The 71577-nt window shown below is 39.7% G+C and overlaps 3 protein-coding genes across 10 annotated transcripts in view; 2 read left to right on the top strand and 1 right to left on the bottom strand.

The window, feature by feature from the left end:
* The window catches only part of LOC102226969 (dapper homolog 2-like), a 6222-nt gene extending 3553 nt beyond the window's left edge, over positions 1-2669 (top strand). The window contains exons 3-4 of the mRNA XM_005795278.2: positions 35-322; positions 469-2669. Of these exons, the coding sequence (XP_005795335.1) occupies positions 35-322; positions 469-2318 (2138 nt within the window). The 3' untranslated portion in view covers positions 2319-2669. The remainder of the gene's footprint in view (positions 1-34; positions 323-468) is intronic.
* Positions 2670-28035: 25366 nt separating this feature from the next.
* Positions 28036-57278, top strand: lrrfip2 (LRR binding FLII interacting protein 2). 8 transcript variants are annotated; one of them, XM_023327227.1, is made up of 27 exons: positions 28036-28215; positions 31748-31903; positions 40603-40689; positions 40896-40955; positions 41350-41409; positions 41532-41564; positions 41666-41737; positions 44100-44147; positions 44269-44331; positions 44526-44615; positions 45702-45764; positions 47083-47136; positions 47231-47287; positions 47512-47586; positions 48677-48790; positions 49144-49185; positions 49877-50008; positions 50285-50356; positions 51690-51860; positions 51935-52027; positions 53434-53526; positions 54460-54561; positions 54862-54994; positions 55082-55252; positions 55345-55424; positions 56383-56487; positions 56569-57278. In XM_023327227.1, exons 2-27 carry the CDS (start codon positions 31814-31816, stop codon positions 56677-56679), a joined length of 2271 nt encoding a protein of 756 aa, XP_023182995.1. In that variant the 5' UTR covers positions 28036-28215; positions 31748-31813; the 3' UTR covers positions 56680-57278. The 8 variants fall into 8 exon arrangements, with proteins under 8 accessions (XP_023182995.1, XP_023182996.1, XP_023182997.1 ...); XM_023327228.1 differs by lacking the exon at positions 50285-50356; XM_023327229.1 differs by lacking the exons at positions 53434-53526; positions 54460-54561.
* A 2-nt stretch (positions 57279-57280) lies between these two features.
* mlh1 (mutL homolog 1) lies at positions 57281-65769 on the bottom strand. The gene is made up of 19 exons (XM_005795201.2): positions 65663-65769; positions 65405-65495; positions 65022-65120; positions 64869-64942; positions 64295-64367; positions 64122-64213; positions 64001-64043; positions 63828-63916; positions 63601-63713; positions 63425-63518; positions 62466-62619; positions 62068-62387; positions 60921-61057; positions 60230-60338; positions 59329-59392; positions 58962-59126; positions 58788-58880; positions 58611-58721; positions 57281-58166 (listed from the first exon to the last, which is right to left on the bottom strand). The coding sequence occupies exons 1-19, from the start codon at positions 65767-65769 to the stop codon at positions 58011-58013; spliced, it is 2184 nt and encodes a 727-aa protein (XP_005795258.1). The 3' UTR covers positions 57281-58010.
* Positions 65770-71577: the final 5808 nt, after the last annotated feature.

The following is a 71577-nucleotide window of genomic DNA, read 5'->3' as shown; positions in this document are numbered from 1 at the left end:
TGAACTGACCTGGATTGATTCCTGCTCTCTCCAGGTTTCTATGAGCTCAGCGACGGCGGCTCTTGCTCGCGGTCCAACTCCTGCACATCTGTTTACAGCGAGAGCCTGTCATCCTCCCAGACCAGCCTCATTCCCCTGAGCCCAACCGGCTGCCACATTAGCCCCCCACCACAGGTTGATGTTTTTCACCGCCGCTCTGTTGATGAGAGCCCTGGCCAGCCCAACCCTCCACGGACCACTGGCCTCCATCTTGGCAGCAGCAGAATCCGAGTGAGCGCCATAGGCACAGATTATCAGACACGGCCGAGACCAGTGTCAACAGGTAATAACATCTTCATTTTATTTCAGACAGCCTCTGCTGTTGTAATGGCTTGTTTTTGCTCAGCAGCTCAACACATATTTTGCTGCCTAATAACATAGTTTCCATGAGTGGAGTCAAAAGTTGATGATTGTTTTTGTTTGCATCAGGAGATCTTGAAAGAATCATGGCTCAAGGATTGGGCTGCTTCAGGTCTGCAGATACAAAAAAACTCCCAGTGTGTCCGAAACAGAAGATCTCCCCTGTGGATCCCAAATTCCAGCGCAATCTGGAGTCCTGTGGTGGCACTGAAGTTTACCCGTACCCCAGTCCCCTGCATGCTGTGGCTCTCCAGAGCCCAATCTTCTTCCAGGGGGGTGAAGACAGGAAATTGGTTCTCCTAGAGGGGCAAGGAGCCTCATCGAATGGCTACGACTCTCTCCAAATGGGCTACAAAAACAAGACCCTGGGCTACATTGACAAGCTCCTCCAGCGCACCTTGAGCAAAAGCCAAATTAATGCAAGTGCAGAGACAGTGGAGATGCAAGACAGCAATCAGAGGAAGCCAGCTGAAAATATAAATGTGTCTTTGGAAGTGTCTCAAAAACATGAGTCCAGTTTAACTCCTCCTCAAGCTAAAAACCAAAATCTTCCAGTGAACGGTGAGCAGAACAGGAACCGTAATGTATACTCCAACCAAGAGCTGAATGATAGGAAGAGCCACGAGTCACTGAGAGGCCCAGAAATTCAATGCAGGCATTCCTATCGTGCTGTCATGAAGGAGTACAGCTCTGATGAAGTTTCACACTCAAGCCTAAAGAAGACCGACAAACCCAAAACAGAAAACTCAGGTTTGCCAAGGAATCATTCTGATAAAAACTGCGGTGAGTCAGTTGAGACAGAGATGAGGAAGAGTCACTGGCAAAGACCGTTTGTTGCTCAAACGTCAAGCACAGAGAGTCCAAGCTTTGAGGTCCAGAGCAGTCACACAAGCTCTCCTGAATTTGTCCATGCCAAATTTGTCCCTGCCTCCTCACAGAGGGTCAAGGTTAGACAAGCGGACCGCAAATCCAAGGCTGTGAAACTCAAACGAAAAAGCTCAGACAAGCCCCGAGCGTTGAGACAGCAACACAGCTTCTTATCCGGTGAAAGAACCAAAGAGGTCGGCTTTGGAGCCAGAGGGGAGCAGAGGAGATCAGGAAAGGGGAAAGTCAGTGAGAAAGGTGGCGCCTGGCAAACACACGAACACAGACAGCGGTCCGGGTCCGAGTCCAGTCTCTACGGTCCTGGAGTCAGAATCACCCAGAAGGGCCACCCTAAACCACATCCAGTCCCCACTTCATCAAAGCTCAGCAAGAACCGTAGACCACAGTCCATGGAGTATGAGCATCCAGTTGAGCAACGAAGAAGGAGACAGGCAACCCCCAAATGGCAATCTGATGTGGACATTTACCAGGTACCCTTTCTTCAGCACCAGAGGTCAAAGGAGAGCATGCAGATGGTCCGGAGTCTTAAGCCAGGTCAATGGATCGGACCGTCACACCCTTTCCACTTCTCCATGTCCTCCAACTCGTTCCTCCAAAGTCTTAATGCCAGGTATCCTCCAGCACCCTTCCTCATGACCAGCCTCTACCCACCCAGATGTGAGTCTGAGTACTCAGCTGAGTGCGCCTCATTGTTCCACTCCACCATCGCTGAAAGCAGTGAGGGTGAGATGAGCGACAACACCACCAACCGCTTCGGAGACAGCGAGTCCAGCCAGAGCTCCCAGTTCTTCTCTGACTCCGACAGCAGCCTGTCTCTGGATGAGGAGGAGGAGGAGGTGGAGATAAACGAGGCGGCGGAGGGTGGGATGGTGTGGGCCGAGGCGGCGCTGGGGCCCACTGCAGCCGGGCAGCCCCTCCGACAGCTCCCATCGCGCCCCGAGCCTACGGCCTGCCGCATCAAAGCTTCCCGAGCCCTGAAAAAGAAGATCCGCCGATTTCAGCCAGCCTCCCTGAAGGTCATGACCCTGGTTTAGATAAAAGATGCCCTGCAGCAAGAATGAAGACTCCTGGGAAAGCCCCTCTGTGTGGTGGGAACTGCTTTAAAAAAATAGCTTAACTAGATCTAATGAGGTCTCTAGGAAAATACCTTTAATCTGGACTGCATTCATCAAACACAAACAAGGAGATTGTATGAAAGCATATATAACGCTATAATCACAATTAAACTTCCTGCTAAAGGACTTATGTTGCTACAAGTGTTCAAACACTTTTCTGTCTTTTGTATTTTCTTTTAGCAAGTAACTGTTTTCTATTCTGCTTTAATTTTCCTTACATATTGCAGTTATTGATGTTTGACTCATAAGAATAAACTGATATTTAATTAATGCTGGGCCGGTTTTCTCTGAGAATTATCATCCAAGTTTTTCTGTATGTTTACAAAGCTAAGAATAACATCAAGATGTCGCCTTGGCGCTAATGCTGCAGGTTTTCTTCATAAACACGACTAAAATGATCTCCTCTGGTTAACTCTTTCCCCTCTGGGTTTCTATTTATCTGCCATAATGGAAGCAATCTCCTGTTAATCTTCACAAACATCCCGCTGAGATCGACCAGTTTAGCATAGATAGCTCTCATGCCCCCCTGCCCCACCGCCTTATCTGGCTTCCTGACTCAGCTCAGCCGTTCGTTTTAATAAGCCACAGCTTCAACAATCAGACCAGACAGTCGTGTTTAATTAGAGGGTGAAACTCATCAGCTTCCCTCATTTCCCTGCAGGCAAACATTTACAGAAAATAAACTGAAAACACACCCACTCCTTAAGAGTTTCACAAACAGACATTAGCATGATGAGGGCTGAAGTTAGGGCCAATGAAACTAAAGAGAGATCCTGAAATGAAAAAAATAATTTAACAAAAATATTTGCACCATGAGAGAGTTTTCTGTTGCTGGTTTGCATGTAAGATAAACGGGAATGTGCAGCGTAAGAAGCGTTTACAGAAGGCGGACGACGCTGGAATCTGATTTGAACCTTATGATTCATCTGAGTTGCGTTTCTTGATGGGTTTCCACCCAGAGTCCCACTGTTAAGAAGACTCTGGGTGGAAATCCATTTTTCTGTCATTTGAGCAGTTAATGTCAGTTAATGTATTTTTGCATTGAAAAATGCAAATATGTGTAATCAATGTCATAACATATGACTTTATGCAACAGTAATGATGTTGATTTTGGTATGAGATTTAAGACAGTTTTCTGCAGTCAGTCATTCAAAGCAGTGATGTCCAAACGTTTTATCATGTGGGCACAAAAACTGCCAGAAAGACCAGAAGAAAAACAAAGCAAAATTACAAAAACTTGTACTGTGAATTTGGTTTTTAGTTTAATTAAACAAATGTGTGTTTATTAGTGCTGTCAATGGTAATGCATGTGATTAATCTAAAGAGCATTAATATTACATAATGCAGATTAATCGTATACCTACTGTGACGGTTTACAGTTATTTCTATTTTGAGATTAATCTTAGAAATTTAGAAGAAAAAACTTTGACATTTCTGAGCTTTGAAAGTCAAAAATGTGCTAGAATAAACTCAGAAATCTTGAAATTAATCTCAGAAATTTTCTAGAAATTACTTGGAAATTTCCAAGTTTTTAGCAGAAATTTACTACTGTACTACATTTTTCTATCTATGCTGTCAAAGGTTTGAGACAATAAACATTTTCTTAAAGGTTTTTTTCAAAATGTGCATTTTTACATTTCATGCTCACAAAATGAACTTAGTGAATCAGAGTGATTAATCTATACATGTATATATATATATATATATATATATATATATATATATATATATATATATATATATATATATAGACATGCGGTCTAATTGGTGAAACCTGTTGTATTTCTGTGGAAACCAAAGAGGGAACCACAGCAGAGACTCACCGCCGCTGATGACGGACGATAAGAAGCTGCTCATTGTGGCTAAGCTTAGACAAGGGGCAGCTGCACAAAGTGGCCCAATAGTCTTGTTTCTAAAATCTGCAGTGGCGTCTTTCCATTACGATTCTTTCAGAGATGGGGTGAGGAAATGGGCAGTTCTGAAGGGAGTCAGCCAAACATTATTTCTCTAATAAACTTTTCTGCCATCATGAAGCTGCCATGACCTTAAGGCTCCCAACTAAGAAGCTTACAGGGCTGATCAACTCGAACATTTCATCAGATTTCCTTTTGAAGTTTGTTATGGAAACCATTATTTTAGGACTCATGAATCATTTAGTAAATCTCCCTCTCAGAATGCTTTGATTTCATACAGAGGAGGGAGTTTTTACATCCAAATGCATGTTAATTCAGCAGCATTGTTTCCTCCCTGAATTAAAACACAAGGCAGGTCCAAAGGCCAAGCAGAAACATGCACATCAAAGAGCGTTTTTGGTTTATAAAGTTGCCAGAGTTTGAAACGGCTTATGGAGGTTCGTAGCTCCAGCTGACCTCTGTCCTCTCTGCAGGAGCGACAGCAAGCGGTCGGCAGGATTAGCGCTGTTGTTTTGAGCCTGGCTCAGAGGGAGCAGGACAAAACTGGACTTGTCTTTGATGTTGAGTAAAACCATGTCGTTGATCTGACTTTCCTCCGCCTGCCGACCTCAACCCTGAGCGGACAGCGGCCCAACAAAAGAAAGATCAGGGCATTGTTGGATGTTCCTCTCTTTTTTTGGGTCTTTTAGTGTTTAACAATTATTTTATTTTCATTCATTCCTTAAATCTGACATAAGAAGGTATGGCCCACCTGTTGAGTGCTGCAAACGTTTTTACTGGAGCAACAAAATGAAGGAAACATGGAATAAACCTTCATCAACTGTTATGCATGTGCACACCTGCAGATCAGATGCACTTGTGATCTTCCATCAAGTGTGAAGTTGAGCGCAGAGAGCAGATTACTGCCACAATGCTCCATGAAATTCCCCATAATAGGTGTGCGTCAGTCTGGAAGTCATGTGGGATCTTATGCAAACTGCTGGCTTTCAGAGGAATAAACAGTGCATGCATGGACACACATCCAATCAAGATCGTTATCACCAGACATGCCAGTTACAGGCTGCTACTGTAGCTAACGGCTAAAAAGGACGACGGTTTCTCTGCGTTTCTTGTTGTTTGTCTTGTTAGACATACAGTTGCTGTCAGACGTTTACCTTTGCTCATTGTAGATGTGAATGCTATGTTTGTTTGGGGATTTTAATTATTTATTTGAGCCATTCTCTTTCCAAGGCGGGATGGTTACATAACATAAAGTACAATGGGTCTTAAAAACATGGACTGGGTGAACAAGTTCAGGCATTTGTGTGCCTTTTCTTGATCAAATATGTACACATATTCACCCAAATCTCGTAATAAGTGGTATTAAAGGTTCCTGAGTGAGTTATGATTTGGCAAGACCAGAAACTATTAACTTTTGGTTAATAAAGATAGTTTTTGTTTGCCAGAATCAAGAAGAAGAAACCGAGTAAAAGTCCAAGGAACTCTGAGAATCCCAGAAGAAATTGATAAAAGTCTTTTGGCAATCTGTTTCTACACAGCAGTTTCTAAGAAAAGCCGTTTTAAATAACTGCTTGTAAGTACAAGTAATTCAGTGGCTTCATTCCCATTGACCGTGTAATTGCGCAATTTGACACTTGAAAAATAAATTTTCTTAATGGAAACACAGCAATTTCCAAACAACTCTCATTTTTTTATAAAAGGTTTGGTGCAAAGATGTGGTGCATTTTTTGGCATGTTAAAATTTTTATATTTCACAAAATTGCAGTTGAAGCATTTTTTTCGCATTATACGAGTCACATGATCAATGTTGCCACTGATGGAAACCACGAAGAAGAAGGTGACAGGAAGTAGTTGGTAGATGATGGCATTTTTAATGACTTATCAAACATGAACAAACTTTGATTTTAATTGTGTGTCTTATTTAATGGAAACATCACATTTGCAAAATTGTGCTTTTTTGACCTTAGCAGAATATTGACAAAGTTTTGTGGGCATCTTGTAATGAAAAGGCAGCAAAAAACGTCAACGTCTGTAAGAAGACCCAAGGAGACTGATTTGGATGTTGATGAACCACCGCAGTGAACCAGCGGACATGATGTCTGCAGACAGAGACCCGTTCTGTGGGGGAGGGTAATTATGAGGGTGTTTTTGGTTCGTTTGTTTTTTACATGTCCTGCTCGGCATTGTGGCACAAGTTAATACAAGATTTTATTTAGTAGCAACCACGCCCCAATGTAGCGTGTGTAATTATGAGTTCAATGCGTCAACTTTTGGAGAAGACAGAGTGAGATTTCACTGTCATGCAAGCAGCACGTGTCTCTGAAGAACAGGTGACAATGAAGAAACGAGGAACGTTGAAGCTCTGGTCAACAGTCTGTCACAGTTTTACGCCGACTGGTACGAAACACCGGAGTTTAATAATATGAGTTTAGCATGATATGCATTTTATTCTTTGTTTTTTTTCCAATAAAGTTTATGTGTGAATATTGCTGTACATCTTTTGACTGCATTATGTAAATAAAAATATTGTACATGTGTAAAAAAACATAAAGATAAAGTGCCACAATATAGATAGATTTGTATGTATAGCAAGCGCATTAGCTAGTCTGAATTCTTTTCATTATGTTTGGTTCCAAGCATTGAATTTCTATAGGACAAAATTAAATATCAGGGTTTATTTGAGTCCATCAGAACCAGACCTTCCAGGTTCTCCATAGATGAGTATCACTGCAAACATCACTGCTAACGGAGACAAACCCAACTCAGTTAGAACCAAACCAGACATTAACCGTAACATTGACATTTTGACACAAACTTGGAAATTGGCTTTGGAATGGTTGAATGATTGACTGCACTGAAATCTGTGGACTGATATTAAAATATTAGTTAGTTTAGATGAGTTCTGAGAAGAGTGCTCCTCTTTACAGTCAGAATTTTGTTTGTTAATGCTACATACTGTGTGGTTGAGGTAGAAGTTGTGAAAATAAACTTGTAGATGTCTGTGTGTCTGTGTTGTATGTCAGCATTTCATCAGTTCATTGATGAATCATTAAAACCACCAACTGAAACATCACTGCCGGCCAGGATGAGTCCATTGAAATGTCTGAACAAAGCAGAAATACAAACCTAGCTTTCCTTACTCTCTTAATGAACTCTGCAGCAGAACCTGCTTAGAGGTTAAAAATAGGAGTCAGTCTACTTTCACTACTGTAACGTGTTGCTGAGCTGTAATACAGAAGGTCACTGTACACTGCCATGCTATTTTAATCTATTCTCTCCTGATTTCCATATCAAAGCTAATCCTTAGCTAGTTAAGTATTTTTCTGTAAATCTGATGAGTTTGTGACAATGCAATGTGTACAACAAGAAAAAAAAAATTAAAGAGTGGGCTAAAGAGGGACTGATACTAATTAAATTCTGGCTTTGTTTACACTGGATCACAGATGGAGGAGGGGCTCAACCCCCCGAACCAAGCAGCCTGTCTGCCTCAAACACACAACAAATAATCATCCAATCTCCAGTTTGTCTCCAGAGCCGTTTTGTTCCTGTTTTCTTGTTTACTCCGGTTGCCATGTGTCACGTTGTCTGACTATTTCTGCTTTGCTGTCTCAGATATGAGTCGCTGGATGTTCTTGAGGCCGTTCCGCTTCACAGGCGCTGAAACTGTAGCGAAGGCATTGGGCCTCAGATGTGGAGTTAGTGAGCTGACAACTGGGAGCTCAGAAACTCATTACCACCTTGATGAGAGAAGCTTTCCACGCCCACCTAAAGCAAACCCCCTTCTGCCAACGGGGCAACATGCTTTTTCACTTCTCTGACAAGGAAAACTGGAGTAACTCCAAATATTTAACATATATTTATGTCAAAGTAACGGTTAATTCTTATGGGAGTTGTTCTTTCAACCTTAAAAACTTCAAACGAATGATATGGGATATTTCTGTGGGCCTCTGCCTTGTTAACAAATGTGTTTTTCTTAAGAATCTGCAGTTTGTGGAAGTATGTAGTTGAATTTTAGGGCTGCAGAATATAAGGAAAACTTCTAGTTGCAGTATTATTGCTGAATATTGTGATTTCTTTTCATATTTTCATTATTATCTGTGACATTTTCTGCGGGCAGACTTTCTGCAAACTGCAGCAGCAGAACCGCATGTGGCTGCTTGGCCTCTCCACTGGCTTTTACAAAATCAAATAAAAATGTAAAGAAAGGTGATTTTAGCAGGTCTTCTGTGTTTTTATTCAATGTCTGCATAGAATATATAAAAGAGGACCAAAAATGGTACAAAACTTGTAAAAGTAATTTTGTTTTGTTTTGACTTTTTTTTCTTTTTACTTTTAAGCATGTGATTGATATTTTTAAGTGGGTTGCTTATATTTTCTCAATTCCACATATATATGCAAAAATCTGAACCAGATTGATCACAAAAACCTGGAATATCAATTATGATACAAACTAAATAGAGAAAACCATGTAATACTTTAAAAATACTCTTGTTTTAAAAGCAATAATAAACGGTTTCATTACTGAAAATCAATATTTTCTGAGGATTATGTGTCATATTTATTTCTAAAGGGAAAAACACTTCCTGACAAAATTTTGACAAACTTTGATGGTTTATGCTGAAATCCTAAAGCGTTAATCATGAAACGCTTCAATTGAATTTCTCTTATTTTTTCATCCAAAGGGTTTTTCAGTCCATGTCCAAGATAACTGGAAATCTGCACATTACTAAACATTGAATTAGTTGAATTAAAAACCAATCGCCTAAACTTGACCACAGAACAGCCACGTTCCCTGCAGCTTCATTCTGCAGCTTTACCTGCATATTTTATGTGAAATGAGATGTTTTAAAAAGCCCGTGGATGGAATGATGATAAAAGAGTCCAATTGACGCCAAGAAAAAGTCCCTGAACACAGATAAAAACTGGTTTTGGAATCAGTAACGACACCTTTCTGGGTTCTACCATTATAAAACCTGAGGACTTGAACTGGTTAATGCAAGAAAACTAACTCTACAACATTGTTGGTGGATTCAAAGCTTCAATTCTGAAGTGTCACCAAGTTTTTAGGGGATTTAATTTAGCGCTTTTACTGTAAAGTTAATTAGGTTTAAATATAAGTCACGACATCTTTTACCAGAACCAAACCTTCCATGTGCTCCATTGCATGGGGGATGGGTTCTGCTGTGTGTGGGATGGCTCTTGTCTCTTTCCTTACTGTACATATGAATGGGGCTGGACTGTCCAACCTCATGAATGTCAATTGTCTGATGTGGAGCTAAGGAGCAGGCTTCTCTGCCTGGAGAGCACAAAAGAGATAGAGAGTGGAGGGATGAGGCGACACAAAGCCGAGGAAACGAGGCAAAGAAGAGACAAGCGGCCCGAAGCAGACGGGTGTGAAAGATCTGGACCTGCAGAGACAGAGCATGGAGATGCGAGGAAACAGCAGAATAAAAGACATCTCTGGGATGATGATGAAGATCCTCTTCTCAGACTCTTCCTCTGCCACCACCTGCTTCTCTTTAAGCACATCCTGTCATTTAATACCTAATCCCTTCATTCACCGCAGCGTGTTTGCTGACCATTGTCTCAACTCGCTTCAAGCTGTGGTCAAGACGCGGTTCAAAAGTTCGTGGAGGATGGGGAGCCCGCTCTAACAGAAAGTGTGTTCCCAGAGATTAGACTAGTAGACGAGACTAGTTAGATCAATCTGCAAAAAATATCAAAACACAACACATGGCTGGAGGGGAAAATAAATCCTAAAACTGCCAGACTCACATGCTGGAAAAGAAAGCACAGCAAAATGGTGCTAATTAGGTTTCTCATCAGGTTACCATAGAAATATGAGCCTATTAGCAGTTAACAGAAAACCCAGCTGAGGTGACAGCTGTCTGATTGGTTTATTAAATGTCTGTTGTCACTTTATTAAAACAAACCCAATATTGGGTTATTTCGTGACCCCAGTTCTGGGTCAGATGTGAACCGATCATTTTCAAACCCAAAAATAAGTTAAAGTGGCTGATGTTTAAATAATTAAACAAGTAGATTATTAAACAAGTCATATTTTGTTTGAAATTAATAAATGTTCCACTTAATTCTGTAGAAGATTAAAATGATTTTTATGCTTTACATAATAATACTGCACAATACTCAATGACTGTTAATTGGTCTCTCTACAGTAATTTGCCGTTGGGTGTGTGTGTGTGTGTGTGTGTGTGTGTGTGCGTGTGTGTGCCGGTGTGTGTCCAACCCTGCAAAGTTAAACAGGCACAGATAATGGATGGATGTAAGAAAACTAGAGCTGGTTCGCCTGTCAGCATGATCATCTCTTTGGTCAAAGTAAGAATGTTTTACAAAGATATTGCCAACTTGTTCAAACGTCACTAACACCACTCAGACATTAACATTTGTTTACATATTTAAGACTTTAGCAAGAACTTTAATAAATTATGTTGTTTGTCGCTATGGTTTCTCAGTTCTCTGTTGTTTTTTACTCTCTTTCTGAAGGTGTAGAAGCATACTTTTATCATTCTGTCCATTAAATTTGAAGTAATCCCAAAACAATTTGGGATTATTAAAGTTTAATTTATATACATAAAGTGGAGCATGATATTGAAAGCTGTAATATTCCACTTGTAAAAGTAAATATGTTGGGGATCACTTGGACACACAGACAACAATTATACAGTAAGTGCATGTCTGCAGGATGCAGCCACTCCCATGTTTCACTTTTTAGATATGTTGAGAGACATGCAGTGAGAGTTTTCCACTATTTATAATATTTTGCATGTGGGATGAAAAGTAATTTTGATCCTATTTGACCAGAGCAGCTTCCTCATGTTTGCTGCATTGAGAACCATCTGTGTATTCCCTGCTAATAATCATGCACTAATTTGTGTTTTCGTCTGTCACATTAAATCCCAACAGGATACGTTGACATTTAAGGAAGTAAGTTTGGAAAAGTTCCAATAGAGTGGGTACTTTTCCCAGGTATTATGTGTGTAAATATTAAACCTACATTACAAAAAGATTTAAGAATTATTCTGAGAAATTGCAAAGTGGGTTTTTGTCAAAGGAACACAAACATTAAACCTTTTACAATTAAAAATACTCTATGCTGTAATAGGAAAGTGGAAATTATAAAAAGTTCAGACAGAAAGAAGTAAAGCTAAAAAGAGAGTCCTGAAAACATAGGAGCAGTAAAATCCCTAAAGTGTATCAGTTTACTTGTGTTTGGCTCAAAATGTAAATGCTTATTGTAAGCTCAAACTAGAAAAACAGCCTTGCTTTCCTGCTTGGGTAGGCAAAGATAATTACTCCACAAACTCTGTAGCTTAAGGGGGGGAACCAAGGTGTGCAGTTTTCCAATGAGCTCATTAGGAGGATGGTTGTAATTTCGTCAAGCCGTTTCAGGTGGATGCGGGTTGTTTTGCTCCTTTATCACTCCCGGCGTCTCTCCGTGAGGACGTCCTGGCAGTTTTATGAGCAGGATGTCCTGTGTTCAACTCCAGGGACAGTCTGGCTCTCTTCGGTCGATCCCCAGGCTCTGAACTGCTAATCTGAACCAGGCTCTTCCCACATCTGCTGAGAGCTGGAACCAACAACCTTCTTTTTGTGTGCTGCGGATTTCGTCAGCTGACTCACCAACAAACTCGATTTCTCATAACGAACCAAAAATCAAGCCTGGACTCCTCTGGAGGAGGACATCAAAAGAGCGGTGAGAGTGACAGCTGGTCCTTCCTGTCGGCCGGGCCCCCTGATAAGATCAGAGTGACAGGAGAACATGGGACACTACAGGTTCCCTCCCTGCTGCTCCCATATGGCCTCTGGCAGACTCCTGCATACTTACATATCAATTCCTCTCGGACAATTCAAACCGCCCTTTAAATTAAGCCTCTTAACTGGCTCACATCAAAGCAATTATTTCTTTTCAAACTGCTATTAATGCAGTAGCTGCGTTTCCATTACCAAAGGAAAGTTACAAAAATTGATATGAAAAATGATTTTTTTTGTCAAAAAACAGAAAAAAAGTTACAAAAATTGACACAAAAATTCTGTAAATTCACAAAAACATAATTTTGCAATTTCCATGTTTCTATTAAATGAGAAATGCCTCAAAATCAAACATGAATAAGTTTGTTCAAGCAAAATGTCACTGAAAAACATTCTCACCATCATCATCCTTCTTCGTCTTTTCCACTTTTCCACGTTCAGTTGTTGATCATGTGACTCATGTGATGTGAATAAATTGTTCCCATTGTAGTTTTGTGAAATACACTAATTTAGGTCCAGGTGAAAAACCACCTCATCAGTGCAAAACCATTTGATCAAAAACCGTGTTTTTTTTTAAATTGGAGGGTTTCTACTCAGAAAATGTATTTTCATAATTACAATTTGTGAAATTGTATGGTCAATAAAAACACAACTAGCGTCTGCAGAAGTTTTTTGTTGTGTATTTTTCAATTGTTATCCCTCAAAAATTTAAAATGCACTCATCATGAACATAATTTCAATACACAATTTGAAGTTTTTGCTGATTTATTTGAACTTTTTTCCAGAGTGAGATGATGCGCCAGTCTTGATTTATCATGAATTTTGTTTTTGTTGGTTGGTTTCCTGACAAGCACTCAGCTTTTAAGCTTTTAAGCTAAATTAAGATGGTTCATCCGTTCAAAACCAGTTCTGGTCTGGAACACCCAGCTAGAAGCTGGAGCCGCCCAAAAAAACCAAACACTTTTAAATCAACTGTAAAAGTAACAAACAGCGGTTTGTTGTTATTGGTGTGAACGGTTCAGCTCTCTACGGTTTTTCTGATCCTCACATGTTATGTTTTTGTTAGGATAATCCCTTAATTCATTTTCGTGTTAGTTTTTTTCCCATTGTGTTTGTTCCTTCATGCATTTATTGCTATTAATCTATTTGGATTAATTTCTTTAGATTATGTTTAGATTTCTGTTTAGTCAGGCTACAGATCTTGATGCACCGTCTGACTTTTTGGCTGAAATCTGATTCTGTTTTTTTCATAGTTGTTCATGCTACTAATTAAATGGCTCCGTCCATGATTATCTATGATTCTCTGCTACTTTTCCCCAGAGTCATGTAAGTTTCCTTTTCTGATTTATTGAATAAAGACTTCATCTGCTACCTCAGATTTTTGCTGCCCTTGGTTCTTACCAAAATCATTTAACAACACAACCAAATATTAGTAGGACTATAAATCTGGTCATATTCAAAAAAATGAGAAAATGTATTTTGAGGCTCATTTGTCAGATTAATGAAGTTCAGACTTTTAATTGTGAAAGTTATTTTTTGTAATCATTCCACCCTGAAAATAATGGTTCAAATTTATTCTCAAAATTCAGGACAATTATGTTGATCATGGGTGAAACTTAACTTTTCACCAGAACTACGCTTATAGGGAAGAATTACACAATGTGTGTTTAGGTTTTCTTTTCAGTGCCAGGTTTAATTGAACCACCCTGAAAACACTTCAGACAATATTCTGTTAATTTTCATCAGCATTAATCAGTTTTATGACCTCTTGTTAATTTCCAAACCGTTTTAATGTCTTCTATCTGTTGACAGAACAACAAGCTCGGTGTGGAAAAAATGATGAATGCAGGTGATAAAGCACACATGCACATATTTTCCAAAGCATAGGAGACCATCCAATTAAATTTGATTCAGCTGGGGAGAGCTGCTTGTTATGGGAGGAGGGGTGAGCTGTGGCTTTTCCTCGGGGTCAGAGTCTTTCTGTTTGGTTTGTTTGCCTCCGTCTCCCAGGTATAGTTAGCGGTTAGCTTGCACTACGCCATCGGAGAGACCCCAGCACGCAAGTGGAGTGGAAATAATCTAAGTTGTAGGAACAGCGTGGGACATAATAAGCCTCCAAGTTCCAGATCTTCAATTAAAGCTTACAAAAACACTCGGCTGTGTTTCTATCCCTGCTCATTGCAAACTTCTCTTTTTTTTCTTTGTTAAACTGCGGCGCAGACACATGTAATTTCAGCTGGCTTCACTAACACCCTGAGGTCTTGCCTTCAAGCTGATTTGGACAGAATGGCCCCTCATTCATAGCAGGGGTCAGAGGGTCACGAAGGGAACAGACTAATCCTTCATGCAGCATGAGGTCACTGCACCTCGACTGTGCACAATGACGACAGACAAGCTAACCAGGATCGCTTCGCTCGTATAAACATCACTGATAGCCTCATGCAAATAAACAACACTATTGGATTCTTTCAGGGATTATCTGAATATGATGATCTAAATACTGTTATGTCACATGAAACCAGATGATTTCAACCTAAGGAGGCGTAAATTAGAAATAATGTGAGGTGCTCTCATGCCTGTTATGCTGATAAATGAGCCTTTAAAATGTGACACAAAGGCGATTAATCGGGGGAAGGGTTGGTAAAACTTTCAGACTTATTTACTTACTTAATCACGGAAAGATAAAACTAAATGTTTTATTTCATCAATTATGTTGATTTTAATGTGGGTTTGGAGTGTTTTCACAGCGGCGCCATATGGTTGGCTGGCTGACTCTTAGCACCTCTGCTTCCTGACATAAATATGTTAAAAGGGTGACAAGTGAGCTTCCCTTTATGGCTCTTAAGACAAACATTAACAGTTGGCAGTGAATGAGCTTCCAGGTAAACCAAGATAGGTTTTTGCTTTTTTTTTTGTCAGGAGATCAAAACTAGAGCAAAACAACAACAAAAAATGTCTTAAGGTGAATCAAGCTGTTTCATACTGTTCACAGAAAAGCCGAAGACAAATCTTTGAAATCTGATCCATATCTTCACCAAAGTCCACATGATGACATGTGGATGAAATGCTTATATGGGATGTGTACTGAGGCAGTAAATCACCCGGCCAGAAGTGTAAGGAAGGGTGACAGTCTATCTGGGGGCCCCATATGTTTTGAAGAAGGGAGCGAGCTTCGGGGGAGGTAGATTCTGTCGCTTTTTGGAGAGGTTGACCCCGGCTCGTTTGACCCCTCAGTTCCTTTGAACTGAACAGCACTGGTGACACTCGGGGGGCCAGTTTGCTGAGAGATCTGCACGAGTCGACAGAAGATTCAGCGTCTCAGGGAGGAAAGCAGGAAGACTGTGTCTCCAGATAACACACTGTTAGAGAGGAAGAGAAAATAGAAGAACCCCCCCAATAAACTTCAGATCAAAGCAGCCTTCAAACTCTTTACTTGTTTACTATTACAACCCAAAACTTCAACGTTTGTCATTTAGATTTTACCTAACAGACCAAATTAAACGTGAAAAATGTGATATGTATTTATTTCAGCCTCTGTTACTCTGAGGCCCTCTAATAAAGTCTAGTGGAACTAATTGCTGTCACAAGTCACATAATTATATAAAATCTACTGCTGGTTGTCCACTTAAACAGTAGTCAAGACCAATTAACCCACTGTACCCCCCACTGCATTTCAAGAATTATACAAATGAGTCTATCAAACATTTTATTTTCAGTCATGATTAGTTTATTATTGACATAATTTTCTTACAACTAAAAACATTAATTATAACATAAAACGTTTTTATCTTTACATCCAAGCTTTTATCAGTAGAACTACGTTTATCCAGAGATTTTACTGAAAAGCTGACGTTGCTGCTCCCAAGTCGGCTTTATTTCATTTATTAAACATGGTTAAATATACCAAACGTTTTGAAAGAAAGCGATGTCTCTGAAAACAGAATTCACAAGTCGCTGAATGCTTTCTTCTGGATGTTGTGCTACAAATGTATTATTTATGATTTAGTCAAATTGTGTTTTCCTACTCCCAGATAACCACTGCAGAGTTTCATGGAGTGCCAGTGAAAGGAACACTATTGCTTGAATTTTAATAGTGTTACAAAGTTGGTGTCTTGACTGGTTTTAAAATAAAATTATAAATCCTCAATATCTGAGTCTGAGACAGAACCCAGTCAAAAATGGGACTGTGATGATAAAAAAGTAATCTAAAGTCCAAGACCAGCCTAGAGTACTACAGCACAAGGTGGAGGTTCACTTTCTAGCAGAAAAATGAGCCCAATGGTCCAGGATTTGCCACAGGGCCAGTAAAAGTCCAATGGGAAACCCAAGTCGATATTCAAAAATACACAAAATCCATTCTGACTTTGCTTGAGTTATTTTACAAATAAAATGGGCAAAACCTTAAACTTCTCTAATGTCGGCAGAGAAGGATTAACTTCTCTGCACTACTGGTGGAAAGAGACCCAAAAAGTGAAAGTAATTACAACAAAATGTTTTTCAACAAAACTTCAACCCCAACAAACACAGCAATGTTCAAAAGTTGCTCTAACACTTAAAATACCTAAAAATGTGTAAACATGATGTAAAACAGTTCCATGGGTGTGGATACTTTAACAAGGCACCACATGTTTAGTAGGCAGTGACGGCTCTAGCAACGGAGCGGGTTCTTTTAGAAAATGAGGTACTTGCTCGGTTTTGCTGTGGATTGTGAAAGAGCTCTAAACCACTTGATGCCACTTTGTAACTGCATGAGCTGAAGAGCAAAACCCAAACAGTGGTTCTGTAAAAAGTGCTAATTTCAAACAATAAAAGTTTGTTGCTCTATTGTGCAGAGAGAAGGGTTCCAGTTCAAAACAACAATTATGGCATTTTCCATGGGAGCTCTGCACACTGCGGCCTCAGAGAGGATTAAGCAGTCACGTTACTTCACGGCGCCTCCTCAGGAACCGCCATAATCATTAAATAAATGTAGCCACAGATTTTAGAGGTAGGGCGACATGCAGGCTCCTGACAGGCTGCACTCCAGCAGCCGTTCGGCCTCATTTGACGACCTCACCCTCGCTGTTTCTGAGCGGATCTATTTTATTGATCTGCGTCCTGTGTGCTGTACTTGGATCAATGCCCATCCCTTTCTTTCACTTCTTACTGCAATCTGTGCCAAAAGCGTATCCTCTGTCAGCGTGATCGATGGCGGCAAGGACGTGCTCAGTGGGATGGGCGTGGAGATTCGAATTCCCTCCTCTGTTGTCAGGAGGGTTATAAAAACCCAAAGAGAGAAAGAGGGAAAGGAAGGAGGAAGACGGATGAGGTAGAGACAGGGAAAGGCAGTTCTGCTTTGATCTGGGTCTGTGTGTTGATCTGGTGTGTAGCTGACCCATGCATTCAGAGCAGATTAGCCTTGACAGTTGTTTCTGGAGTGAGAATCTCTAATCTAAAGCTGTCTGCAGATCCTCAGCATGCAACAGAGAGGCCCCAGCAGGAACGCTTTTCCAGAAACTCTGAGGTTTCTGAAATAGCATTTGGCCTTGTGTCAAAACTGCGGCGGAAAGATTCATGAAGCAGATTAAGGTGTTTGCGCTCAGTTGTGATATTTATCTTGACATTCCTTTTGAATTATTCATGTGTGAGAGCCAAGAATGGACTCCTGTCTCAACAAATCGTGCATCTCTGCAATGAGAGGCTTCTTATACATTAGAGACAGACACGAGCACATGAGCCAAAGCTGCACGGCCTCGAACAGAAGTTCACTGCTTGGGCACATCTCAGTGTGTATCCACCTAACAAACACCCCGGCTCTCCAGGAGATCCACTGTGTGTTGTCATGGCAGTCCTCCAAACACAGTAGGGATGGATTTAGGATCTTTGTATTTCCTGTGTTTACCAAATGACTTGAGGAATCCTGCAGGGAGGCACAAGATGCTGGTCTCCACAACAGTGGCACTGAAGGCGTAGATCCTCCTCCGTAGTGGAAAAACAGCAGACAAGAAAAGATAATCTGACAACAACAGTGTGCAAGGACCGAGCTTTTATTACGCTTTAAATTGCAGCTCTCACAAGTCTTGTAGGAGTCCCTGAATTATTACTTCTTAGCTCACCCATCTCATTACAAAGCAAGGCTCAATATTTGGTACTTTCTGAAGCAGAGGATAAACTCACAACTGGACCATGATTGGATTACACAACTGAGAAAACCTGGCTGTATTTATAGAAGGATCTAAGCAAGGCTCAGAAACAGCAGTCTAACCTATTTTAGTCTGACAACACCCAATAATATATTCAGCTGCCATCTGGCTCGGTAGTTTAATACCCGTTAGTACCAGTTCTATTCTGGTGCTGGTGACAGAGCGACTCTCCAGGGAACTGTAGAGGAGTGCTGAGGGGATTATGGGAGTTCAGATGTCCAGTCCACATGTGTTTCATGTCTATGACTGTTTCCATCAACATATTTTGTGGATGGTGCTGCAGCCAAGTTGTTTTAAAGATCTGCAGACGTATTCTCTGCACAAAGACGAGCTTGTTTCCAGGCTGCAGGTTGGGCTGGGTCATCGTCTATGGCCTTGCTAATGGTGTTTATGGAGAGGATGTGAAGGTGATCATTAAACACTACCTCTGCTTAGTCCACTTTAATCTAACTCTGGTTTGTTTGCCTAGAAAGTCTGGTTTGTTTGCGGAGGTGTGAATGTGCAGACTGCTCCAAAAGCAGGAGTGGTGTCTGGTGCAGGGCATTCTGGGTAAATACAACCAAAACAAATGTGCATGTCTAACGCTAGCAAGAGAAAGGGTTTATGTTTTTTGACACTGATAAAAGAGAAATGCTACTACTCCATTTTTGTTCACATTTTGTAAAGAAGGAAGTTGTGCTCAGTGTCTTCTTCAGACAGTGGTTCATGGTGCAGCGCCACCACAGGTGGGGAGGGGAACAGCTTTCTCAAAGGGTTTGGTTGGTTTGACATTGTGCCGTCAGAAAATGTAACAGATGTTGCAATTTTGGTCCCCAATCAAACCAAGTCTACCAGACTGTCTGGTGTGAAAAGATCCTGCAACATGTTTCACATCATCTACACATCATTTCTTTCCATGCTTGTTTCTTCAGCAGCAGATGGTGTTTGGATTTTACTGTTTAAATGTTCATGCACGTTTATTAACCCTGCTTAGGTCTAGTCCACACTTCCTCAGTTTCTTCAATGCTGGCTTTATTTTTAGGAGCACACATTTGCATTGGACACGCCTGGCTCAACTGGTGATTAATGAACAGCCAGAAGCAGTTTAGAAACTCGGGCATCTTTGCAGCAAAGTGATTGAAATGTTTGCTGGAAGAAGTTTTCATTCTCATTCTACCAGAACAGTTTCAGTTAAGGTTTTAGTAACAATAAGACTCCAAACTTTAATGCTTGAATTGGTAGGAAAGAAAAGACTCGTTCCTGGCAAACAAGTGGTTGGGATCTAGGTAGCTTTTAACGGTTGCCATGGAGACTTGGTGACCCCAAGATGACACTCTTTGCTGCAGCTCTCCAAAAGTGAGCTGTGGAGATTTTAAACCTTCCTCACCGTCCTCCTTAATGTGTTTGGTGTTTAGATAAACGTGTCCTTGTTAAGCTCAGTTCCACCTCCAGCTGTAGATTTATTTAAATTTAGACGAGTAACTATTTTTCATAGCCATTTTCTGACTTATTATAATCAACACACCCTGACTTGACTGTCATGTTTGCTTGTCTTTTTCATTTTAGGCGTGGCTGAGAGAAACAAGCCTCTGTGACACATTATTACTACACACAAAGAAAAACAAGATGTGGTTTGTTTTTAATTAAGACATGGATACATTACAGACTAAACGTTTTAAGGATTTTTACACATCTTTAACAGTGGTGTCAGTAAACATGGAGGGTACTGTGAAGTGAATCCTTGTAGAAAGAAAAAAAAACCAGTCCAGGAAAACACTTAATGTTGTGTCATTTCTCTTTTATCCTACACTTAAAAATAGTTTTCCTGCTATTTGATACTTCAGTATTTCCATGCAGTGCCCCACTGCAAATTATATGCTGCATTTGTTTGCAATGCAAAGTTGCAATGTGCAATATTAACACAACAGCATTCAGAGAAACATCATCAGTTGCTTTTTCAGTTTTAATCTGGTCTGGATGCAGAAGGTCAAACTATTAAAGAAATGTTTTTTTTCTCATGTTTGGTCTGATGTTTACCAGACAATAACCTCACAAAGCTCTTAATACAAGACTAGGAAACCTAATTTTAACTTTCGCTGCACATTTGCAATATTTAAACCCAAATTTATGCTTGAGACGAAGCATACATTTCTGATTGACCAGCTTCAGTGGAAAGAAAGTAAAAGTAACGTTTTCGCATAAAGGGTGATTTTACAAAGACATTAGTTATGTCTTAGAAATGAACTACTGTAAATCAACCATGCATTGAGGATGCAGGTGTGGTAGGGGAAAATACTTTCATTAATCACTTATTGTTAACCCCAGATCACCGAAGAAAGGATGTTTTTCTCTGTTACTTTATGATGTCAGTTGATGGATTATACCATGGTAAAGTTGTAAACACATTCATTAAGCATCCAATATATGGCTATCATGCTAATTTTGGCATTTGACCTAGAGGAATAGTTTGTAGTTTCAAAGTGTGTCAATGTAAAACATTATGAGGACTTGTTATCTTACTCTAGTCATCTTAAATCAAGATTATTTCAACATGGCAGTGGAAGCTTATGCTCATCTAACATGGGCAGAGACTAAAGCAGACTTCTGGTGTTTCAACTCAAACTGTAATGGTACATTATGTCTTTTAATGAACATTAAAACCATGATTTTCATTGAATGAAATCATTGTTTTTCATTCAATGTTACCCATTCGTTTAAATAGTCTGTTATTGTTTTTATGCACAAATATACACAATATTGAGACTGACTAGAAAAAGTAGCAAAATACAAAACTTAATAAAAAGTACTCACTTAAACTCTCTTTTTCATCAGGAAGCAACATGTTTCATACAGGAGGATTATTAGTGGTGCGCCACCTCCTGCAGCTGTTTTCTGCCATATCCAGCTCTATTTCAATGTGCGTCCTGGAAAACTTTGCTCTTCACATTAATTTTCCATACTGAACGGTTAAGGTGTTCAGTATGGAAAGTGTCTCATGCACACTAATAGCACACTGAAAAGTATTTGTCCTCTTACAGATTTCTTTATTTTTTGCTTTTTTTATATAATCAGATAAATTGTAATAGACAATAATAACTAGGATAAATACAAAATGCATTTTTCAAATGACTGCATTTATTACTGAAACCTAGCCGAATGTGAAAAAGTAATTGCACCCTAAGCTGGTAACTGGTTGTTCTTCGTTTGGTGGCAACAACTTTGGATCATTTTCCTTCAGCAAAACCCAAATGCACTTAAACTTAAGGTCACAAACTGATGGATCAATATTCTACTGTATTTTTTTATAATTGAAAAAGTAAAATTAAACACACAATTAAGCTATATAAAAATGAGACCTATGTCAGATTAAAGCGATATCAGAGAAAGAAAGAGTTCAAAGAGTCACCAGCTCTCTGACACATTATGAAGCTATGCTGACACTGAAACTCCCTGCAGCGCTTCATCCTTCATCTCTGGATGACTCCATGGCCTAACGAGAGCCTTTATTCCAACCCAATGCTTCTTCACTGTCCAGGATTTATCTCCCTGCCTTGTTGTTTGGCTCTTCAGACCTTGTCCTCCCAGCTTTATTGCTAAGTAAGTTCTGAAAAGCAAATGTCGTGTGAACTGAGAGGAAGCTTAGTGCTTTTACTTGCTTATACACACGAGAAAAAGAATTTATTGGGCCGCCAGTAGAGAGAGCCATCAATCCTGTGCTCATTTAATCTGACTTTACATCAAATTGTTTCTCTCAAAAGGCCTCAGTCATGATAAAATGAATGACTATGAGTCTATCGCGTGACTCCTAAAAGGTCTTTCATGCAGCTACCTTTACATATGGAAGAGGTTGAAGACACAAAGTAAAAGTCTGTTTGTATCAAACATTTGACAGATTGATTCTGTTTTAGTTTCAGAATGAAATTAATGATCTGAAACTTTAAGCTGTATGAGAACTTAATAAAATGTCTTTTTACAGTGGAATACTTGGGGCCAAAATACACCAGATGCATTTTGGGAATGTTACAAGTTTCACATACATACATAATGCAAAATGTTTTATTTTTGTTTTGCATTACGTATGTTTTTGTGTCATTAGGACATTTATTGTGGACGTTTCCAGGTAGGAACTATTATATGGGATGCTGGTGCATCACCTGAAAGAGATGCACGCTTTTTATCTCTACCCCTGTGATACAGACAACTGCTGGGGCTCCACTGGACACAAAACGCTGTGACTGCAACCCCACAAAATGTGAAAAGGTTTTAGGTTTTGCAAAGCTATTAGCTTGTTTCCATTTCCATAAATATTGATTTTCACTACAAAAGACGTTTAGTTGCTATGGCATTGTTTTTCTTCTGATTACAGGGTGAGCAGCTTAATTATTCTCATTATATCCTAAAGAGCAGGTTCTCATCATATAATTACGTTCATTAAGTTGTCAAAACAAAAATGTTTACAACTGATTCAGAAACAGAACTGAAAAGCTGAATAATAGCGTCTGGGTACGGATCAACTTTTTCATCCCAGCACAAAGCAGAGAGTGGCAAAACGAGTTCCTCTTTCCACACAAACACAACACGTCTGAATGAGTCCTGGTGTTAAGGCTCTAACTCATGGTGTGAGAAACCTTTCCTCTAACACCCTTTCACCAAATGCCACTTGACAAACAAGCCCAGCCCACCCTTCAAAAGACCCTGATTAGTCCACTCGTTCTCTTTATACAGGCCAGGAGGCAAGAAGATGCTAAACACAAGCAAATAAAGAATTATATGGACCCCCTTGAATGTTTGGCACCTCATGCAGTTTGAAATCCTGCAGGAAAGAAAATCCACAAGGTGTCCACAGCTGCCTTATTTATGATTTGCTTTTTGCACAGAAATGCTGACTTTAAGTGCTTCATATGTTATCAGTCAACAGAAAACAACGGGAGTGGAGACTAACAACCAGGGGAAGCATGCTGACATATGTTCTGCAGCACAAAAGGTCACAACCCTTGATAGGACAAAGACACTGTGAGCCCTTTCTTCAAATCCTAAGTAAGTGGACAGAATTGCTTCACCGGCATTTTAACTTTCTCTGCTCCAGGCTCTTTTCCTGTTATCGTTGTTCCGGCGTGGCTATCAACAAAGATGTGCGTGTGTGTGAGTGTATGTGGCTTGTCTGCAGCTCCACGCTCCCCTGCCTCTTATTTTTTGCCGTCTGAACAGGCCTGAACAACACACCCAACATTGCTAATGCTCTGTGTAAAGGGACAGGAAAGTGGATGAGTCACAGACCTGAGAAAGACCAAGACAACTACGATGCATGACTGCCAAAGGACAATTCAGTACAAACAGCAGCCGAGAAGCATATATCACCCATGACAGCTGTGTGATTAATATTTTGTGTTTGCGTGTGGAGCTGCAGGTCACCCTGCAAGAAATTTAAAAAATAACCTGAAACTTTTCCTTTTTAACAAAGCTGTCAGTCAGAGTAAGGCTTCAGTGTCCGGAGCGTTACCTCAGGCTTTAATTCACCATGTTGACATGTGATGACCCAATGATCTCTGTTCGTCCACTTCAACCCCACAGGTGTCCAGAGTGCAAATCCAGGAACATCAAAAGACATCTTTATGGTGGTTTATGGTCTACTTACTTTGGCCACTCCATTACTCAGAGATGTCTCTGTAAAAGCCAAATGAAGTGTCCTCTGAGACCGTAGCTCTCTACTGAACAGAGAAAAGTTCAACCACATCATAATCTCTGTTCTGAATGGAATCTGTTCAGCAAATGTTCTCATCCAAAATTTTGGCTTTTTAATATTTCATCACATCATAAATACAAACCTTAGTGTATTTTATTGAGATTTTATGTGACAGATCAACACAAACTAATGAATAATTGTGAAGTGAAAGAAAAGCACTGCATGGTTTTTACATTTTATATGAACAAACATAAATATATAAAAGGTGTGGAATGTTTTCATGTTCTTTTACTTTTTACCCCTAAATAAAATCCAAAACAACCAATTACTATTACAAGTTATTTTATTAATAGATCAAATAAATCTATATGTAACGTAATTTATTCTCTCAAAGGTTTATTAGACAGTAGTTGGCACACTTTCACTAATCTGCTAATACAGGAGCTATATTTTAGCTTAGCAGATTAGCACTTTAGCTAACGTTGAAGAAGACCCTTAACTTCCCCAATATTAGTATTTTTTCATCAGATAAATTCTAAATCACTCATTTATTTGGCTGTTTCATAAACGTTTTGTTTATGAAAAAACAAAATGTTTATGAAAAAAGTTTCATAAACTTTTTTGTTTATGAAACAACAAAGTTCAATATCTTAATGATGATTAAGCAATTACTAAATTAAAGACTATTTCAATAATCGACTAATCAAAATTAACTCAATTAATCACTCTAACGATTAATTGGCAGCGTTTAGTTTCTGTGCTCTTCAACTCTGGAATCAATGTCCTGGTAACCTGGGATTTGAAGAAATTGTTATTTCCTTTAAATCTGAATAAATTAATTGTTTACTGCAGTTTCCCAGAAAAGGTCAAAGATTATGTTTTCAGTTTATTTCTGTTTTTATTAGATTTAAATTTCCATATTAGCATTTGTTTTCTTATTTCATTCTGAAGCTTAAATTTTTAATGTTGTGTATTTGTTGTGAATATTTTTTTTTGTTTTCCAATGTAGAAAAATACAAACATACCATAAAAATCATCTTACATTGACCCTGATGTATTTTGAAGTTGCAGTAGATTTTGTGAGGGACAGAAATGTATGATTCTGTATTCATCGAGCTCTGCACCAGGTGCACTCTGACTCCTAATGGCCGCTCTGATTAGGGAGAAACCTGCACACCCATGCCCTCCCCCCTAAAATATGCATGCTCCTCTTGACTCCTAACACCAATGAATAGCCACTTACGGAGAGGAACAATGCACATGTGACTGTTTATGGGATCCAAAATGTTTTTGAGGCCTGGGTCTTTGTGTCCATCCTGCATCTGTAACTCTGGCCTGTCTGCACAGGAGACCCCCTCCCCCTGCTGCGTCCCCTCTTTGAGCTGTGTTCCTGGAAGACGGCAGAGATGTAATCAATGAGTCATGTGTCCTGATTACCACCAGCTCCCTATGGAGCATCTTCAAAAGGCTCCAGAGGAGATGGAAAGAGGGAGAAGCATTGCCCTCTATGGGGTAATTACCAGTTGAGGCTCTGCGGCTTTCTACCCCTTTCAGTGGACGGTCAAGCTTAAAGACAGACCAGTTAACAATTCATCCAGTCCTGTTGGCACAGCGGGACGCACTACTAAGCACTGCTCACCAAACTAGTAGAACCTGCCATGTAAAATTACATAAATCCCTCCTCTTGCATGCACACTGGTGAGGACACTGAGGACAGAAATGACTAGAGACAGGCGGGGTGACGTTCAGATCTGCTGCAGCTGAGTACTCAACTGTCTGTCCCAAAGAAAACAAGTCGAGTGTTTGGGAGTTAAAAGGGCCATAAAACTAGACAAATACACTTGAGCACTGTCTGGACGCCTGCAGGCCCTTTGTTTTTCTCCACTGCCTCCAACTCAAGCTTGTCTAACTACACGCACAATCAGTGTTTACTAAAATCCCAGCCCAAAGTCGCACAGTAGCTCATTCTGTAACTGTGTTTAGCTTAGATGCAGTTTAATTCTGATCATCAGGATGATGGATTGGGTTTTTTCTTGGTTTTCCCTTTTGTTTAGATATGATCTCTGCATCATTTTTGGCTGTAAATTATGCTTAATTGGCATGTTTGGAGTGATGACTGCATAAAAAAGTAATGGGAGGCGATGGCATGGAGACAGAGGGGCTGACGACGTCTTAAGGTTAAGGCTCCTGTAAATCCTGTCTGCATAATGCCAAGCAGAAGCAGAGAAGGGCGATCAGAGACAAAACAGTCATTAGCATTAGCTTTCTGCGATGAGGAAAAAGAGGTTGTGAAGACGAGTGTTTGCACATGTGCAGTGTAATGGGGTTAATCGCAAAATTACCATACAGGTACTGGAGGTCTCACAACAAAAACCTCTTTACCTTTGATCATGTTTTCTGTGCTCATAGTTCAGCAGTATAGCAGAGATTATACATATTCACCATAATCTCTAATAAACAGAATGTGAAATGACATGAATGTTATTATCTTTACCACCTGATCATTTTAAGGTACAGGTCTGTCATTTTATCCTTTGTAAAACGTGGTTTACTCTTTAAAAAGTGTTTGCATAAACAAGTACAGCTCAAAAAGCTAGAATAACTTCAATATTTGTTGACGCTAAATTTGGGGTTTTATTCTCTGTAAGACAATATCAACAAAATTACAAGGAATGCAGCAGTAAAATATTTCCCTCCATGTGTAGTTATTCAATATAATATTTTTGTTTCATTTTTCTGGAAAGAGTGACAAAAAACCTTTAACTTTTTTACCATGTTAAAAATTTTTGAGGCGCCTCTGTCTGTTCAGAGAATGAGCATATTTATCCAACACTGCCTTCTTGTGGACAGGATATGTATAGCATCATGTTATCACTTGTGAAATTAGGGAGGTAGTAACTAGTTACATCTACTCAATAACATTTACTTGAGTAACTTTTTTAAATATACAAGAATGATTTAACCAGAAGTGCACCAGACACGGAAACAAACCTACAAAATTGATGTCAAAGTGAGACCTCTTGTTTGTAAACAACTTCACTGTTCTGTTGTTTTCTTGTGTTTCTTCTCATTGAATTTTTTATTTTGTTATACATTTTACCTACTTTTTAATATTATTTTTTTTAAATAGCAAAATTACACCTGGATTTATAATTTCAGATTGCATACTTTTCCCAAATTAAATCAGATTTGATGCTGACATTTACTCAGTAATTTAGTAAGTTATAATAAGTTACTCCTACCTGAGTTCAAGTTTTTATTTACTTCCACTTCTGCATAGTTTCCCTTCCACTTCACAATAAGAGAAATGTTTTGGGCTTTCTGCTTTCTATAATATTATTTGCAAACATTATTATTTTTAAATGTTTTATTTCAATTATTTTCTATATTGACCTTGTCTTTACATTCAGTTAGAATTCCTTAGAGAATTTTTTAAACAAAATATACAAGAAAGATGTTGCAGCTTTGATTTTGATCATGTTTGTAAAAAAAAAAAAAAAAAAGAAAGAAAAAAGCGGAGACATGAAAAAGCTGATTCTACTTGATTGGTCTATATCTTCTGTTCTTACCACTGTCAGAAATTTGAATATTATTTATTATATATTTCTGTATTAATCCGGTTTGTTTCTTTTGTGTTTTTAACTTGTCAATGGAAAGGTTTATAATAAAACATGGTCAGTAATCAATTTGGTAGTACATCTATGAGCTTTCACAACTTTTAGGCCAACTGCAAAATCTTGTCCTATTTTAATATCTAAAAATAACTTAAGGCAGGATAATCTTTCCTCTGTCTATTTTTAATCCCTTTTTTGGTTGGGAAATTTTTATCTTTTTCATTTCTTGTAGGTTTCTGTTTGTGGTAATGTTATTGGAAAGTAAAATATGTATTTCGATTGCAATAAAAAGCATTTGCATAATTACTTAGCATTTCCAAAAATACTACAGCTATTTATTATTGTAAAAAAAATAATAATATTTTTTTTAAAATAAATAGAAAATAAGAGGAAAAAGAATGTCACCAAAACCGGTTTAAGAATTGGGATTTCCCGGCTGCACCTGAAGGCAGCATCACACCCTAAATTTTCCCTAACATCCGGGACCTTGTTCAGCTCGCCAGTGAAAACTGAAGGAGAGCAGAGGAAAGAAAGGCGGACTGATGACAGCTGTCAGAGTGGACAAAAACACTCCCATTCTGTGAAGTAAACCCGAATGGCTCTGCCCAAACGCACCGGCAGATAGAGGACAGAAACCCTGAGAGAATAACTGCTTTGCTTAAAGGTGTCGCGAAGGTAAACTTATACATTTTCGGTTTGGAAAAAATGAGTCCCAGTTTGCTCTGTGTGTCTCAGGAGAGTCGAGGTTAGCTTTGCTGCTAACTTTGTGAACCACCCAGCTATTTATTTCTGTAGCGGGGCTTTAGCTGAAGTGTTTCTAATGGTGGATTGTCGTTGTTATCGGAGGGATTCTCGGTCAGTAAAGCGTTGGGTTTCTTATACACACAGAAAGAGTTTAAATTGGAAAGTTTATGGTTAATTCCAGGGGTAAGGAATGCTAGTTAGCCGTTCCAGTTAGCTCTTAACGTGCTGTGGCCAAGCACGTTAAGACCAACAGGCGCTAATTGTTATCTCTTTAACCAAGGAGTAAATCAAGCTAAGGTTATTACTGAGTATTATTTACAAGGATAAGTATGTGTAGAAAGAGTAATGTTGTGTTAGCCAGTGTGTTTCTGAATGGTTCAATTGAACCCAGCTGATTATCGTTCAATAAACTATATTTCGGCACTTTTCCTACCATTAACAGTCATTTGAAACTGTTACAAATGATATATTGGACTGGTTTTAATTCATTCTTCTTCTGGTTGCCCGCTAAGTTTTCGACTTGTAGCTTCGAGTTTTCGATCCAAAGGAATTAGATCATGAAATATTTTAACGGAGAGCGCATAGCTCTCTCTGGGTCCATTGACTCAGGGGGTATTTTGTCTGCAGCAGGCAGCCTCAGTCATTGTTGATGTACAGATGAATGTATTAGATAATCGTCCAATAATTCATTTCTTAAAGGGCAACATGAGTAACTACAGGCGGGTGTCAATAAATTAGAATACAATCGAAAAGTTAATGCATTTCGGTCATTTCAGTGCAAAAAACGAAATTTGTATAGATTTATTACATGCAGTTTGTTTTTGTTTATTTTTGAGGATAATAATGCAGAAATATTACTGTATGTCCTTCAGAATCATGCCGAAGTCAACTAATTTGTTTTCCAGCTTTGCTACAGAAGCTGCCAATAAAGAGTGCTCTGTCCAAGCATATTATTCTGTATAATCTGTATAATCTGTGCATATAGCTCCCATATTTATATTTATACACAATATCTATATCTCTTGCTATAACCCCTTATAGTCCATACATACAGTCTTGTACATCTGTAAATAAATATTATATCTCGTAGAGCACTTCTGGATAGATGCAAACTACATCTTGTTGCTTGTACTTGTGACAGTGCAATGACAATAAAGTTGAATTCTATTCTATTCTATGTTAATGGAAGGTTGAGTGGAAGGAAAACATGTTGTAGAAAAAGGTGGATGAGCAGCATGGATAACTGCAGCTTAAAAAGATTTGTGAAGCAAATCCATTCAAGAGTTGAGGGCAGATTCACAATAAGGTGGGCTGCAGCTGGAGTCAGTTTTTTATGCACGGATGTATCAATAATATGGGACAGCCACTCCAGAACCAGATAAACACACTGATTTTGATAACGCTGAATAAAACAAAAACTTGTTATTGTTATGTTAGTTTTTATTTACTTTGCCTCGTTTCCATTCCAAGTAAATTATTTTTGTTCTTTCAGTTTTGTCAGTAGAAATACAGATAGTGTCAGAAGCATCATGCCTCAGTTAGGGAGAACTGGACTGGTCTGTTGCAGAGATGAAAATAAATTTTGCATTTCATTTGTAAATTAAGGTCCCAGAGTCACTAGAGACTTTTGAGATATTATGGTAAAAAAATCACTTTTGATGAAATAAATTACACTCTAAATCCAATCATTCCCAAAATATTCAGTAATAACCTCTAAATATTATTTCTGGGCTGCTGGTAATTGCAGTCATAGCAACAGGTTGAATATCTTATTGCTATGGAAAGTGAATTCAGGACAATCAACTAAACACTTCACTCCAAACAATCCTGCAATATTTTCAACACTTACTCTGATATTATGAAGAATATGAACAGAGTTTTGGGATGTGGCCTCACTCACTCATGTTTAAATTTGGATTCTGTATTGACCAGTGTGGGCAGAACTCCCAGGTCTGGGCCTGTATAGGTCTGCTTAATGCAGGTTTGTCGGTAAACAATCTGCTGCACTAGCTATCTCAAATGAATAATTTACCAGTTGTTTGAATGTAAGCTGCTGAAGTCTCATTAAAAGAGGTTTACGTAAACCGCAGTTGTCGATCGCAAACCCTAATGGGACCCATACGTTAGTGAGGGTTGAATGGTTTGTTGCATATACAGTTAAATGTAGATATAAAATCCACCAGACAGCCATAACATCATGACCGCCCACATTAAGGACAAGCACTGCAGCTCATCCTGTTCTATTGTGGTGTTCAGGTCTGAAAACCCACATTCTGGCATTCATGTGTTTGTTACATGACTCCTAGCCACCTACCTAAACATCCAGGAAACTGGTGACTCCTCCAACAAAAGACAGATTTAGACCTGAATTCAAAGCCTTTGGCTGAATTTATGTCATCTGCTCCTGTGTAATAGTCCTTCCATGTTTTTGTGATCATGCAGAAACAGTTACACAAAGGCTACCGTTTAAAACATGTCACCAAATATACAACAAAGATTAATCCTGAACAGAACAAGATGATGACACTTGTTTGAAGATGCACAGTTTATCAGCTAATTTTCTCTTGATTGGCTTTAATTTAATCACTTGGTCAAATGCTGAGAAGTCTGATTAGTTTTTTATTTCTATTCATTAAATCATCGAAAGCAGGACCTCCCTCCATTTTTGGTCTGTAAATGCACCAGCAACCACTTTTATGCACTCTTTTCAGTTTAATAACAATCAAAGGAAACTTCTCTATAATAGAGCTTTCAGCACTTTTTTCTGTTTCATGTCAGTATAAATCACAGTATTCACTAGTATGTTGATTACATTGACAATCCAATGATGCAAAATGTAAATTTTGATCTATGTTAAGTTTAACTCTTTAAATGATATATGAAATCACAGATTTGAGAATTAAATTGAATTACAGTCATAATGGTAGCCACAATAAATGTTTAAGATATCAACTCTGTCATTGTTTTTTGTTTTTGAGACAGTAAAAATTGTTAAAAAGCTGCTTCTCTCTCATATATACGGCTTAATGTTTCCTCAGCTATCTACAGACATCACTGCTTATGCCAGGAAAGGGTGGTGAATTAGTTTTAATGCTATTCTTGTGTATTTATATTGAAGAAATCAGAATTTGCCAAAATTAAAGATTTCTAAAAAATCTTATCAGGCCAGAAATGACATTGCAACAGGGGTTCCCAAAGCGTGGCACAGGGGCTTTCTGGGGGTCATAAATCAACACATTTGGGTCTCGAGAGCCACTTCTGAAATCAAAGAATGTTTTTAAGATGCAACATCAGAGATGATCACAACAGGACAAAACTCCTCAGAGGAATCTAATCAGGACTTTAGTGGTCATAATATGGTTAATTACAGTGTTTTCCACAAACAGTGAAACTTTACCTCCAACTTGCTGGTTTAGTCTCCCTGTTCCCATTGTTTACATTGTTTTCTCTGTTTGTCTTTCAGGTATTTCCAGCGTTGCCTTTTCTTTCCAGTTTTACACTTTGGTGAAATCTCAGCTGCTGCGCTAAAATGGGGACACAAGGCGCCGGTAGAAAACGAGCTCCTTTAAAAGATCGGTTCTCAGCAGAGGACGAGGCTCTGAGCAGCATCGCTCGGGAGGTAAGGTCGCCAGAGGAAGAGTCCTTTAATGTACCTGACGTCAATTATTCCACCCATCAGTCGATGCAAATGTGATTTAATCCAACTAAAATGTTCCTGTTTTAACTCAAGCTTTTACGCTGCCTCATTCAAAATGGAAAAGCATCAATTTGAACAGCAGCAACTTTTATTATGACTCATTAAAGGGAAACCTTTCAAACTGAAGGTGTTGAATTAATCAGAGTCTAAAGAGTGATAAAATGTTTTAAAGTAACAGAACACACAATTCTTTGATTTACAATTTAAGCAGGTATCAGACATGGAGCTTTAGTTATTAATCATTAAATATCGTCATGTAAAATGTTTTGTCAAAACATTTGTGATTTAACAAACATTAATTTGGAAACATATAACAGTTTTCATGACTCCTTCAGGATAAACTTTTAAGAATATTGTAAAAAACAGAAAATATTTGAGTAGAAACCTTTAGAAAAAATCAAGCTGTGATTTCTCCAGATTTTCTCCACTGTGAATCTTAACTTTCACACCTTCAGCTGACATTTCATGTCCATAAACAAACTTTTTTTATGCCTAAAAGGATAAAAATGTGTTTTTATGAGTTATGAATATAAAGTTGTAAAATCTTATGAATCATTTAACTGCGCATTATTTTTGTTGTTTGCATTTCGACTCATTTCCATTTATTTTGATTGTGGTTTATGTTTGGACCAGTTCTGAACCCTGACTTTGATTGTTTATATTGTAAACCATATTTAGTTACAGTAAACTTAGCAGAATATTGAAAACTACTTTAAATAGCTTTCAAAGTTTATGAAACATAAAATTACTACAGCATGGGTTTGAGAGTTTCGGAACCAGTCCGTCCATTTTGAGCTGCGAAGCTGGAAAAGGCGACTTGACCACCTCTGTGCTGAGTCAGCATTGTTTACATGTGGCGTTTCAGCGTTGAGCTTTGTAAAACTTTCCATCCAGCACTCTGGTTTAAGAGCCAGTTTCGCCAATTTGAAGCTTTGTGTCCACATGTGGCCGTTCTGGTTCTGCTGGTTAATATTTGCTGTGGTCAGAGTGGGCCGGGTTCTGAACAGCTGGTCTGAAGCTTACTGTGAAGTATTTTTGTTTGGTAGAAGAAAGCCACCTGAAGGAGAACGCGCTGCCTGGCCTGTGAAGACATGTCGGGATGATTTCCACTCCAGCTCCTTCATGCCTTTGGCTTTTTCCATAGTCAGGTTCTGACGTTTTGTCTCATTAAAGAAAAGAACCCGGGCCAGGCTTTCTGTAAAGACCAGAGTAAACCCATGGATTTCCTGGCTTTATAAAAACCATATAAATTCAGGATAAATCTCAGGTGTTTGCCTTGTTTTGTTCGAAGTCAGTCTGGGAAGTTTAAAAGCTACAGGCAGCGCTCGGCTCCGTTTGCTCTCTTTATAGTTGCGCAGGCCGATCATAGAAACATGAGTCACCCGGCCCTCCCAGTCCGCTCCTAAATCTGAATCTCTTTGTGCAGCAAAGCAAAGATTAGATCAACCGTCCAGCAAGTTCAGGGGGTCAGAGAAACGCTTATCACTTAGAAAACTAAACAGAAACAAACCCCACAGAGTGCAGTTTGTGCCTGGTCGTTAGCTGACCATGCAGGCCGCATGTCTGGGCCTGGCATGCGCCGCCGCCGCCGCTGCTGCTGCTGGGGATGACGGTGAATTTGAGCCTGCAGCGTCACCGGCTGCATTCTGAGGCACCTTGGGTTACTTCTTGGCTGTCAGGGTTTGAATGCCAGCAGCTTGCTAACAAACCCAGCCTTGGCTGGAGCTCCACAATGATTACCTGTTGTCTGAGATTAGGATCTAAGGGGCGCGCTGGTTGGCAGTGATAGCAGGTATTTTCTTCCCTCGTTGCTTGGAGGGAGTGTCTTTACGTGAATGCAGTGGATTTTATAGGCAGATCAAAAGGCCTTTGTCACAAAGGAAAGTGAAACACTTTCTCTCCAGAGTGAGTTTAGTCTTCAGATTAAAGATTATAAACTCAGGTTTATTTAATCCCCAAGAAAATCAGCCTTTCTTTTAAAGGAAAGAAGCGCCACATTTTTACATTAATGATTTCAATAAAATTGGAAAAGCAAGCATAAAACAAAGCATATTATTTAAATGCTTTAAAATAGTCAGACTCAATTACAATTTATCAAGTTAATTCCTGGATGTGTTGTTAATAAATCACATTTTAATCAAACTATATAGCAACAAAATAAGCAACCGTTTTAATTCAAAAACCCCAATTACTGCTAAATGATTGAACAGTGAGACATATGAGCTCAAAATCAAGATATTTATTGCTTTTAATTTATTATTGATGTTATTAAACCAATAGATTCATAGCTGGAAACTTTATTGTAAAAAGAATGTGATTAATAATCTTAAAAAATTTTATGCATTAAAATCTACATTATTAATGAATCCTAATTAACGGGGTTAAAGTCCCAACCCCATTAAAAATAGATGAAATCCGTTACTAAATCAAAACTAATAATGAAATTTGTATATACTATATGTTAAATGCTTTGTCAGTTAAGTTGTTGTTTTATAAGTTATTTTTTGATGCAGTATTTGTTAAAGGTAAGATTACAAATTGAGCAGAAGAAATACTCAAGGACTTGATTTGGAGTCATTTGTCATGTCAGGAGAGCAGAGCTGCACAGCGCAATAACATGACGGCTACAAACCTGAAAATAAAACAGATTTATAGCAAATCTGCAACCATTAATTATTAAAAGCAAGACAAAGTTCTGATTTAGTTGGATAAACAAATATCTAAAACTCAGTATTTACAGGTGAAATCAGGATGTTTTAGCATGGATCTGCGTTAGCCTGCAGACAGTCATTTGTTGTTTATACTTTTCTGATCTCTTTCTAAACTGAAAACACAGAATAATTATTGCTTTGGTTAGGTTATATGAAAAATAAAATGTGGATTATTACTCGTCATCGGGAGCTTGTTGCTAATTGAGAAGCTGATAGCGGCACGCCGGACAGGCTGCTGAGCGGTTATTAGCTGCGTGTTGGAGGTGTGCCGTGCTGCTGAGACCGTCCTGCTCAGGTTACCCTCTCAGGGCCACGGCGTGGCCGCGGGGCGGCCGGGCCGGGCCGGGTCGGGCTATAGATAGGACAGAGACAGAGAGCAGGTCGTCCTGTCAGACAGATCAACAGGTGCAGAGCACACAGCCAGCTGTCTCTGACTCCAGGCGGCCTTCTCCTGCACTCAGTTCTTCACTTGCACTTTTTAATCTTTGCATTACCTCAGATTTTATAATGTGAAACCTTAAGTAGTTATGAGATTCTCAGAAATTAAGCAAAATAAATGTTTCACATGATGCAAGAGATTAGATTTAAAACAGAGAAAACAAATATTCATTCTACTGCAAAAATAATATAAGAATTATTTATTATAGTTACAAAAGTAACGTTGATTATTTTGATACAGCAATGAGCCAAAATCTAAAATAAGCACTTGCTAAATTATTGGTTTTCAGACTAATTTAAAAGGGGAGAGGCTGGGTCATGTGGTGTTTGTTTGGTCATGTGATGTGACGGTGATGCAGCAAAGCATTATGGGTAGTTTAGCTGAAGCAGAGAAGCAGTTTTAGCTGTGTGGTTATTTTTATTCGGTGTCAGATGTCTAGTGAAACAAATATGAGTAAATATTAGTTGGCAGACAAAATAGCAGTATTGATTGCTGATATTGATAATATTGGTGCATTCTGACTGGCGTCAATTTAGATTTAAAACCAAAGCATTTATCAATGTAGTTAAACAATCATGGTGACCTTTGCTTTATTCTTTCCATCATTTTAAACCTTTTAGATATTTAGTTTGAAATAAGAAAAAGCCCAACCAGGGACAGGCATTTCAAGTGACTTGGAGCTATAAATGATGTAAATATTTAACATAAATGTTTCATCTTGGTGTAGTTTGATACTGGAAACTGACTTATGAATGCTTATTAGGTAGGTTGACCTTAAATCATAGAGTTTAAATAAAAATTTTGACATTTTTAAAGGTATATTCACAGCAGAAAAGTAATTTGGTCTGCTTGTTGTGTTCAGACCAAAATCTGACTTTAATTAGTTGTGTTTTTTTTTTAGTTTGGTGCAGTTTGCTTTCATGTTGTATACGAAGCCATTCAGATGTTAATCATTCCTCCAAGAACTAATGGAGCGTGACAAAACATGGATGTGAAAACAAACTTAATTTGACAAAGTTCTTGTTAAGTCGTACCATTACCAACACCGAAGGATTCACTTTTACCATAAATACACAACTTTGGTGGCTCATGAAGTCCAAAAGGACGTGTATTTCATGTAGTTTGTTGGATCAAGGCTGGTCTGTATTCATACCAAATTGAAAGTGAATTGAGACCACCTTAAAAATTTGATCTCGGTCTGGTTGTTTGGTTCCACACCTGGGTTTGGTTGAGTGTATCCACACCTGCACAGACAGTCTGGACTAATGTGAGAAACGAGCTCATGGTTTGGTTAAAATTTAATAATAGCAGGTGTGAATAAATCATAGCTACGCAAACAGAGAAATAGTTTATTTTGCCTCCTTTAATGCTGGAAATCTTACATTTATATCTGATGTGATACAAAAACACGTTTGACAAACAAATGACATTCCCAGGTTCTAAAGTTGAACTTTGGAAGCTCCTCTCTGGTCACCAATACTGCAGCATTCCAGAAAAACTATTGATTTTTTTTTCTTTCAGTAGTTTCATCAACTTTAACCACAACCTGTCCCCTTCAGGTCCTCTGAAGCCATAGCTTATTTTGATCATCTGAAAATCGTGATGTTTTTGCTGTGTCCGCTGCAGGCTGTTGGTGGAACAGAAACAGCTCTACTTTTAGGCCTCTTGTGCTGGCAGTGCAGATAAGACGCTGGAATGCTGACAGTGTTTGTCTGCTGTGAGATACTGTACACATTATCTCTAGTATTTATGGACTGTCTTTTAGTTGAAGATAAAGGTCCAGGCTGCATGAACTTGGGTGCCATTCTTTGTTGATGGCATGTTTAAATTGTTTCAGCAGTAATTCCAGCATGTATTAGGTAATAAAGGAGTTGGCTACACAGAAACCTGTATGACTAAGTGGCTCCTCCCCCAGCCTGTCCAGGGGTTGTTTAAATTATAACCTTCTGCTGAGGTATTCTGTAAAATGACCTCCTGTTGGGCAGATTTTATAAGTATTACTTCTCTGCTCCCGCCTCAAGGAGTCTTTATTGGTCTTAGCCATGTACATAAAGGCAGGATAAGTTAGATTTTGTTTATAGGCAGATTAGAAACAAGTTATGTTTATAAACTGTTAGCTTCTTCCCCATGAGGGCTTTAAATTACCCCCCCCCCCCCCCCCCCCAAAGTTGATGGTTCACACATGTTGTTATGGATGAGAGTCACACACGACTACCTCACAGCTGGAAGAGTTCAGCAGAGAGCAGAGAATGCATGATGTATCCCGACATTTCCCCCAAAGTCTGAATTTGATGCCGAGTTGCACCATCAGGAAACGTCAGAAAATTCTTGTGACTTTTAAATGTTTTGATTTGAAATGCCTGAAATCTATTTTTATCTTTTACCATCAGAAATACCGGTGCATCCATTCTGATCGGATCGGTTTATTGACACTTCATTGAGTACTAAATGGCATAAAACAAAACAAAATGGTGTTTTCTTAAGATCAACAGCAGACTGGGGTGAAAAGTAGATCAAACTGAATGCAAATGGATAAAATAAAAATAAAAACTATAAAATGTAAGTGTGAGACACCTTCTTAAGACGCTCATAAAAGCCTATTTTAATAGTTCAAACACCAAATGTTCCTTAATGTGCATTAATACACTCATTAACCAGAACCTAACCTCTACAATCTTTATTTCCACTATTGGGGGTTTAGCCAATCAATGCTAAGGAAAAGGACTATATAACTGGTTCTGCTTTGATGTTGAAATACTGATTGCATGACGACACAGTCCAGTAGGAGGTTGTGAGGAATCTCTGACAATGTTCAGTGCCCAGGGGCCTCATGCTTAAAATAGTGTGCAGTTTTCACACTAAAACTTGGCGTACAGAAAAATTTAGAAAAGTGTGGCGCACAAAAAAAATCGGATGCATAAAGCCGTGCGCACGCCGCGCACCTTTCCTTTATAAATCTTAATTTGCGGGAAATATAGCGCAGCTGCTGATCTGCTCTGTCGCCACCCATAAATATATCTTAATGTAAATTATTATAAATACCTGGAAGTCTGCCACCACGTGAAGCAGTAACCATGGCAACGTCTTTGTTCGAAGCAGTATAAGTATTTATAATAGTAATAATTCTATATTTTATTTAAAAGGTGCTTTGAGGACACACAATGTCACCTCACAAAAATAAAAACACATTTTAAAGAAAAAAAAATCCAAATTAAAAAAATTTAATATAAAGAGATCCTGCACATGCCTGTTTGAACAGCAGCGCGTTCAGCCGGGATTTAAAGACAGACAGCGAGTCAGAGAGTGTCTGAGTGGGGAATGTGGACGTTTATTCTAAATAGTAGATGCTTTGTGTTCATAAGGCGCATTCACAAAGCGGGCGACTTGACTGAAGGATGACTGCAGCTGGACCGGTACCGGTACCGCACGGCTCTTTAAGTTTTGCTCAGAGCTCCAGGATGATCAGTCTGGATTAATCTAAACACTCATAAACCATCATCAACATTTCCCAGCAGATCAATATGATCTCTGATCAATGGCTCCCTCTGAATCCTTCCACTGGCGATGTTCTCCATCAGAGCCAAAGCTCCACAATTACGTGACTCACCTGTGCGCAGTGAGATTGCATACACTCCTTGATCACCTTAAAAATAATCAAACCTGTTGATTATTTTTAATCAACAGGTTTGAATTAATCTGCTGATCCAACCATGTTTCCTTCTTTTAGTGAGAATGAAATCGGCGCTTCGGCGCACAGAACAATGCGTTACATCTTTATGAGACAAAAACTGAGGAAAAGTACTATTTACATTCAAGCGAGGTCTTCACATACTTTTATTTTTATTTTCTGTGCGTGTTAGCTTATTGTCTGAGGATAAATGCGGTTCAGTTTCATCGTTTACGTTTAAACAATAAAATATTAAAATTATGAAAAACATCGAGTTTGATGCTTCTTGGTCTAGATCAGTGGTTCTCAAACTTTTTTCAGTGATGTACCCCCTTAAAAATATAATTTTAGTCAAGTACCCCCTGACACGGGCAAAACATTTTTGGAATAAAAAAGAGGTACAGTGCTGTAAATACCCTGTAAATACTGAATATAAAATTCAGTGTATGAACACACATTTATATTTTATCGAACTTTTTACAAAATAATTTTTCCCAAGACTTATTATGAGGAGCCTACTGATTTTTTTAAAGATATTTTGAAAAGCTTCACGTACCCCCTGCAGTACCTCCACGTACCCCCAGGGGTACGCGTACCCCCATTTGAGAACCACTGGTCTAGATAACCGAATGTAATCAGATTTCAGTCTATTTAGGTGAGTTTTGACTCTTTGTAGTTTGATATTGTCCACAGACAATATCTGTGGACAATATTCCACAGATATTGCCGCACATTTTCACGCCAGCAAAAGTGTGCACATATTTACGCAAACTTTGACGCAAAGTAAATTTTTATACATGCCGACTTGTGTGTAAAATATGGCGCCGCACATTTTTTGTGCACACGCACGCTTTATGCATGAGGCCCCTAGTCTTGTAGCAGCTCTTAAATGGAGAAAAAAAAGGAATTTGACTTCGGTTTCAAGTGCTCACAGCGTACAGACGTTAAGTATGTAAAAATAAGAAGAGAAGCTACCGCTGTGGTGGCTGGTTTTTACAGTAGACGAAGGTAAAAGTCACCAGTTTGTGTACTGAATGTGTGGGGTCAGCAAAGATGTTAGCTGCACTTTTCCTGACTCAGAACCTGTAGAAGTTCTGGATGGAGGGAAGACCCAGGTAGCTTGGACCTGACCTGTTCTGCAAAGAACAATTAGATCTGGAGAGAGAATCGTCTTATAAAACCTGTTCTAATTTTATATTCAGTAATTATAAAATGCTCAACATGTCAGTGTTTTTCTTTAGAAAATGAATAAAATCCTGTTAAACTGCAGAGCTGTATAACATTGGCTGCTCTCTCTCAAAGACACACTGTGACATTTCCTCTAGTCCTCGTGTGTATGATGACAAATCATGACAAAAAAGTACCTTTTTTCTACTAAAATATGAACTGTATACTATATAGAACGTAATTCATGACTAGCGGGAGAAGCAAGAGTACTTCCTGTATTCTCTGGATGGATTCTGGACTACGAGTCCAGATAAGGAACAGATCTTTGCATCATGCAGGATATAAAATCCTCAGCACGATAATCACTCTGATAAGATCACTATGGTGACATTTCTCTAAAACTGTTTTAGTTTTATGTCTTCTTCCTCAGGTTGATTCAGTGAAACCTCATCCGCATTTCCCAACTTCTCTCTTCTCCAACAGGAAGTCAATGTTTTGAATACCTAAAAATACTCCTCCATTACTGTTCCCTTGTTTATCTGTGTGCCGCTCGTCCCTCTCTTTGTTTGCTGCTTGCGCCTGTGGATCGTGACCTCCAGGTTTAGGGCTGACAGGTGTGTTCTTGCTGTGTCCCCAGGCCGAGGCGAGGTTGGCGGCGAAGAGGGCGGCCCGCGCAGAGGCCAGGGACATCCGGATGAGGGAACTGGAACGGCAGCAGAAAGAGGTATTTTACACAAAACGGGGCGGCTCTTTCACTTTTATGGAGGTTTGGTTTCCACGTCCCGCAAGTTTAAAAATAAATAAATAAATAAAAGTGCTGCATGTCCACAAATGAAACCAAAAGTTCTATAAATGTCGGCCAGATTTTCTTTTTCAGCGGTTTTCAGTGAGGTATGACTGTTTTTCCTGGCATCTCCTCCCTGTGTTCAGCTTTCTTACCACTCCTCCAGCAGCAGCAGCAGAAAATGGGGTCAGATCCACCAGTGGATGGTAGGAGAGCAACCAAGTGCTGCTGCTTTCTTTGCCACTAACACGGTTGTGTGGTACAGAGTCCCATTTAAGCTGCACTTGACTCCCAGACTACTCTGTACTTCACAGTGGAAATATGTATTTGCTTTGGAGACATTGTGAACTGTGACTGAGTCTGTTTGGAGTGCAGGCTTCAGCGTCTGGCTTTATATAGGACGGTTGATTCTGCAGGAAATTGGTTTGAACTTCTAACTTTAGTTCTTTAAATTTGAGCATTTTTATTCATAAATGAATGGTTTGATGCATGATATCATCAAATATCTGCTCTGTGTGCTCCAAGCTTTAACAGCTGAATCAACTCGACACTTTCTATCCACTAAATGTTGTCTTTGCTGACCTTTTTTCCCGACTCCAGGCTGAAACAGAAAAAGCCCGAGCCTCTAGTAGTAGTAGATCCAGCAACCATCATCACCGGGTCCGTATCCTCCTCCACACATTTCCTCTTTATCTCCATTTACTTCCTGTCTTCCTTCATCACCTTCTGTTCTCTCTCCCTTTCTGTTTGTCCACTCTGTGTTTCCACATCAACCGGGGCAGGATGATGATCTTTTGTCAGTCCGCAGCTATAGGGTGTGTACAAACGAACACTGATGTGTGGAATTTGTTTTTTTGTGTAAAACACATTCATATAATTCTTTTCTAATGTATGCTCACATTTATTTTATATTTAGTCGACATCTTCATCTGTACATGACCTGGGGTCTATCAAGAGTCGATCCAGTTCCCGTAGGAAGGACGCCCTGGTGTGTCACTGCAACACTTTAGTACAGCTGCATGAATGTGACCTAATTACCGGCAGAGTCCAAAGTCCTAGAAGGTGTTGGAGCATTCAGTTATGCAAATGAGCCAGATATATTTTGCTCTATAGATATTCATATAGAACAATTATTCTTCAGTGCCTTTTTTTGGTGGCCTTCAGTTTGTTGAAACCATTTTCTGCATCTGATTCCAGAACTTTACATAGAAAAAATAAATCTCATGAAGTTTTATGTCATATGGCGCAAATGGGGAAAACATAGAGGACTCACTAATATAATAAAAAGTCTTGGTAACTTGTGCACAAAACTAATAAAAAGTTCAGAGTTGCTAATCGTAAATCCAAGATCCCAGTTTGATTGCCAACTGTAAAGAAACAAAGTTTTAGTTCGTAAACTTTCTTAGTACTTTTGAAAGTTTGAAATTCATTGCATTCTATGGCATCACATTCCTGCCAAAAAGCCATAAGAGCATATGAAACCGTAACAACAGTGAGATTATTAAAGAGAGTGCATCACTCTGATTGCGGTAAAGTGGTAAAAAATGTCTCCTCCATCCACCTCGGCGCTCTTAGCAGAAAAACTGTTCTCCATAATCTAAATGGGAATATTTGTGTTTATGGTGCATGAATACTGTGCCATGCAGTTTTTTTTTTATCATAATCTTTATTGTTATCACAATAATACCACAAAATATTCTGCTAAAATTCTAAGTCCATATCACCCACACATAGATGCTATAATATTATTTTACTGTATGGAGAGTGAACATTGTTACTGGCTTTTATTACTGCTTGTAGTTGGTCCAATGGCTAATCTACTGGTTTGACCTGACTAGAGCATGCTGTGTTAAACTCTAATTTCCAAGGCAAATCAAACGCACCATAACTCCTTAACTGGGTGTAGTGGTGATGCTTTCTGATTGTTGTTGCAGTACTTTCCCTTCAGACTTGTTTACATGTGCAGAAAGATCTCTGAAAACAAATGTAGTTTGTTTAAACTACTGGAGTTTGGAAAACCTGCATGTGGAATAAATCTTCCCCAAAATGCTCCAACCTGACCTGTAATGCATATTTCTGGGGTAATCAAATCACTTCAGCATAACAAAGGGTTCCATTCATACCGTCGCTAGAAGCATTATATGTCCATTTCAAATGCAACTTCACATTTTGGCAGCAGCGTCTTCACCTTACAGATAGTGAAAGGCACACAACAGAATGGCTCCCTCCAGCTGCTGTGAGGCTGTAGATTCATCTGACAGGCCCACAAAAGTTTGTTTACCGGTAAAGTCGTACACCATTCCCAAAAACGTCAAGTTCAGACAGGCTCGTATTCAGAAGGGAACCGACTAACCTGATTCTTTGAAGGCAGAAGGCTGTTTGGTTGCTGAAGCTGTTCTCATTAAATTACTTTAAAACATTTTGTCATTTGTTTTTGAAATCTTTCAACTTGCTTCCCTAAGAGATCATTAGTAATCTGTTATTCAACTTCTTAAACCATCAGATTGGTGCAGAGTGTTATTCTAGCCATTCAGCTTTCCAGAGTTTCAGGAACTGCTGATCATTCATGGAACTTCTTTAAAAATGTGGACGCTGGTATTTGCGTTGAGGACGTCTGGCTGCTGCAACATGCTTAGCTATGAGATGCTATTTTAGGTTTGAATAGCTTCTTTGCTGGCTAATCACTTTTAGCACAACTTAAACATAACAATAGCCTTTTCAATCGTCCCATCAAATCATTTTTTGAAGCAAAAATTAACCTCAAGTGGGCCAAAAGAAGCGGCTTGTTGTCCATTGTTGTTGCTGATTGCTTGTGCGTCAGATTTACGGGTGTGAATACAAAGGTACCGGCTCCAGACATTACTGTAGAAAAAAATTTAATGTGATTAATTGTGTTAATATTTTTAATGCTTTAAATTCTATTTAATGAATTAATTAAAATTATTGGTTAAAGTTGCAGCTCTGCAATAAAACACATTTATTCTTCCAGTTATTTTACGTAAAACATTTCAGTTGTTTTCATTTCAATCGTCTTGAGAGATGCTGCTTCTGTTTTACAAGCTGTGAGATGTAGGTGCTGCTCCTTTAGTTGTCACATTATGACTGCAGTAACAGGTGGGGGAGGGGGAAAGCTGCATCATTCTATGATCTATACAGACAGAGAAAACCTGGTTCACTCCCACGCTTCATTAAAAAGACTCTAATTGTGGTTTTGAAACCAACAACAGCTTGCAGTGGCCTCTGTCCCTTCAGTGTCGTGTGTGTGGTGTTAAAGCAGCATGCAGGTGTGTGTGTGTGTTTGTGTGTGTTGAATTTGACCGACCATCTTCTCAGACCTTCTCTCTCTTCAGTCTGACGGCCTTTCCTCCAGCTCCCTGCTGAAGAGTTCCCGCTCCACTGTATGTCCCTTTGACTTCATCCGACATTTCTTTCTGTCATTTTTATGGTTTTATAAATGTTCCTCTGTTTCCTCACTGTCCTGCTTTTTTCCTTCTTTCTGCCTTTCCTGTGGCTCAACAGAGTTCTGTGTACAATGACCTACGTGGCCAAAAAAAGGCTTCCTCCTCCAAGAAAGGGCTGCTGGTTAGTTTATCACAGCTCTGAGCGTCGGCGCCGCCATGCTGGTCCAGACTCGTAGAAGCTTACAGTGATTTTCTATTTCAGGCTATTTGCCTTTTATAGACCTGACTAATCACATCTAATGATTTCTGTAGTCTGACCCTGGAGGTTAGCATCTGCAGCGTGTTTGAGGTCATATTGTATTATTGCTCTCTTAGACTGGACTGTACCACGATCAGAGGAACTACAGCAGCCTTACGAAGACCAAACCACCAGCCCTGTCCTCCACCTCCACCTATCAACCCCGGGTTGGTCTCCATCTCTGTCATTCAGCTATAGTGGGCCTTGGTCAAGCTGTACATCCATTAAGGCATTAGATGGTTACCTACCTAACTTGGTCATTTCAGTAGGACCACAGCTGCCAACAAATGGCTAAAATTTTGCATGAGACCTCCTTTAAAAACACAAATGACTATTTTATTAGTTTAAATCCCAAATGCTCCTTAGTATGGATTAATGGACACAGTGGAAAACATCTTAGTGCTACAGCAGATGCTAACATCTACTGTCTTATATCCATTCAGCTCCAAGAAAGATAGATGGAGCTCCTGGATTGGCTGCCTTTAAAACATCAGCCAATAGCATGTCAAGTAGCATTGCGGCAAAGTATTTCAACTAACCAAGATGCATTTTCTTTTGGATACATTATATCTACTCTACAAAAAATCTGCAAATTTTCCTAAATAATTTGGAGCTACAGTATGTTCCACTGAAAGAATCTGCAAAACCTGGGCTACAAACAGGCTGGGTTTCATTGTGTAGTTGCAGTTAATTGTTTCAAGGCTCTGGCATTTTCTTAAAGTTTTCAAAAGTAGGTTTTATTTCCAAAAAGGAAACCGAGTTTGGAAAATGTTTGCGTTTCCAGGTTTTAGTCTGTTATTTAAAATGGAAATCAGAATTTTATCAGGTGCTAAAATTTGATCTTCTACATTCAAACTCAAGTTTTTATTCAACTTGTTGATTCACCGTTATGTAGCTGCTACGTTGGAAAGGAAAACTTCATCTTTGTTACTTCATAGTTTGTAGAACATGCCGATAATAAAATCCAACTAGGTGATTTTATTTAAACTGCTGAAAAATGTAGAAATTAGTCTGGAATTTAATCTTTATCAACTGAAACATTTGAATTCTGGACGTTTTGCCCTTCCTGCGTGGAGACTGTCCTGATTTGACTGGGACAGTCTCTCAACACTCTGAAGTTAAACGGCCTAAAAGTGACACGCTCAGCAGAACCATCGTCCTGTTTCCACTTCACCGCTTTATTCTCTCACCACCACAGCATTCCTCCTTCCTCTGCTCTGACTTCTTTCCCATCATCCCTTCCTCCCCCACAGGCCTCCACTTCCTCCTCCTCGTCCTCCACCGTTGGTTCGGGTCTGTCTCGCAGCCACAGCATGGTCAGTTTGTGTCGGTGTGTCTTTGAGATTTTGGATGAGTGGATTTATGTCTCGCCAGTGTTCAGAGATCTGTTTGTTAGTTTGAAAGGTCAGAACTTTCTGAGAAGTTGAGCGTTTTGTTGCAGATCAGTAAAACAAAAGGCCCCTTACAGTGATTTGGGAAATTATTATTTTCCTTTTAGACTTTTTCACATCTTACTGGAATTTTAACATCAAGTTGTGCATAATTGTGCAAATTTTTGTACAAGCAAAATTAAGTGTGGTATTTGTATTCAGCCCCCTTTACTCGGATGCCCATAATTAAAAACCAGTCCAACCAATTGAGATGTTGGATTTTACTTCCTTTAAAAGTAATTGGTAATCAGAGTAATTTAATCTCAGCCTAATTCTACCCAGTCTCTGCAGTGAAGCATGGTAGTGACAGCATCATGCTGTGGTTGAGCTCTTCTTCAGCACGGACGGGGAAGTTGGCTAGTTTTTGGGAAAATGGATGAAAGGAAATTGAAGATGCAGCCAGAACTACATTGAAGCATGTTAATGTGTTAAAATGGCCTAGTAAAAGTCCAAGACTTCTTCACAGATTTGATCTGTACAGTCTTCCACTGTTTGAGCTGTTTGGGATGGAAAATTGAGTAACAATGTTTAGATCTGTAAAATTCATGTGGACATAATCCGAAAGCAGGGTTTCCCAAAGTGGGGGTCAGGAACCCTAAGGGGATCACAAGACACCAATTGGCAGGTCGCAAAATGGTTTTCAGAATCATTGTGACATGTACCACCAAGATTATGTAAATTAATAAATGCATCATGAAATAAATAAATGTAGCATTAAATAATGTATAATATACCTTTTAATTGTTTCTCTAAAAGAAAATAATTTTAAAAAGTGCATATTACTTGACTCTATATATGTTTTTTAAATAGATGGAGGGAAATAATTCCAGTTGCCAGTAGGGTTCTCCAGTATTTTAGGGATCAGAGGCTGAATAGTTGAGGAACTCCTGCCCTGAAGGACTTAAAGCTATAACTTTGGTTCTTTAAAGTACTGACTTAACGAGACTGGATAATGATCCAAGTCTCACTTTTCAGACTTTTATTTGGACGATATTTTTTAAACCCTTGCATGGTTGGTGGTTGTAATGTGCTGAAATGACGAGGAAGCAGTATGAATACCTGAGCCAGGGTGTGAACGGGTTTCTGTGCTGCGTGGCCTACAGAGAGTAATTCTACTCCACCCAGTTGAGTGTTGCGTCAACCATCAACATTCCCTCCTGCTTTGTTGCTGAGTCCTGTGTTGTCTCCCACGTGTTTCCCTCAGGCCTCTATTTACGATGACGCTGGTCTTTACGGCTCGGGCTACGGTTCAAGAGCTGTAAGTCCTCTCAATGTTTGTGGAACCAGGTTTTGGGTTTTTTGCCATCGTCGTCCCACAGCCGATCACGTCTCATTCCTCACTTTGTTCCCAGCCCTCTGAACTCAGCTGGTACTCCTCTGGGGCCAGCTCCACACGCAGCAGCCCTGCGGTGAGCACACTAAACCCACCGCTACCCTGCATGACCACGCCAACACACCGCTAATGAGCTGACGCCTTTCCTGTTAGGGACTAGGATCCATACTCGTACTTCAGTTTATTGCAGAAAATTTCTGCTAATAGAGATTGTGTGACTACTTGGGCATGCAACAGACCTACTTTTATTTTGGTTTCTTACCATCCATGTGTGTGTGTTGTATGTGTGGGTATTCGTAGCACTCCTCCTCAGATGATGACACTGTGAGCAGCGTTTCCCAGGAACGCTACAGCCGAGGCCGGAGGGACAGCATGGTGAGCTGCTGCAGCTGGACTCCACCGAACCGCCTCTGATCCTCAACTTTCACTGCGGTTTCAATTAGAGATGCACCAATAAACTGGCAGAAGATTTATCTCTTCATCAGAACATCAAATACTGAAAAAATTAGATTATTTTCATTCTTTCTAAATTTATGAAATGTAAGAAAACTAAAACTCCAGCTATCTTTGGTCGACAAACAACAAGAAACATTTTTAAACAGAAGGAAGTTTGATAAAGCTTTGGGTTCTTTTCCTTGGAATGGCCCGATATCTGGTGTAGACGATGGATGCTTTGATGCCTAAATGGGAAAAATCTTGGAATTCAAAACCTCCAGCTCAGTCAAACAAACCAGAAGTACATTTCTCTTTTTATTATGCTATATTGTCCTTTAGGATAAAAAAAACAGACATTATCAAAAAACGAATTGACAGACGAGATTGGTATTAGCACACTGTGGTTAGCACACTTCCGCTAATAGCAGAGCTAATTTTTCATTTAACGCTTCTGTATTTTTTGCTAACCTTGACAATGTTTGGCTCACTTTGCTTCCCCCGAAATACATTTTTTCTAGATAAATCCTAAACCTCTAATTTATTTCTATTCATTGTAGTGCTTTAGCATTAGCAGAATTAATGTTTATAATTAGTGCTTTAAAATTAGATCAGCTAACTTTTTAGTTAGCTGTGTCCACCACTAGTATTAGGCAACAGAGTTCCTAACTTTTTCAAGGCATTTAGTTTTTCTTAGGTTTTAATACACAGTGGATATATTTTAAGCATTGATGGGTTTTACATCATCATTTTTTATTTTTTTAAAAAGCTAGCTTCTGCTCCTTAAAGTGGCCTTATGTATGTTTAGTCATTTACAATGATTGTAAATGTATTTAAATATGATTAAACGTGGTTTTAAAAAGCCTTAAATCAGAACCACTGTGATTGGTGCATCTCTAGTTTGAATATTTTCAGGTTTTACAGCTTTTTCTTTCATTCAGCTTGTTTTTAAATCCTGAGTTTACCGCTGTTTCCTGTCAGTTCTCTCTTCTCTTATGTTTTCTGCCACTCTTCTCTTCCTCTGTGTGAGTAGTCGTCTGACTTCTCAGATATTAGCGAGTCGGCTGCTGATTACTTCAGCCGCTCCAACCGAAGGGGCAGCATTGTGTCTGACCTTGATGAGTTGAGCATTCCAGATCTGGACTCTGTAAGTGTCTAAACCAAGATCGCATGTGTGCGCCTGGAAATGCAGTGCAGCACTGAATAAACCTGAGTCCTGGTTGTAAATTGTAACATCTGGTTTTAAAGACTTAACTGAAAACATGAACTAATAATGTTCAAGATGAAAGAGGTTGTGTGGACTGCATCAGTGTGCAGAAGCATGCACTCAGATGTTTTAACAAACATTTTGCTTGTTTTGTTTGTGAACATGCAGCACTTTTCCCAGACTGATGGTTCTGTTTGAACTAACTCCTGATTCACAGGTGACCCGACGACCCCAAGCATGACTGCACTTATGGTCTCCAACTCGTTTAACAATCTGACTTCTCTCTCCTGCAGCTGGATGAAAAATGTGACAAGCAGTATACAGATTACAGTCGGGTAAGCAAGTTTAGTTCTAAAATGTATCATCATCATCACACACTAAGTCTGCCGTAAACTGCAGCATCTGACAAACTTCTGCTTTGTGAACCTTTTTGCTAGAAATCGAGTCAGGAACAAAACACAGGTTTCCCACAATGCATGACGCATCAGTTATCTTGATGTCTGAGCTGTCAACAAACCATTGTCCGATGTTCACGCAGTCAGTGGAGATTATCAGCTTGTCTGTCAGGTTTTAAAACTGTGTAGGACCAGATGACAGCGCCCCCCTCAGGAGGATTTAAACTAGAAAGAGTTACAAAGGATATAAAATGTCTTAATATTTTAAAACTTGTAAAATAAAACAGTGTGCTTGCAGACCTTTTGAAAACAACTTTTAGTTCAGTTTTAGCAGTGAGTCTTTTGAGTCAATCAGCTTCCTCCATCTTGACTGAACCCCACTTTCATGCCTAAACACTAACCTCCTGCTGCTATTATCACAGTATTTTTCAGTGGAAATATTGCTATTATGGTGACTTTTTTCGCCCTCTTAAAGTTTTTGGTCTTTGAGAGGGCGAACTTTCATTTTTATGCCATTATCAATATATTATCAGCTTTTTTCAGGATCCTGAAAGTGTCTGAGATATTTAGGATGTTCTTCACTGTTTTGTTTAATATTTTAATAAAACTTGAGTTTCTGTGGCATCCCCAGCCGTCCTCCCGCTGCACCACGCCCGGCCTATCAGCAGCCTCCCTGGCCTCGCTGGGCGGGACGTCGTCACGGCGAGGGAGCACAGACACCGGTAGCATCTACGACCCTGACACGAGTCTGAGTGAACTGCGGGTAAGACGCTAACTGTCTCACCTTCTCAACATGACCACATATGTTTCCACTCATCTCTTCAGATCTCTGAAACACTACATGTATGTTCCTCCTCCCTACAAACAACTCGTTTCTTGGTAGCGTTTCCCCCTGTGAGCATGGGACGACTCGACGTCTGCGAAGCTGTCCCTTTAAATCTGGCTTTTGATGTTTACATCAGCTGGACTGTCTGTGAACGGCTGAATGGATGCTTTCTGTTTGCTTTTCACCCCAACCGTTCCTTCGTGTGCTCTGCAGGATATCTATGAGCTAAAGGACCAGATTCAGGATGTAGAGGGGCGGTACATGCAGGGGCTTAAAGAGCTGAAGGTAGAGGGGCTGGAGCTCAAAGCATGTCTTCTCCCACTCCTCTGGCATCACTAACCTCTCCTACCTCTCAGTCTGTGCTGTGTGGTGAACCTCTACTGCATGGGCTTGCATCACTTCCTGTTTTGATATGACACTGTGGCTTTAACTAGCTCCACCTGCAGTCTGATGGGAGTCTTGCATCCCTGGCTGCTGTTGGCATGATTCAGCAAGATGAAACACTTTCTATCTAGTGATAAGAGTTTACTAACAGCCTGGTTACCGACTGTTCCTGGCAGAGTTTGATACTTTAACTGTCCTGTTTCCTGGAAAACTTCCATCTTCTCTCTTTCAGGTTCGGTTTTCACCACACCACCTTGTTTCACTTCTGAAAGTGATGCAATGCTCTTAACTGTGACTTCACTGGACCTTTCTTCACATATGGCTCACAAATGACTTGTTTAGAAAATGCAAGCACAGCTGCTGGTCGTTTTCCCCTTTTTCCATTTTCTACCTCTGTTTATGTTGGTTTTACACAACTTTATTCTGGTAGGGACCAGATCTGATTATTTCTGCTTTTCCAGATGTTGATTTTAAAGTATTTTCTGAGGTCAAAATGTAGCTGCTGTGTCCATAGCAACAGAAATCCACCACACCTGAATAAAAATGCTGAATTACCTTCTTGTCATATCATCAAGTTCTGCAAAGGCATGTTCATTACATTGACTTGATTCATGTTTGTAGGAGCAGGGATTCATCTAGAGCTGAAACCATTAATCGAATTAATCATGACTAATAGATTATTTAAACAATGATCAGTTTAGATTCATTTTTCTGCTTCTTCAGCCTCCAACAGGTTTTCATTCATTATCGGCGTGTTTTGGGCTTCTTCCACCTTCCCATCACAGCATAATGCTGCCACCGTGTTTCACAGCATCAGTTTATCAGGAGCTGCTTTTCTTAGATTCGTCTTGATCGCCTGTATTTCAAGCTGGTCCAACCAGAATCCATGAAAATTAAGTTTTAACGTCAAATCTTTAGAAAATTTACACTTAGACCTTAGAGATTTTTGATGCTCCATTATTCATCAAAACACTTGCAGGTAGGAAATATCAATTGAATGCATGTAAAATGGACACAAGGGGTTAGAAAATGGAGGTGAAAATGGTAAAGGGGCAAATTGACATTAAATGCACAGAATCTGTTCTATACATAATCTCGCCCTGTGTGAACTGTTTGTCTACTTTAGGTCAAAAACTCGTTTCTTATGCTACTTATACACCTGTTGCATGTTAACCCAGCTTCTACATGAACTTCCTGCGTTTTACTCTTTAACCTGCTTCCTAACTTAAATCAGGAGTCGCTCACAGAGGTGGAGGAGAAGTACAAGAAAGCCATGGTGTCGAACGCACAGCTGGACAACGACAAAGGTAACCTGATCTACCAGGTGGACACGCTGAAGGACGTCGTGGAGGAGATGGAGGAGCAGATGGCCGAGATGAGGAGGGAGCTGGACGACAAGTCAAAGGTCAGTCGGGACGTCCAGCTTTTACCTTGTTTTCCTAAAGACGTCCAGAGTTAAAGTGTTGCTTGTTGTTTCAGGAACTAGAAAGACAGAAGCACACGTGTTCAGTCCTGCAGCACAAACAAGAAGAGCTGAAGGAGGGAATCCGCCAGAGAGACGAGCTCATAGAGGTACGCTGCAGAGAAACGTCTGATCAGGGTTCTCTGGAACTGGAACTTCTTCCCCTTTCTGCTCCATTTGACTCCTCCTTTCTCCTGTTTCTGCCTCTGTGTCTCTCCGGCCTTCTGCACATGTAGCCGGGTCTCTAGAAAAACTAATATCAACGCCACATCACTTAAAAAACATGGGATCGGTTTCAGAAACATTTTCATCCACATTAATCTGCACTAATCCGCCCCTGAGCGTTGATCTAAACATGCCACACCCATAGGGGGCAGTGTGGTACTAAACTAAAACCTGTCGGCCAATCAGATTGTTTCTAAAAAACCATGACTTCCTGTTAAGAGTGAAACCTGGAGCCAGGACAGATCAGGGTTTGTACAGCTGATAGAAATCCTTGAAAATGCTTGAATTTCATTTAGGTGTTTTCAAGGTTTTGATTTCTGTATAAAGTCCTTGAAAGTGCTTGATATTAAAACTGCACAGTTTTGTAATAAAGTTAAATCTAATGTTGGATTAAAAATCTGAATTTGGAAAACCAGATATTTCCATACACCTAATTAAAAGGTCAATTTTTGTTCAGAACTACCAAAGTTATTTCTATGTGCCAAATGCCACAAACATTAGCAAGAACATTATTTAACTTTTCTTTATTCAACCACTTAATTTGAGCCGGAAGATCATTTACCTTAACACAATTTGTTTGGATTATTTCAGTGTGATGAATATTTATTATTCCTAATGGTTCAATGACTTATTGATCATTTTATATTTTATATGTTAAACTATGTTTAACATATAAATTTTTGTTAAATGAATGTTTTGTTCTCAGATCAGTCAGGTGTACAGGATGTGTTGGAAAGACATTTCAAAATATATTTTTGTTATATTTTAGTTCATCTGTCCCTGCTGTAGATTGTAGAATACTACCGTAAAATGAGTAATAATAACAGTATTAAATTATTTTTCAGTTCATTTATATTGTTTGTATCTCCAATGTGTAGTGCTGGAAAAGTTTGAAAATTTACCTTTAAAATGTTCTTGAATTTTACTGTGGGAAAAGTGTACAAACTATTAGAATATTAAGATATTCTAATATGCTAAACAGCATTTATTGGGAATTATCTCAAAGCAAATATGTGGATATATTGGTGCGTTATTTGTCCCTCTAAATCTCCATTTTCCCACCTACACACACAGAGTTTTCTCAAATCTCCACTTTGGTCAGTGTTTTCATAAATAATCATTAATTAAACAGATTTTTTGTGTGGATAAACAAAACACATCAATATATGTTAGTTTTCCCAGATATCGGCTGTGTATGGACTAGGCCTCAGTGTTTTCATTTCACCTCTGCTCCACTGAACGTCTCCTGTTCTCCCTGCTGTTGTCTCGTCGTTGCTGGATGCCGCTCCAGGAGAGCCAGCGAATGCAGTCTAAGTTAGACGACCTCACCAGAGAGGTGTTTGACCTGCAGGAAACCATAAACTGGAAGGACAAAAAGATGGCGGTAGGAGGGCTGCTGTGACAGACAGCATGATGGAAACCCTCAGACCTGCTTACATGTACAGTCTGGGGTTTTGCATGTCATAACGGCGGTTAAATCTGCTGACTGGCTGGAGGCTTGAGGTGACATCACTGATCTTAGATCCTCCAGCATGACAGGCATGTTCCACCTGTGCATTACTACAGCCGTTACATCATGAAGCGCCTCACTTCCTTTTAATCTGAACCCTTTTACTTTACATGCATTGCTGTAAGGATGCACTCTGCTTAGGATTTCTCTCATTTTGACACAATGTGACCATAAACTTCACTGCATTTAATAAGGCCTTTCAGGAGAGAACAACACTAATTAGTGCAGATTTGTAAACTGGAAGGAAGCACTGCATGTTTTAATTTTTTTACACATTAAAATGTAAAAAAGTGTGGATTTTTTTGTCTGGGCTTTGACTAGGCCATTAGTAATGAAAGTGATATTTATTGCTGCTTTGTAGCAATAAATATCATCATAAGTGGTGCTTCACCCACTTATAATGATTTGAATTTAGGAGCAGAAAATACCCCGGTGTTTTTGTCCCTGCTTGGCTTCTCATGGTTTTCTTCATGGACTTTATGAATCCCTGCAGCTCCTCCAGAGTCACCTTGGCCTCTTGGCTGCTTTAGATGGACGTCCATGTCTTCATATGTTTCCAGTTTGTCCATGTTCTCTCCCTGATCAGAGGATGTATTGAACACTTCAGTTATGCAGCACTTGTTTTGGTTTTTCACACCAAAATCCTGATTAAAATACTATAAATTTGCCAAAATGGCGGCGTGTCTGCATGTGATTTTGCTCCTGTCTGTCTCCATCCCTCTGCATGTGGTGCTGTGCTGCATGTCTGTCCAGACATATGTCCAACTTTCTCCTCGTCTCCTCTCTTGTCTTCTCTCGTATGGCCAGGCCCTAGAGAGGCAGAAAGAATACTTTGATTGCATTAGGAATGAGAGGGACGAGCTCAGAGATGAGCTCGCCGACATCAAAGGGAAGTCCAGAGGTACAGAGGTAGGTTCATAGGCCGGCCGCCAGGTCAAGGGTCAAACCAAACCTCTGCTTCCATCCATTTGTTTGCAGCTCTTCTCTTTCTGGTTTCTTATTCCTCCAAATGTGCTGATTTTGTTCAACTTCTGGTTTCAGTTTGATCTTTATTCTCCTGGTAAAAACATGCAAAACTGTCTGTAATTGCTGTAGCTTAATCTGACACTGAAAAATATTTTAATTTAAATAAATTTAAGTTTACAAAAATGTTATTGAACAAATGCATCTGTTTCCTCATCGGTGTTTTTTTTAAATAATCTGTTTCAGAAACATGGCCTGGTGATAATCCCAGACGGGACGCCCAACGGAGACGTCAACCACGAACCTCTTCCCTCAGGAATCACCCTGGTAACCCAGGAGGCCGCCCAGGTGCTAGAGTCTGCAGGCGACGGCCCACTGGGTGAGTCACGCTACCAGTCACCTGTAGCAACGCTTTGTGAAGCCGCTGACCGTCGGTTGGTGCAATGTTTCCCCCCCGGTCCTGCAGATGTCAGGCTACGGAAGCTGGCGGACGAGAAGGACGAGCTTCTGGCTCAAATCAGGAAACTGAAGAACCAGCTGGAGGAGGAGAAGCAGAAACACTCCAAGGTGGACGGAGCGTTCCCAGAAGGGGAGAACATGGAGAACGGTACAGATCTGCACTTCATCGAGATGCAGAGTGAGCTCACTTCCTTCCATAACCACAACATGAGCCATAAAATAACGCTCTGCATGTCCAGCCTCATTGCTCCTCTCTTCATCCTCTTACAGGAGACGCCAACAGACAGATTAGTGAATACAAGTTCAAGCTTTCAAAGGCCGAACAAGAAATGGGTACAATGGAACAAAATGTAAGTTATCAGCCAATCAGATCGCTGTCTGATAGTTTTCCTTTGATCCACAAAGCTGCAGTGCATCGCTGTGTAACTATGGTAACATCTCTAGTAATGCTACAAAAAGTTAGCGGTACATCTATTAGCTTTATGCTAAATCCAATTAAAAATTCCATTCATTGCTAACAATAAGCCAAGGAATTAAAACACTTTTACTGTTTTTGTCATCATCAGTTTCTCAGATCAAAACTAGTCACATAAAATGCAGCATTTTTCAGTTAATGAATTTTTTATTGTGATCCGTTTAAATTCTCAAATATCTTTGACCTGTTGGAAAGACTTTAACTTTAATCGATTCATGTTTATTTTTAGTGGTAGAGACACTAAAACTAGGAAAATAATAATTATTATAATTATTGTAAATAGATCATAATTTCATCAGCTCAAGTAGATTATGTCTGATGCTAATCTGCATAATAGATGGAAATATGCAGTAAAGAAAAACAGAATAAAAAATAAATTCATGCATCAGAACAAAAAAAATCCTTTTAATCTAAACACATCAAGCAGCAACTTATTTGATGTCCATGATTTCGATGATGTAATGTTTGTTCAACTGCTGACTGTATGGTGTTTTATTTATGACTTTGTCATTTTGTATTTTCATTATGTAAAGCACTTTGAACTACTTCATTAATTCTACTTTAATACTTTTTTAAATTAGGTAAAAAAAATTTATTACTTTTTTCTCTTGTGAAACAATCCTTAGAAAATAACCTGAAAGTGTCTGAATCAACAGGAAACGGATTTAATCCAGGAAAAACCTGTTGGATGAATTTCTAATAGTTGGCATTAATAGTCATAAAAGTGTAGCGGTAAACATAAAGTAAGCGCTCCTGTGTGTGTGTGTGTGTGTGTGTGTGTGTGTGTGTGTGTGTGTGTGTGTGTGTGTGTGTGTGTGTGTGTGTGTGTTCAGATCAGCCGACTCGAAGGCCAGGTTGCCAGGTACAAGTCAGCAGCTGATAACTCAGAGAAAGTAGAAGACGAGCTCAAAGCCGAGAAACGGAAACTCCAGAGAGAAGTAATCTGATTACTCTGAGTTTTTCTGACGCGTCGCGACTGAATGCGTAACCTGTACTCTTCCTCCTCCTCTTCCTCATAGCTGCGCACGGCTCTGGATAAGATCGAGGAGATGGAAATGACCAACAGCCACCTGGTGAAGCGCCTGGAGAAGATGAAGGCCAACCGGAACGCCCTGTTGTCCCAGCAGTGAGGCCGGCGCCGTGACCTCTGACCTCCCACTGCCACACTGCGCCTGAAGCTCACGCTGCTCTCAGCTGCAACGCCTGGAGACGTGTAGCTAACCAAAACACTTCCAATCTTGTAGCAGAGGGAAACAAATCTGAACGTTTTTTGTTGTTCTTTTTGGTAAAGTTGGGATTTGGTCCGGCTCTTCTGGAGGAACGACTGGGAAACCAAACTGGTAGAACTGGGAGATGCAGCTGAGGAAAACCTCTGGTCACGTTTCCCCCTCTGGCCGGGTGCTTGGCTCTACTTTCTGACAGGTTGCATGAACGGGTCTAATGATGCTTTTAAACTTAAATCTACTTGCTGCTCCAGGCCTGCAGCTTCCCAGCTTCCCTTCACGCAGTGAAGTGCCTTTTTCACTTTAGGAGACACGGGGAGGGGGCTGCACCGCTCAGTGAATGAAATAATTGTTTGAACAGGTACGGTATGATGTATTTAAAATAATAAAACAACAGGGGTGCAGTCATGGTGTGAAAGTATATAGAAACAACTGTCTGCTGCAGTTTCTTTGAAATTTTTTCAAATATTTAAAGATTTCTGGAGAATAAATGTATGATTTACAGAGCTGTGTGCAACATCCTTTATTTGGATTTTATTAGTTTTATTAGTCTGCAGCCTTTTCTAATTCCACTGCTACGAAATAAAGTAATTTTCTAAATGTGTACCTCATAAAATGTTTTATTGTGAAAGGTAACAAAATTGAACTAAAATTTGTTTTCAGATTTTAGAGAAAAATGAATCCTCTATTACAATAAAAAAAACTAGTAGAAGGAGGTGAGTCATTGTATAAATATGGAAAGATCTAGTTTAAAGTTCGTTGCTTTTAAAATCCTGAAGATATTAAAGTCAGATTTTATAGAAGAACTCCTAAACTGACCATTTCTTCTTGCATTAGAAACATTTCCTTTCTGGCTTTGGAAGAGTCGCAGGTTGCAGCAAAACAACAAGAGGAAAGTCAGGTTGTTGTCATGGCGAAGAGGTAGTTTGAACCGTGAAAAGTATTTTTACAGGACAGAGTTTAATCAACACAGTCTGATGAGCCTGAGTAAATATGACCAGCAGCGCCCTCTGCTGGATGGCGGCCAAACTGCATTAAAAAGTAGGAACTCATTTTAATCTAGTAAACCATTAAGACTTACGACATAATCATAAGTCGATTAATTGTTTGCATCCATACTTGACAGGCTTCCATTTAACTCCTCCAAGCAGCTCAGTCTTCCTGTGTTTAGTTTGGTATGAATGTATTTACAGAAGAAAAGATTCACGTATAAAAGAGCAGCAGCAGCATCTGGGTCTTCAGCAGCGCTCAAACACCTTGTAGAGGTCGGGCAGGTTGGCGATCTGCAGCGCGGTGCCGTCCTCGCTGAAGCTTTTCGGGGGACTGAAGAGAGTTCGGAAAGCTTTGAACAGAACGTGTTCCACATTCCAGCGCCAGGAATTCCCGTCTGATTCCTGAAACATGATGGCCATTTAAGAATAAACACGGTGAGTTCTCAAGTTTTTATTGTGTCAGAATTGTTTATGCACAATTAGTCAAATCTAATGTTAAACCTTAAATCTACCAAGTAAATTTGGGACAGGCTTTCAGTGTGGATAAAGTGGTAAAGGTTAGTGTAACTATAACAAGAAATAAACAGGATTATTTTAATATACTTACAACATAATTGACATACACCTTAAAATGTTTGGTTATTTGTATTTTGACATAGATTGACTCAAAATTCTGAGAAAAAGTCGGAATTATAAAGTTAAAAGTACAATTCTGAAAGTCAGAAAAGTCAAAATTTTAGAATTATGAGAGAAAGTCAAGATTTAAGTTTAAAATCAGAATTTTTCAATGAATTTTTTTTTGTTGGCCTTAATCGTCTTCCGTATGTTCAGGCTGGACCTACTCACCGGCTCGTCGCCCGGCTCGGCCTCCAGGACGAACTGCTTCCTGATGGAGTAGAAGGCGCTGCACTCCTTGCTGAAGTCTCGGAAGCATTCCTTCTCGTTGTCCCAGTTCACCTGCAGGCGGAAACCGTCAGAAACTTTTCCTGAAACGCCTCCAGGAAGGAACAGCGCTGCCCTCACCTCGGTGGCGAGGCGCAGGATGAACAAGGGCAGGCCTTCCATGATGGGCGTGTATTTATCCAGGAGCATAGGCAGCCCCGTCAGGTTCCCTTCCTGGAAGACATCGCTTCAGTTTAGTCACTCGTCTCCTGTGGAAGAAAAGCTTTTTGATCAGACGGGCCTCGGCCGGCTGACCTGATCGATCTCCATGGAGAAATAATCCCCCAGCATTTCTGCCTTCTTCTTCAGGAAGTCCACGATGTACTGAGCCAGGCCCTCCTTCGGCCCGTCTTCCTCCGTCCAGCCGCTCTCTGCCGAGTCCAGCGCCAGCATGGCCAGGTCGTACAGCGGTGCCGGCGTCTGGTAAACATCACCGTCAGTAAAGGTTCTGATTGGTTCTGATCCGTCAGTAAAGGTTCTGATTGGTTCTGATCCGTCAGTAAAGGTTCTGAGTGGTTCTGATCCGTCAGTAAAGGTTCTGATTGGTTCTGATCCGTCAGTAAAGGTTCTGATTGGTTCTGATCCGTCAGTAAAGGTTCTGAGTGGTTCAGACTCGACTTACAGACAGTCTGAGGACGCCGAAGTTCCCAAAGTCAAAGATGAGAATTTGGTAGAAAAGCTCCCGACTGCAACACAAACAAAGGAGTTTTCTTTAAGTAAAATCTGAAAAGTGTGGCATGCTGTCATTTTTTGACCCACTGAGTCATCACTATGTAGCATTAATTAAAGGTGCTACTCTTTGTAAAAACATATATTTTCAGGTCTTCCATGGATTCTCAATTAAATTTAGCCTGGACTTTGACTAGGCCACTCTGATTCTCTGCCCTCGTTTGAAGTTATTTGCTGGTTTTCTTTCATGAATGTGCTGTATTCACCTCCATCCATTATACAATCAAGTTTTATTAGCTTCGTTGACACTGACGATGAAAAGCTTCCCCACATCATGATGCTACCACCACCATGTTTCATCATAGGGCCTGTGTGTTCAGCACAAGGTTTTTATTTAGTTTTGACTTCAAATGTTCAATTCTGTTTTAATTTTCAGTAGTTTTAACTATTTGTTTGCTAATAAATTAACAACCAAACATTCCAGACGAATATAAAACATATCTGGCAGAGTCATAACTTTATGTCTATCATTTTGAGGAAAGAAATTAATTTAATACAATTTGGAATTAGGATGTAATATGAAATGTGAAAACTTTCTAGATGCAATGAACTTTTATTTGTTCTGCTTTTGACCCTAACACTGAACACAATGATGATAAAACTCAAACTTCACCTCCGCTCTTACTCTTCATGATAAATAAACACTGCTAGACTAACTAGCTGACATCCGTGGGAAATTGGATTATATTTAGTGGCATCAGAGTAAACGGGGCTGGATAACATGTAATCCTGACCGTTTGTGGTTGTAAGGTGACTGAGTGTGTGTGCAGTGCGCTCCTTCCTGCTGTCCTGACCTGAGTGTGGTTGTGTTGAGCAGGTAGAGCTTAGTGTGATGCTGGATCAGACTCCACTGCGGATCCACGCAGCCAACGAACGAGTGTTTCTGCAGCATCTCCTGCAGACCTGCAGAAAACACACAGAACCCGGATCAGGACCAGAGAAACGGTTCAGCTCAAAGAGCTTTACATCACAGAAACATGAAAACCTGGTAAATCATCTAAATCATCAATACATGTTGAATATTTTGGTCAATGTTTTACAATGATTCAAAAGCAACTCTAACCAGGTGGGTTTTTAGTCTAGAATCAAAGGAACTCAGTGTTTCGGCTGTTTTGCAGTTCCTGATCTTTAGTTTCCAGCTGTAATAACTGAAGCTGTGACTCTAGATGAGCTTCAGGTCCAAAGCTAATAACTTCAGTTTTGTTTCTGTTCAGACGGAGAAAGTTACGGCACATCCATTTCTACCACCGCAGCTTTTTAGGAGGAAGTTGAACACTCTGTTTGTTTGGTGAGGTCACGTTGGCATGGCAACAGGATAGTCAGGGTTTCTATTTATGACCTGAAAGCAGGATATGACGGAGGCTGGAGTTGTGTAAGGCGAGTTCTGCCCTGGAGGACGGCTCTGTCGGTGCAGGCCTGGTGGAAACAGTAAAACTGCTGCAGGACGGCAGAGACGCTAAGCTATGCTAAGCTAAGCTAAGCTACCTCTGTGTGTGTTCTCTGTGATCTCTGTTCTCAGATCCTTGATGCTGGTCAGTTTGATCACCCTTCTCTTGGGCGTGGCGGCAGCCGTCAACCCCTCCTCCTCCTCCTCTTCATCCTCCTCGTCTCTGGGTCGCTTCCTATGAAAACAAACATTTCAGCCACTAGAGGGCGAAAGAGTTCCACGATTTGAGATGAAATGCTGCGTTAGACCTATAAAATGAGTCAGGATGTCATAAATAACAGCAGAAGAGCCCAACGGGCCGCCTGCAGGACAAAGACGTCCTTCATGAGACATTAAACTCTGTCCTCTCCTTCCTGCTGGCTCAGCCGACTCGCTCTCTGCAGGTCGCTGTTCAGACTTGTTCCAGTCGTTCCTGATCCAACTTGCTTTTCCCCGAGCTGCTGTCATTCACGCTATGACTAAATCAAAAACCTGCCAGAAGGGGTTTTTCCCCCTTTTCAAAAAAATATAAAAATAAATCAGCAAAGGAAAATGTTGCACCCTTGGAAGCAGGAACTGCACTCGGGGGAATCTACAGGAAGTTTTCCATTACTTTGAATACAACTGAACTCAACTTGGAAAAGTTACAGGAATTTTTTTCTCTGTTTGCACCGATATGAAAATCTGGGTCAAAAACCGATATTTACCAATATTTTGTACATTTTTCTACCCTTTCACGTCAGTAAAAGACAACACCACTGCTGACGTTGCTTCTCTGCTTCACACCAAACCCATATAATCTGTATTTTTTAGTCCTAATGCATAATTGTGACTTTATTGCCAATTTTCTGAAAAAAAAAAAAAAAAGTATTGGGTGTAAGTGATGCTACCTCCCACCTGCAGGTGGCAGGATGATGATGTGAGTGATGATGTGGAGTACCAAAACGTCACATTTACCGTCACAGTAACATGGTGAATGTGCAAATATTGGAAAATTCCTTGGAAATATTTCTAAAGAAGCGGCAAAAAAATCTGTGATATTATTGATTGCAAAGAAAAACTAATATCACAAAAACAATTTTAAAAAATTTACATTGTTGTTAATAACAACCTCTTTTTACATATTGGAATAAAAAACAAAGACTAAAATCCAAACTTTTTTCTGAGTTTTAGATCATTTCTAGACAGAAATCTTTGATCTTCTACCTCTGAGCCTCCTCAGCAGCGCGGCTGCGTTCCTCTTCACCTACTGGACCAGGTTCTTCCAGTGCAGCCTCCAGCATGTCTGCGTCATCCAGCTCCAGACTGTCCAGCTCAGAGGTCCTGGTTGCCACCAGCGACCCACTGGGACCGGCCGTCTCTGGGTCAGGGACTGGCTTCTCTTTCGGCTGCAGGAAGGCGTCCAGTTTCTGGGCGCGGCAATCGGTCCGGACCATCTGGTGGGCGTAGATGCGGTCGGCGGACTCAGAGGATCCAGAGGTTTTTACTTCAGAACCGCCAGACACAGACAGCTCCGGCAGCAACGTCTGGAAACCACAGAAGAAGAAGCTGAAACGACGTGAGGGGGAGCTGAGAGGCAGACGGCAGTCGGAGTCGGGTCACACCTGAGTGAAGTACGTCCGGGAAGAGTTGGAGCCCAGCAGTTTGCTCTCGATGTGCTTCTGAACGCTCTCCATCACGCTGTCCTCATGCAGGAAGTGCACTTCGTGTTTGGTGGGGTGAACGTTCACGTCGACGTTCTGCGGAGAGATTTCCAGGCTGAGGAGAAAACATCACAGGAATTTACAGCGTCATCCATGTTTTACTTTAAACCTGGGCAAAATGTGGAAGCAGCAAAAAAAGGTCAACATTTCCTTTGAAATAAATGCACCTTCAGCGTCTCATTTATATTTTCCTTTAATATTCATCTTTAATAGCTAACCCATAATCTTCTGTTTCCTTGGAGGATAAACCTGATGTGACACACTGCTCAAAGGTGAGACAGAAAACCACTGCTAACTTAAACTTGTCCATATTTACAATCAGAACTTCAAACATCTGGATCTGTGACCACAGCTGGACCAGAACCCGGGTTAACCTTCACTCACAGGGAGCAGGATGGGAGGAAACGCTAAAAACTGAAAACCGCTGCGTCTTGGAGACGCAGTGTCTCCATAACAAATATTAGATGCTATCTGAAAGCTAACTATTTGTTTGGGAGGAAAGCCAGAAAAGGTTTTATTTCATCAACAGCGTTTCTACAGACTAATTTAATGAATGTGACAAAAAAACTCCTCATAACTACGGCTTGGTTCGGTGGAGGACCCATGATGCTGTGGGTCAGGGAACTAAAACATTTCAAATAGTTCTGGCTTCCTCTCTTTCTCATCTCAGTTTCCATCTGTCTGTGACCTTTAACCTCTTGATCAACATCTTTTGTGTCCGGTGTGATCAGCTGCTGCTGTTAGACTCTAAACATTACATCAGGATGATGATATGATAATATTAACAGCTGGATTTTATTAAGAAGCAGCTACTGCACACACAGACATCACCATGGCGACGGATGTAGTAGTTTTCCTACCTGAGGTAGAGGAAGGGATGTGAGTTTTTGGGGAGGTAGGCTGCGTAAACCGTTTCCACGGCTTTCTTCAGAGCGCTGGACTCCACCAGCCGGTCTGAAAGAGACAAAGGACAACCTGTAGTGAAAATGACGCCGTGCGGACGCAGTGAGCGTGGCGCGTTACCACGGCAACGTACGGTTGATGAACAGAACCAGGATGCATCGCTTCATGGAGTAGTTGGCGTTGGAGACGAAGCCCTTCAGGGTGAAGGCCAGTTTCTGGTCCTGGCAGCCGACTTCGATCAGCTCCCTGTGGACACGGACACAGAGGACACACCAGGGACACAGCAAGGTGAGACAGGGGACACACCAGGGCCCAGAGGGGACACACAGGACAACCGAGTCCACTGGGCACCAGATCTACCTGCTGACCGGGTTTCCGAAGACGCTGCGGATGTTGTCCACAATGGACGCGTTAGGAAGCGTCCTCACGTCCGCCACCGTCTCTCCTTGCTGCCAAAAGACAAATTTACCATTTAAACCTGCAGCTGATTTCCTTTAAAAATTAAAAAAAAAAAGAAAGATAGAAAGTTTTACCTTTTTGACTGAGAAGCTTTTTCCTGAATTGTGAATAGCGTACCTTTAAAGAGACAGAGCAGGACCAGATATGAAACATTTGGTCATAAGGAGCAGAAATGGTTGAGGTTTGAGTCCAGACCTGCTGACCACGTCCACGATCCTGGAGTATTCATCTGCCGGGCTCTTCAGGGCCTTCCTCCTGGTGGACACGTTATAGAAAAGGTCCTCCACCTGCGGGGACAACAGCAACGATTCATCAGAATCCAAACGGTTCATTTTCAGAGAGCTGATGTGCTGCAGGCAGGAACTCACCAGGATCTGGGTCCCCTGGTTCCCGGCGCAGGGCTTAGGAGGGCCCTTCAGTTTGCCATCGCTGTAGCTCGCTCTGAACAACAACATCATTAATACAGAACTAAAGTAGCAAATCTGAATGTGGCTTTCAATTTTTTAGAAAAGAAATTCTCAAAAGTGTGGCATGCTTTTACATTTGACTTTTAAAGACCTTAAGTACCAGTTTTCAGTCTCATTTGTTTGTTCTAACAAACTAAAACATAAATAAAAATGTCAACCATTGAATTTGTAACAGATATTTTTCAATGTTGGACCGGCAAGGAAGGAAGTAAAGGCATCTTGGGAAAGAAAAAGTAAAGAAAGGACACGATGAGGGAATAAAAGATGTCAGGACAAAAATAGGACATAGAGAATGAAAAGAGGAAAGATGTCAAAAAATGGAGCGAGATGCTAACGAGGTGTAACAAAGAGAAAGAAAGACGGAAGAAAGGAAAGACAGATGATATAAACAGAAGGCAGTAATCTAAGAAAAGCACATCCCTCCATTTCCTTCCACTAACACCCAGTGCAGTTTGTGTTTGTAATGTGGAAATACCTGTAAGCACACTTTGCATCAGCCGTCTTGGTTGTTATGGTAACATGAGCCACATGGCTGATACTGGCAAGAGCCTGCAAGAATGAGAAGAGACAAAACATTCAGCCAGAACACTGATGTGGCTCCTGAGCTGAGGGCCACAGGAGTCGTCACCTCTCCTCTGAACCCGTAGGTCGCAATCGCTGAAAGGTCCTCGAAGGTCTGCAGTTTGCTGGTGGTGAACCGCTCACAAACAATCTCCATGTCTTCTTTCTGTGGTGAGAAATGAGCATTTGGTTAATAATCATTTAGCTTTGTTAGCATATCCTTTACAACCTGTTTGAAAATCATTATACAAGTCCATGATGATTTGTGATATGAGCAATATTGTGGTATTTTTTTAAATATATATTTATATATGAACTCAGAAAATGTTCAAGAGATATAAATACTTTTGGAAGGAACAGGTGGCGGGGGGGCTGAAAGGGTGTTCCCCCCCTGGGCAGCATTCATGCTAGGGTCGCCTCTGCTCCAGCAGGCAGGACGCTATTACTCACCCTGATCCCGGTACCATTGTCCTGGATCTGAAGGAGCTTCAGGCCTCCGTCCTTCACCGTCACCTGGATGTTGGTGGCCTTTGCGTCCAAACTGGAACATTTACAAACAAACATCAATCATTATGAGTTGAACTCATTTACAGAACAGCAGCACATGTAGAATATGTAAACAGTAGCGGTTCGTGAACATTTCCAGTCTTCTGGTTGTCTATTACCCCCTACATAAATACTTTTATCATCACAAGTATATTAAAATACCAGTTTTCGATCATTTCTTTGACGGCGTTGGCAGGACGCTGGATAACTTCCCCCGCTGCGATCCTGTTGACAACAGTTTCATCGAGCCTCCGAATCACTCCCGCCATGTTTGTTTCTAGAAAACTGCTAGCAGTAGCTCAACCGCTGGAAATACCCATATATTTGACCGGGGAGACAAAACTGCAATGAATTATAATAAAAATACTACATTGTAGGACTTCCACATGATAGTGCTCTCACACTGAAAGAGGGAGAAAATAAAAACAATACGACGTCTTACTCTGACTCAAAAGATAAGAGAACGGCGAATGTCAAACTTATGTCTTTTAAAAATATATTAAAATGCAAAAAAACTTTAAAGTTTTTCTTCCACCTCAAAATTCAATTCTTGAAAGCTGACTTGGTGTTTTTTTTTTTACTTAATTTGGCGTGCTGGTTTGGTAAGTATACGCCGTTCTTGTGATGAAGTAATGCTCTTACGAAAAATAAACGATCTTTGATCAAGCGCGGGTTCCAACAAGAATCTTCTTCATTGGCAAATGTTTTGAGAAACTACTCACTTGCGCCACAGCGGCTAAAAAGTGTAATGAAACAAATGTTTCTAAAAAAAAAAAAAGATCAATCAAATCACCTTTAAAAAGGAAAAAATAAATAAATAACAATAATAATTTTAATAAATGGCATATAAAATATGAAACTTAAAACTAAGTAAGAAGACACCACCAACAAAAAACAAAAACAAAGAGCAAAGAAAAAAATCCAGGAGAACCAAACAAAGCTAAAACTTGGATAAAATTCGACAAATGGGTATGAAATAAAGACAAAATCATAGATATTCAATTAAAAACTGTTTATTATTATTATTTTATTATTATTAAAATTAAACATGAAAGTTTTTACCTGCCCTCATGTTGCTCCAAAGGTTAGTGATGTAATAAATGAGTCACACTGTTAGCTTTAGCTTCAGCTTTAGAAACCTACAGAAGATCTTAGTCAGCAGATGAGAAGGTGTGGAGGATTTACAATGTGAAGGCAAATCAGATTAAAAAGGTTGGACTAAAACAGTTAATACTTTTAAAACCAGTAAAATGACATCATGATTAATGTGACATTGACAATGACCACTGCAGATCTTTAAAGTTCATCCTCAGAGCCTAAATGCACAAAAACACATACATTTATTCCAACATGAATGTTATCCAAAAATAGAAAGAAAAAACACCTGAGGCAATATAATAAAGCAATCTGTCCAGTCAGTGTTTCATCTGTCTGGGCTCCTTTTAGACGGCCTTCACTCTAATCCTCCACTGTGTGCACAGCTGTCCAGATCACAGACGTGTCTTAATTTCCTCTGTGAGTTTCCATTTGAAATCACTGGTATCTGGAGTATTCGATTTGCGTAATTATAGTTTTTTTTAAATATAGATAATTTATTAGATTTATGTTTTTGAAGTGAACTCTGTTTTTGGCTCTTTTTCAGCTTTGACTTGAATTCAAACAGCAAATACCTACTGGTCTGGTATCTAGATGTCCAAATTATTACTAAATGTGTCATTATTAATGCAAATATAACTGAATTTAGCACAAAAAGAGATGCATGAATAATTTTTTACATATCTAATATAAATTAAAAGTTAACCAAAAATATGTTTGGATCCAGTGGCAGATTATGGTATTCCATGGTAGAGTGCATCATAGGAATTATGGCATATTTAAATAAATACTGAAATTTGAAGCTTCAATTTTAAATAATTGATTTAAATCTTTACGTATTCAGTTAAGTATTTGTCACATATAGATAATGTGATTAAAATGTCTTGATTTGTTTATTATATAACAGATAGGTAAGTGGACAGGCAGGCTTAGACAGGCTGGTTTATGCTTCATATGTTCCATGTTTTAATTATGTAACATTCATTTGTTTTGGTTTTTGTTGCTCAGAGAGATTGACCAAAGTTGAAACCAATGAGGTCATCTGGGAGTAAATGTCCTGGGAGCGGCGCTGTTTCAACACAGTGACCATAAAGAACAGCTTAATAACATTCATCTCCGCCCTCAGAACTGGGTGTTGTTCTGTCAGTCAGTGTCTTTGACCGAAATATCACATTTATTTCTTTTAATGTGTAAAAACATTCCCATGTTAAACCCACAGGATTACATTTTAAATGGCTTTAAAGCTTTAACCCAGCAGCTACTCAAAACCCATTAGCAATACCAGTAATTTATTTAGATATTCACACATTTATAAACCCAGTGGCACCAACAGGCGGTTATGAGCCAGAGGGGACACCAAACAATCTTTTTTTTTCCTAGTTGGTATTTTCTGTATTTAACAGATGTTGGAATCAAACTCACAACCTGTTACCTGCACTTATATTTAGCCTGTTAATGATTTGTTTCAGGCATGAGAAAAAATAACAAAAACAAAATAACATAAATAATTAAATGAATAAACCAAAACAAAGTAAGACAATCAAAACAGTTCAACAAAACCAAAAGAGTAACGTTTGTGTCTGCTTTTAAATTATTCTGACAAAGAATTTAGTCAAATTTATGATTCAGACGTTTCTCCACACATGAAACAACTGTGGAAATTATGTTGTGTGATAATATGTGGGCAAATGTGTTTTACATGTTATTAACACAAGATGGGACATGTGAAACATGTGGAAAACCACAATGTTTAATGTTTAATATTCAAAATGTGAAACACCTGTTTCTACATTCATAAAATTACAATAGTATTGAATAAAATTTAATTCAGGAACTTTATTACAAAATGAAACCTATTATCTACATTCATCACACAGATGGATGTTTGGAAGCTTTTATTTCTTTTAATTATGATGATTTTTCAGCTACAGCTAATAAAAACATAACATTTAACATTAGAATAATACATCAAAAAAATTAAAAACAGAAATGTGAGTTTAATGAAAAATATGCTAAATACTAGCTTTTGTTATTTTCAAAAGGTACTGACAAGCAAGACTCATGAGGACATAAATATTAATTTACTGAATATGACTTTCTATATGAACTATGTACATTTTCTAACATTTGAAACATATTTTGCAATACATTTTTTAACTGTGATTTTGGATTATATCACATTTAAAACATGTGATTATGCTTTTCCCATGTGACCATGTACAGATATATTCCACAGCCACAGTGAGGTGTTTCCTTTGCTCCACTGCAGGAAGCCTCTCTGCTCTCTGTGGAGTGTTTTTATGTAAATACCACAGTTTGACCAGAAGCATTCGATCCTGAGCCCAGACCTGGCCCTGATCCCACATTCAGCACCTGCCTTTTGAAGCCTTGCCAGCATGTCTTTGCAGCAGCCAACCACAGACGGTGGCCATGAGAGAAAGAGGCTCAACCTGAAATGTTACTAGAAGTATGAGAGGAAGCTGGCTTACCACCCAGGAACAATGGCAAACATGAAACTTTGTCACAATCAGCAATCTGCTTTCAGGTTGGCTGCACCGCTTCACCTCTGGTCAACATTTCTCTTCGATCCGGAACTGATCCTAGTCATTTCTGTTCTCTTTAAAGCAGGGGTGGGCACTCCTGGTCCTCGAGGGCCGGTGTCCTGCAACTTTTAGATGCATCTCTACTTCAACACACCTGAGTCAAATAATGAGGTCGTTAACAGGACTCTGGAGAACTTGACTGCACTTAGGAGGAGATTCAGCTGTTGGATTCAGGTGTGTTGGACCAGGGAGACATCTAAGAGTTGCAGGACACCGGCCCTCGAGGACCAGGAGTGCCCACCCCTGCTTTAAAGGGACAGTGTTATGTTAAATTGACTTTTTTGAGCTTTACATCATGTTATAACGATATCCCCTCATCAAAAACATGATTTATTCCTGCATGTATGAGAAATCCTTTGATCTCGATGGCAACTATTCAGCTGTGAAAAACAGCTGGGTAAACCTAGCTCCACCTTTGAGGCTCAGCTCCTCCCCCAATCAGCTCCTTCAGACTAGCCAGCAGCAATTAGCAAACATCTGATGGAACTGCGCATCTGCTGAGCTCATTATAGGAGCTACTTCTCAGAGCAACATGGTAAAAAGTTTTTAAAGGGTTGATAGAGGAGTCATGAGTTCTGAAACAGCAGGAGTTTTAAAGAAACAGTTGCCCAATTTTAAGGCAATAAACTACAAATAAAAATGTAAGTCATATTTGGTGTATGTTATATTATTTTAACAACTGACGTTAACTTAGTTATTTTATTGTGAAAAGACATAATACTGCCCCTTTAATTTACTTGTAACACTTTTACCTTTAACTTGAAGAAGTTTGCCTTCTTATCTTTGCATCAGGGATCCTCTGGCAGGATATGATGTCTGCTCTGTGATGCATGTCTCAGGATATTCCCGCATGCCGCTCAGCTGCTGGATGGACAACAGGATGCAGCACAAAGGAGCCACAAGTCACCAGGAAACAGAAATGTAAAGCAGAGTTGCTGCTCTCTGATTTACAGCTTTTTGACTTCTAGGCTGTAATTATGGCATAACTGTGGTCAGCCAGTGTCTATCCAGTCTGTTTGAGTTCATCCTTGGAGAAGAGCTTGAAGCTGGTTGTAAGGAATGCTTCAACAAACACATAAGAGGGTAGGGCCAGAATGGGTTGTTTATCTGACTTTGTTTTCCTTCAGCTGCTTCATGTCTTGTTGCATTTTTAGAGTAGTTTGGAGTCTTTGATAAATTGCAGCTGCCACTCCTGCAGGTGAGCTGCCACGTACAAACACAGGTGCAGGGAAGCACAAGTTAATGTGAATTTGATGACACACACAAAGATACACTCTGTGCATGAAAACAAAGCCGTCCATCCTGTCGCTGCAGGCCCTGACAGTCAAATTGGATGCACAACTTCTGCTGAATTGTGCAACTGCTACCCTCCACTTTCATTGGCAACCCTGGTAAAATGTGCTTTATTGCATTAGCACAACCTCATACTGGAAAATTCAGAAAAAATCCAACTTTTAATATAATTTAGAGAGGAAAAAACAATAAATCGAGGTTTATGGCCAATTTTTATAAAGCTCCTATATTTAAATACTTAAAAGTAAAAATGAAATGGGTTGCCACTGCTACTGAGACTAAGTTCTGTCCTATTAGCAAAAGTATTACCAGTGGAGATGCAGTAATTTCCATTATAACATGTATTTTGTGACACTATTTTTTTTCCCACTGAATGAGTTTACTGAAATTTAAGCTGAGTTTTTGCTCTTCGCTCATCTTTAGCTGGATTGAAGTGTGGCGTACAGACAGAGCTTTAACACCACACCGTTTATTCTGCTCAGGTTTCTGTCTCACCTGAGTGTTTATGCCTTGTCCTTTCACCACCAGAGGACTGATGGTCCCTGCTGGACGCCGTCCGTCTCCTCTGGCTGCTGAGGGATCGTTGGAATCGCTGCGTCTCTGAGACTCAACATGTTGTGAAAATGCAGCCGTCTGTGGAATCTATCAAGGCTTCTTCAAACGACAAACACAACAGAGTCTCCTGCCTTTGATAGCCAGACTGTCTATAATTAAGTTTTCTTTAACATTAAATTCATGTTTGGTCATTTGTTCATTCAACCTGTTAAATTCATTGATCAAACTTTTCTCCAGACATTCATGATCTCATCCTGCCTCTTTTATCCTTCTCTTTGTTTTCCCATCCTCTTCCTCATCCTGTGACTGTCTTCCTTTTCCTTCCCTCTCCTTATCAACATGACAACAGTGCTATAAACAACAGATACACACTAAGTTTCCAGGATTTAATAAAGCAGTAAGGAAGCGGTGAATTGGTCCACTGATTAAACAGAAAAGATTCTGAATGAAACGAGTCAGCTCACAATGCGGCTCATATTTAGCTAAATTCATATTTCTTTCCAATTATTCAAGGTTAAATTTGTTTTTACC

Source organism: Xiphophorus maculatus, chromosome 22, assembly GCF_002775205.1.
Source record: "Xiphophorus maculatus strain JP 163 A chromosome 22, X_maculatus-5.0-male, whole genome shotgun sequence".
Classification (NCBI taxonomy): Eukaryota; Metazoa; Chordata; class Actinopteri; order Cyprinodontiformes; family Poeciliidae; genus Xiphophorus; species Xiphophorus maculatus.
Note: the sequence above shows the minus strand (reverse complement) of the source record. Positions and strands in the feature narration are given on the sequence as shown.

Bases quoted from the DNA above. Each gene is read 5' to 3' on its own strand.
- mlh1 (XM_005795201.2), bottom strand. From the start codon at position 65,769: ATGGCGGGAGTGATTCGGAGGCTCGATGAAACTGTTGTCAACAGGATC. The intron at 63,917-64,000 runs GTAAAACTTTCT...GTCTTTTGGCAG, and splicing joins AAAGCTTCTCAGTCAAAAAG to CAAGGAGAGACGGTGGCGGA. The intron at 62,388-62,465 runs GTGTGACCCGAC...TGTGGTTTCCAG, and splicing joins CCCGGACGTACTTCACTCAG to ACGTTGCTGCCGGAGCTGTC.
- lrrfip2 (XM_023327227.1), top strand. From the start codon at position 31,814: ATGGGGACACAAGGCGCCGGTAGAAAACGAGCTCCTTTAAAAGATCGG. The intron at 40,956-41,349 runs GTAGGAGAGCAA...TCCCGACTCCAG, and splicing joins GTCAGATCCACCAGTGGATG to GCTGAAACAGAAAAAGCCCG. The intron at 55,425-56,382 runs GTAAGTTATCAG...GTGTGTGTTCAG, and splicing joins TGGGTACAATGGAACAAAAT to ATCAGCCGACTCGAAGGCCA.